Source organism: Schistocerca gregaria, chromosome 5 (assembly GCF_023897955.1).
Source record: "Schistocerca gregaria isolate iqSchGreg1 chromosome 5, iqSchGreg1.2, whole genome shotgun sequence".
Taxonomy (NCBI): Eukaryota; Metazoa; Arthropoda; class Insecta; order Orthoptera; family Acrididae; genus Schistocerca; species Schistocerca gregaria.
Window position 1 is genome coordinate 459517694 of NC_064924.1, and position 72089 is coordinate 459589782.

General features: G+C 40.8%; 1 protein-coding gene across 1 annotated transcript; it reads right to left on the reverse strand.

The window, feature by feature from the left end:
• Nucleotides 1-5670: 5670 nt before the first annotated feature.
• Nucleotides 5671-55019, reverse strand: LOC126273104 (2',5'-phosphodiesterase 12). Its single transcript, XM_049976540.1, has 8 exons — nucleotides 53999-55019; nucleotides 26872-27011; nucleotides 24972-25134; nucleotides 14473-14605; nucleotides 14237-14389; nucleotides 12248-12368; nucleotides 11907-12058; nucleotides 5671-5824 (listed from the first exon to the last, which is right to left on the reverse strand). Exons 1-8 carry the CDS (start codon nucleotides 54766-54768, stop codon nucleotides 5711-5713), a joined length of 1746 nt encoding a protein of 581 aa, XP_049832497.1. The 5' UTR covers nucleotides 54769-55019; the 3' UTR covers nucleotides 5671-5710.
• Nucleotides 55020-72089: the final 17070 nt, after the last annotated feature.

Sequence of the window (72089 nt, forward strand, 5' to 3'; positions counted from 1 at the left end):
GATGGGCAACAGGCAGATTCCATATTTCTAGATTTCCAAAAATCATTCAACATGGTACCCCACAGCAGATTGTTAACAAGGTATGTGTGTGTGGAATAGCCTCCCAGATATGTGACTGGCTCGAAGACTTCTTAAGTAAAGAACCCAGTACAATGTCCTCAACAGCAAGTGTTCATTGGAGACAGGGGTAACATCAGGAGTGCCCCAGGGAAGTGTGATAGGACTGTTGCTATTTTCTTAGACTTAAATGATCTGGCAGACAGGGTGGGCAGCAATCTGTAGTTGCTTGCTGATGGTGCTGTGGTGTACAGGAAGGTGCCAAAGATAAGTTAACCTAGACAAAATTTCTAGTTGGTGTGATGAATGGCAGCTGGCTCTTAATGTGGAAAAATGTTGAGTTAATGCAGACGAGTATGAAAACCAAACCCATGACATTTGCATACAGCATTGGTAATGTGCTAAATGGTCAACTAGTTAATTTGTAAAGGCGACCACATATAGGATGCTATTGTGACCTATTCTTTAATGCCACTTGAGTGTTTGGGATCTGCATCAGGTCGGACTGAAAGAAGACACCAAAGCAATTCAGAGGCAAGCTGCTAGATTTTATATTGGTAGGTTCAATCAGCATGCATGTACTATAGGTATATATTTCGGGAGCTCAAGTGGGAATCCCTGCAGAGAAGAAGACAATTCATTTCGGAGAACAGAGAAGAAGACATTCATTTCGGAGAACACTACTCAGAAAGTTTAGAGAACCGGCATTTGAAGATGACTGCAAAATGATCTTATTGCCGCCAACATGCATTTCATGTAGAAACCATGAAGATACAGAAAATTACGGCTCACAGGGAGGCATATAAACAGTCGTATTTCCCTCACTGTCTGCCATCAGAACAGGAAAGGAAACAACTATTTGTGGTACATGTCACCCTCCACCACACACTGTATGGTGGCTTGCAGAGGATATAAGTAGATGTAGGGGCATGTGATGCACATGTCAGAGCCGATGTGGAGTGATGCACACTGAAGATGACATGAGGCAGTGAATTGAGAGGGAACAGGATGGGGGAAGGGGAAACTGTTGGGTGAAAGGTATGTGGGCAGTGGGTTACCAGAAATTGAGTGGAAGGTGTGTTGTAAGGATAACTCTCATCTGCACAGTTCAGAAAAACAGATGGTGGTGAAGTAGCCACTTAAATTGAATATGTTGTGCTCAGATGAGTGTTGTGCCACCAGTTTGTCAGTTTTGTTCTTTGCAACAGTTTGATGGTGGCCATTCATCCTGGTGGGCAACTGGTTGTTAGTCTTACGTAAATAGCTGTGCATTGTTTGCAGCACACCAGAACTGGTATACGACAAGGCCACTTTCACTGGTGGCCAGTCCTCTGATAGAGTAGGGTATAGACTGAAGTAGAAAAAGCTGTGTGGATTGTTTTTAACGAGCACTCATTTTTGTTTACTCTGATTTGCAAGACAGATCTAGGCAACAACTTCAATTGGAAAGAGCTGCAGTAGCAAACCATGATGGGAAGCACTTTCCATTTGATACACCAATTTGTTTATAATCGTGCACCAACCATGAATGAAACTAATTTTCGTATGCTTTGTGAGAAGAAACTATGTCAATGCTTTTTATCAGTGAATAAACTTGTCTCAGGCATGTGGAAAAAAAGGTTTTAGATTTTCAACAAAAAATCTGTGCACTCATATTAAACATTTAACTCTAGTATGCATGTTGTTGAAAAAACACCTGAGTGCATATCCAGGGCCTGCAAGGCCCTGTCCTTATTTTAAATAGTTCTCTTTATATACCCATCTTTTGGAGTTGAACAATTTGTTTGAAATTTACTGGTGCATTGAAATGTTCCTACATTATATTAAAAGAATCTGATGGGCCTGAGTAATATTTTGTTAATCCATTGATGCCCGATTTATTTTTAATTAACATATATTCTTAATTTTTGGAAAACTGTATCCTGAAAAACTAATTTATGGAATTATGAGGAAATTTTGTTCACTTAGAACCTAAATGTGAAATTTTGGGTCAACATTACACTTGCCATAATATGTTCTAGGCTTTCCTTTACAGGTCTCAAACTGGTATCATCTTTACTTTTCACACTTCTGGATGATGTGCCATATCTGGTCATATCGTATGTCTGGTACACTAGTATTGTATGTCTGGTACATTAGTTCTGGGAAACGAGATGAGTTTTGTTGGTCTTCCCTTACTTGACGTCATTTCAAGACCTTTCTTCTGGTATGTTCTGGCAATCTGTCTTCTGAATTCTTTCACTTCAGAAGAAGTTCCTTCATTGCACTTCTCGAAAGCCATGTATGCGTTTACAACAGTCATATCTTACATCCTCGTAAAAAGACACCATTACCACCACTTTTTACCATGCTCTGCGACTGTGTTTCTCTGTTAGCCAGTCATGAAGTACAACATATTCAATGAAATTCTTGTGTGTGTTCAATGCATATGGTTGTGGAACACTAAGCTTTTCTTTCTGAAGTGAATTCCAGTGTTGGACTTTGACAGAAGGGAGCACAATGTCAAAAATAATTGCTAGTGCAACACACTTGTCCTTCAATTTTGTGATTCAAATTTCCTTCTCTCTATTAAATCTGAATTCAAAATGACCCTTTCTTTTTCTTTACATTATGAGGTAATAACGGCACTTTGTACAGTTTTCCTCTTATTAAGACTAGTAAACTAATTGTTAAAAAATACTTTGTAATGGCATCATCCTGGTTCTTCCCACAATATAGAAAGCAGTTGTAATGGTAACCATCAGTATCACATAAGGCCCATAGTTCATATCCAAAGTGTATGGGCTTGATTCAAACTGCTTTATAGGGTGATGTCCTTAACATATCACAATCATTTCATCGGCTGCTAGATTTTCCTGAAAGACTGATAATTTTGTACCAGAGCCTCTGTGAATGACTTTCAAGATTTGTCACTTATTTTCGGCCTTTTTATTATCATTGAAATGTAATACAGATTTCCATTCAAGGTACCTGTTACAACACACTGAAACTTTCACCATTTGGACACTAAGATCATCATTCTCAGACCAATAATCTCTTCCACTGGACAATTTACGACAGCCAGCAAAGATCAAAAATCCAACAACAAATACAAGAATTTCAACAGGTACAACTGATGCAAAACTAAACAAGACACGATGGCAACAATAACCGCATTGGGGAGGGAGGAAACTAACTTTTAAACCAACCATGTACATGGTGAAAGACCCACAGATATGTTAGGGTTAAAATTTATTAAAAAATGAAACAGCGATAACGATATTATAACAGACAGACTATAAGCGTCAGCAAAGACATTAGTTATGAATATGCAGTAAAGCGCAGACAATTTACCATACAACAGCATTAACTTTTTTGTAGATGATTTTGTTTCACTCTCTCGTATGTAGAAGTTTTGTTATGCTGTACTGCTGGGAGTATGACAGGCTAAGAGTCTTTTGTATTGTGTGTGTGTGTGTGTGTGTGTGTGTGTGTGTGTGTGTGTGTGTGTGTGTGTGTGTGAATAAGAAGACTTAATAACAGTATTAAACAATGAAAAATCCTGGATGGAATGTAACAAAACCAGACACAGAAAGCTGCTACTCACCATATAGCGGAGATGGGTGTGTCGCAATACGCACAACTAAAAGATTCACACAATTTGAGTGAGGTCTCAGTTCTCCGAGACTGCAAATGTGAGTGTGTGTGTACTGCTGACAAAGGCCTTAATGGCTGAAAGCTATGATTGTGTGAATCTTTTTGTTGTGTATCGCTACTCAGCATTTCCGCTATATGGTGAGTAGCAACTTTCCTTCTCTGGTATTAAAATAACAGTATTAAGTATTTTTACTAAAGTGAAACAGAAAAAAATTAAGAAGAATTCCTTCATATTTTATATCATCTTGAGAGGACTGGTGTTCCCTGGAGTCGGCTGCCTGCATCTACAATTGAAGTTGAGGAAAAGAACTCAACAGTCATTTTTTTGTAAACTTAACAGAACGAGAAGCTTTCAGAAGACAAGAAATATAATTAAATTATGTATAGTTATTGTCACGGCATAAGAAAAGACACAAGGTAAAGTAAATGAACAATAATACAATTTCATACACACAGAACATTTCATAACAATCCAATTGTACTAATATTCTCTTTTCATTGCAAGCGAAAAGATAATTCCCAATCAATTTCTTTCATGCTTTCCTTTAATTTTTGTTTATTGTAATACACCGTGCAAGAATAAAGAATGTGATTGCAAAAAAGCTCAAAAGTATACAGATATCTCTAATAAGTAAAGGACAGGTCTATTCTCTTTAGTCTTTTGTACTACTTGCTGCTGCTAATACTTCCACATCCTCTACTACAGTTACTGTTTAATTAATAACTGCTCCTAAAAAGTGTAAAAGTCATTGTGTAATAGAGAAGCACTATTGGTGTTTCGGTAAATATTTTGAATTATTCAAAAACAATTTAGCTCAAACTTGATAAGAGGGGTGCTACAGGGAAAGTGGGAGACTACTGGAAAGGAGGTTGAAATCAAATCACGAATTATAGGAAAATTTAAAAAGTAAGACTTTCAAACACCTCTGGGGTCCTGTATATGCACTGTAGAATTAAGTGTCACTTCTATTATGATAAAGGAGATTCTGTGTGGAAACAACATGACTGCAAGCCACTACTGCTGACCTATCACCATACCATCTTGAAATTTCCCTCATTGTGCCATTTGAGCACAGGATCTCCCATCAGAGTACTGTTAACAACCAGATGCAGGGAGAACAAATTTACTGTCTGCTGTAACAGGTAACGCCACAATCTTATTTCAAATTTTACTTCTAAAATTGTTTAATGCTAAAAGGAATGTAGAGGATAACAAGTGGGCTAGTTATGAAAGCAAATATAAAGCTTTCTACGTCTTCCATAAATATTCCAGACCGCACCAGCAATTACATATCATTTTGTTTAAGGTCATACTTATTTTAGAATGTGACTGCAACATTGTACTTGTAACAAGAAAGCACTCAGCAGATCTATTAAAGTACTCAGTAAGTGTTTAAGAGTGTGTTCACTTGAAGCCATTCCCATTGTTACACATACCATGCAAACTGAGCATTGCCCGAGAACTCTAAGAGAATTTAGAATCAAGATTTAAAAAGACTTGCTGGTTGCAGCAAGACATAGTACTGGAATTATTTTCTTGCTGTGTCACTCACATATGGTACAGAACTGCTAAAGGTAGAGATCAGATCTTGACAAATGAAGTTAATAAAAGTGTAAACTGACACATTCCATGCTCTTTAACTTACAGTTAGTGTGATCCATAGAACACAGGGCTAATTAATTTGTCCCCGGTCACATCAATTAAGAACTAACAATATAATAAGTGAAGGTTTCCACTTCATGTGTAATGTAGGCATGCTCGTTCCCAAGTGCCGAGCCCTAACAATCTGCCCTTTGTTAAAGTCACTTGTGTCAGTGGTCTATCCAATTTGAATATCTCATAGTCAGTAGAATAATTACCCACTTGTCTCTGCTCTGCTTATATACTTTTCTTTCTGCATCATGTGCCTGAATGTATTGCCATTCAGTCTGTGAGAAAATGGTCATGTTTCAGAGAATGAAATAAGAATACAGTACTCCCTACAATAATTCATTGAGTGCTTTATTTTCTCATTAATCAACTCTCTTTCCATTTCAAATCAGCTACTAGTGCTAAGTGATCTGAAGGAAAGACAACATTTGGTAATGCAGTGTGCTGTTTTAGTTCCTCTTCAGTAGGTAAAGGAACAACCTGGAAACAGAAAATAAACCATATTGAATATAAAATTGTAGATTTTTGATACATATCTGCTTACATACAGAAGAAAAACGCACAAAAAATTATGATTGGACATCTCACCATAAGATAAATGATGGGTGAGGACAAGCATAATCTTGTCCACTGCCAGCACACACGCAAGCGACCCCCCCCCCCCCCCCCTCCACACACACACACACACACACACACACACACACACACACACACACACACCATCCGCACATACACAGACAACACCTTCCGGGTTACAGGACTGGAGTAGGTGGTGGTGGGAGGATGCATGGGACAGGTTTTACACCGGGGCGGTTACAAGGGTAGGAGCCAGAGGGTAGGGAAGGTGGTTTGGCGATTTAATAGGGATTATCTAAGAGGTTACGAAGGTTAGGTGGACGGTGGAAAGACACTTTTGGTGGAGTGGGGAGGATTTAATGAAGGATGGATCTCATTTCAGAGCAGGATTTGAGGAAGTCGTATCCTTGCTGGAGAGCCACATTCAGAGTCTGATATAGTCCCGGAAAGTATCTCGTCACAAGTGGGGCACTTTTGTGGTTCTTCTGTGGGAGGTTCTGGGTTTGAGGGGATGAGGAAGTGGCTCTGGTTATTTGAGGTTGTTGGTGTAATGGTTCAGGGATTCCGGACTGGAACAGATTCATTTGCCATGAAGACCTAGGCTACAAGGAAGGGACCGTTTGATGTGGAATGGGTGGCAGCTGTCATAATGGAGGTACTGTTGCTTGTTGGTGGGTTTGATGTGGACGAATGTGTGAAGCTGGCCATTGGACAGATGGAGGTCAATGCCAAGGAAAGTGGCATGGGATTTGGAGTAGGACCAGGTGAATCTGATGGAACCAAAGGAGTTGAGGTTGGAGAGGAAATTCTGGAGTTCTTCTTCACTTAAGGCAACTCACTCACCCTCCACGATCTTTCCAACAAACCACAACTTCCTCTCATTGCACACAGACCCAGTCTCTCCCATCTACTCAATCTCCCACTTCCAGCTCCACTCCCCCCAAAACCTCAAAATTCTAGTCAACACAATCTGGAACCACAACACCCCAATTCAGTAGTTAAACTTTTCTCCAAACCTCTCTCCCAATCCGAAACCTCTGTCCTATCCAAAGGCCTCACCTTCAGCCCCAGTCCCAGATTCAACCAAACAGCCCTCGTCAAAGATTTACTGTCCTACACTCTTAGTCTCTGCTGGAAATATCACTTTGCCACGAAGAAAAATACTCCTCATCCTACTCCTAATGATCCAACTCCCCACGACACTATCCAAATTTAACCCTGCCTGGAACAGTTCCGTCCTTCATCATAGCGGGACCCACCTCCTCTTCCTCAAAATCACCCTCTCCAAACCTTCCAGGAATTTCTCTCTTCCAGCCTTCCCTTTCAATCTTTCTTGAAAAACCTTAGTCCTACTCCCAACATCACCACAGCTGAAGCCCAGGCTATCCGTGATCTGAAAGCTGACCGATCCATTATCATTCTTCTGGCTGACTAGGGTTCCACGACTGTGGTACTTGATCCTCAGGAGTATGTGGCTGAGGGACTGTGTCAGCTTTCAGACAACACTACATACAAAGTCTGCCAGGGTAGGTAATCCCATTTGTGATGTCCAGGCAGAGTTTCAAGGAATCCTCAGAACCTTAGCCTCCCTACAAAACCTTTCACCTAACTCCAGCAGGGATACAACTAACTCCAGCAGGGATACAACTTCCTCAAATCCTGCCCTGAAATGAGATCCATCCTTCATGAAATCCTCTCCACTCCACCAAGAGTGTCTTTCCACCGTCCACCTAACCTTCGTAACCTCTTTGTTCATCCCTATGAAATCCCCAAACCACCTTCCCTACCCTCTGGCCCCTACCCTTGTAACCGCCCCTGGTGTAAAACCTGTCCCATGCACCCTCCCACCACCACCTACTCCAGTCCTGTAACCCGGAAGGTGTACACGATTAAAGGCAGAGCCACGTGTGAAAGCACCCATATGATTTACCAACTGACCTGCCTACACAGTGAAGCCTTCTATGTGGGAATGGCCAGCAACAAACTGCCCATTCACATGAATGGACACAGGCAGACAGTGTTTGTTGGTAATGAGGATCACCCTGTGGCTAAACATGCCTTGGTGCACGGCCAGCACATCTTGGCACAGTGTTACACCGTCCGGTTTATCTGGTTACTTCCCACTGACACCAACCTATCAGAGCTCCAGAGATGGGAACTTGCCCTTCAATATATCCTCTCTTCCCGTTACCCACCAGGCCTCAACCTCCGCTAATTTCAAATTGCCGCCCCTCGTACATCACTTGTCACTCAACATCTTTGCCTCTGAACTTCCGCCTAGACTGACATCTCTGCCCAAACTCTTTGCCTTTACATATGTCTGCCTGTGTCTGTATATGTGCAGATGGAGTGTGTGTGTGTGTGTGTGTGTGTGTGTGTGTGTGAAGAGAGAGAGAGAGAGAGAGAGAGAGAGAGAGAGAGAGAGAGAGAGAGAGTAAACCCACATCCTTTCGTCTTTCCCTCTCCTTCCCTCTTTCCTGGTGAAGCAACCTTGGGTTGCTAAAGCTTGAAATTAGTATTTTCCTTCAGCAGACTTCTGCTGTTGATTTGTTGGAATGCAGAATCTGAATAAAATTTTACAAGTATCTACAGTTTAAAGTACTCAAAGATTTAAATGCAGATATTAAGGAATCTTTTAATGTGATGGGTTGTCTGAATATAGGTAGTTGTGAGCTTTATGTGGTAAATGGAGCATCTGACACTGAATAACAAAAACTAATTGGAACATTATTGCCTTTCTAAGGGCAATTTATTTTTTATTTAAAGATTCTCCTGTTAGAAGAGCAAAATACATAGAATGCTCAATAAATGTACAATCTTCCCTAAAAAATTTTGTTCAATCAGATGAGTAGAGAATATTGATGTGGCCCTGAGAGCATTGGAAATTTTGCGTAAATTGAAAAAATACATTTCTGACTCAATAAAAAAAAAAATCTGTGCCAACTTCACAGAACTTCAAAACTATATCAGCTGCTCTCATTGATAAAATACTTGCACCAAAACTTGCTTTTTTGGTGCAACAGCATCATTAGTTGAGCCTTTCCTGCAAGAATAGCAGACGAGTAAGCCGTTCTTGTACAGTGATTTGTGATCTTTGCTTTCTCTGCTGCTGCATGTAATCAACCCTGATGTTTTAGAATCTATTCCTCCTTTTTGGAAAATATACCTTATGGATGAAAACAATCGAGTTACAGCCAGAAAGTTTGATCTTGATTATAGTACTCAGGAAGCATTAAAGAATGTAAATAGCCTATCAGAGTTGGACATTCTACATCTGAAACAAGAAATGCAAACATGCATTTTAGGAATATTGGGCAAAATAAGACAGTATTTGCCTTTAAAGTATAAGCTTAGACGGGCTTTCTTGTTTACACCCATCGGTTACTATCAGTTTTTCTTCAGCTGAAAAACAGTTGACATGTTTAGATATTCTAGTGTCTAATACTAAACTCTCTGGCATTAAAACTGACCATGTAAAACAAGAATATATGGGTCTTTGTAGACAAATGCCTGTAAAGGATGTACTTAGAACCTTCAACAGGTCTGAAATATGCTATTCACAAAAACCTTGCGAAAATTTTAAGGATTTTGTTACAAAGATTCCTATCTTATCCCAAGGCAGTGCATGCATCAAGTTTGGATTCTCTGTGAAACTTGCTAGCAGAGGAGGGGGAGAAAGAAAGAAACTGTTCAAGCAAGACTCAAAACATACTGTTTTGAAACTTCCTATAGCTTAAAACTGCATGTTTCCCGTGCAAAACAGAGTTCTTCATTTGCACCAAAAATGGACACACCACCGATTTGTGTGTAGCAAGGTCAAGGGAAGTTTGCACATCCACTCGCCTAGGCATCACATGTAATGTAACTGAAAATCAAGGTCCACAAATGTAATCAAATCCTAAAATGGCTCAATTACAGGTCATGGGGAGCAGACATTTTAACTCTGCCTCAGTGCTATAATGTCTTCTTGCAGTCCCAGATAAATTATTGGTGCCAGCTTTATGGACTGGAAATAATTACAAGTCTCAAAACCATCAACTATGGTTCCAGGTACTTACAGCCCCAACTCCACATCCAGCCTGTAGTGATCTGCCAAACTATATATACTCACAACTTCTCATTGGACCTAACAAGAATTTATATGCCTTATGGAAGAACTCGCTAGTATTCCATGTAGTTGATCCTTATTTCATGCAAACTGCATTAAAAAAAAGGGGCACTTGCAGAAAAGACACTTGCAGTCCACCTGAAAGGACACCCAGTGGATCAAATCTCAGTCCTTATTCCACATCAGCTCCTGTGAGAGCCCAAAAATATTTATTTAACAAAACACAAGAAGTATAATTTTGTAGATTCCTATACCAATACAAACATGTAACAGGCTCCACAAATGAGTTTGTTTCAGTGAACGGCCCCCGACTGTTTTGCAATATGCTCTGATTATTTTTTCAGAACCTCCATAGCTAACGAATTCGCTACCTATGAAGTGTGGTATATGCAACCCTGAGGGCATGGAGCAAACTGAACATTATTCAAGTTACAAAGTCCCTCGTCTACTCATGGCTCGACGAGTCCATTACAAACCATCTGCTGGATGACCCAGCAGAGAAACCACTTCAGTCCATCTATAATGCTCCAAAAGGAATAGATATTTCACCGAGTACAAAGTATATGGGAATTCTGGGCGACTGACAGATAAAGCAGCTACATATTGTGACACTGCATTGTCATCACTGGGAGAAGTGACTTCAAAGGGCAGACAACAAGCTGCAGTCAATAAAACCACAACCCATCAAATCTCTTCCAGCCACCTGGGTGAATGCTGCTAACACTGTTCAATATTAGACAGTGGAGTTCTGGAGCTCTGTATATACTGGAAACATTACATTTGTGAACATATTTTGTTACATTATTATTACTATTATTATTATTATTATTATTATTATTATTATTATTATTATTATTATTATTATTATTATTACTGTGTTTTTCAATTATTTAAATTCAATTAGGTAACTGACAGGCTTGGAATACAAGTGCTGAAAATCACACTGTGGTGCACCCTTACCACAAAAAGCAATAACCCTCTTATGAGGCGTCAGCATTCATGTGTATTTCCTCACACAACTTTTGTAGTAATTCATCACAATTATCCCGGTTTTTACAGAAAGTTTAAAATACTTTACTTCTGTCTTGCAATGTGTAACACATCACAATGTCAACTCTCTCATTGTCTTGTGCTTTAATGTAAAATCAATATCTATTATTGCCCACCTCATCATTATTCTGTAAGTAAAACACAATGCTACTCTCGAGTCACTGCTTTACATCAAAAGGTTACTGCTGTATATATTTTTAATGAAAGCCAGCTCAAGTCATGCACAAATACATTCCACTACGAGCAAAATGAAACTTATTGTCACTTTAATGCAAAATATCTTATGGATTTTATACTTTAAAATTTTCCAAAAAGTTTTTATTGGTTTAGTGACATCTTCTACCAGTTCCTTTAACTGTTTTAAATTTTTCAGTTAAACTTCCTAAAATTATCTGATTAACAATAATACATGCAACTTTTCACAAAATCTCTTTGAAACATATCTGTGATTTAAGTCAACAACAACTAACAAGATTAGTAACTCCTCCTCCTCTTCTTCTTCTTCTGTCATAAAGTAACCCTTCCTTCCTCTGCTGGTAGCATACATAATTGAAAATGTGTTGGTATTGCTATGACAGTGCTGAAAGATATTTTCAGGTTCTGGACCCTAGTTACACATCAGTAAATCTTTAAAAATATGTTGTTACTGAAAGTAAAAAAAAAGATTAACAAAATTTGATTTTGTTTTAAGTTCATTTGTTGTGGTCATAAAGAATGCTGACAACACCCCCCCCCCCCTTTCCCCCAAACCCTCTCCATTGATACTGCTACAGTTAGTTAATAAATAAAAGTAACATCAAATTATATCCATTAGTTTAAGTTACATACCTGTGTCACCTGTAAGTTATCTGTCTGGAAGAATATATAATCTAAACATCCAGCGAATCCTTCAGTGTAGTTTGTGAAATCTGGTGTCCCACATGCACTTGCAATGTTGAATTTGTGCGATAAACAAACACCTTTCACAGTCTCTGCTACATCTGTACAAATGAGTGGAATAGCTAACATTACAAGGGTGCACTGTACAGATGAAAGCACACAGCACACACAAGTTCATTTAAGTCTCAAGGCAATTGTCTTTAAAGATATTACATATTTTCTTATTACAAAAGAGATTCATTAATCACTAATGTTAAAATTACAAGATACGTAAAAGAAATATCACTTACTGCTTGACCAGTCGACAGCATCTTCCGTAACCATCTGTTGCGTCATAAGTTGATAGACTCCACATTCTGGTGTGCTGTTGAAGTCGCCACACAAGAGAAGTGTCGCCTCTTTGCCTGGAAGCTACAACAATAATTTAATCTACAGCATTTTTGGACCAGATTCACAGTTTTGAAACATTATTTTGTGTGACAGACAATGAGGCATATTAGGACTGTACATTAAATTTCTTTGCTCTACATATATTTGGGTAACATTATTCTATACAGAGTACGCGAAAGAACTTGCCCCCTTCTAAACAGCCGTGTACCGCAAGTCTCTAGAGGAACGGAAGGTTCCAAATGATTTGAAAAGAGCACAGGTAGTTCCAGTTTTCAGGAAGGGTAGTCGAGCAGATGCGCAAAACTATAGGCCTATATCTCTGACATCGATCTGTTGTAGAATTTTAGAACATGTTTTTTGCTCGCGTATCATGTCATTTCTGGAAACCCAGAATCTACTCTGTAGGAATCAACATGGATTCCAGAAACAGCGATCATGTGAGACGCGACTCGCTTTATATATTCACAAGACCCAGAACATATTAGATACAGGCTCCCAGGTGCATGTCAGTTTCCTTTACTTCCAGAAGGCGTTTGATACAGTTCTGCAGTGTCGCCTGATAAACAAAGTAAGAGCCTATGGAATATCAAACCAGCTGTGTGACAGGATTGAAGAGTTTTTAGCAAACAGAACACAGAATGTTGTTCTCAATGGAGAGACGTCTACAGACAAAGTAACCTCTGGTGTGCCACAGGGGAGTGTTATGGGACCATTGCTTTTCACAATATATATAAATGACCTAGTAGATAGTGTCGGAAGTTCCATGCGGCTTTTCATGTATGATGCAGTAGTATACAGAGAAGTTGCAACATTAGAAAATTGCAGCAAAATGCAGGAAGATCTGCAGCGGATAGGCGCTTGGTGAGAGGAGTGGCAACTGACCCTTAACATAGACAACACAGGATTCTTTATTGTATGATTATATGATAGCGGAACAAACACTGATAGCAGTTATTTCTGTAAAATATCTGGGAGTATGCGTACGGAATGATTTGAAGTGGAATGATAATATAAAATTAATTGCTGGTAAGGTGGGTGCCAGGTTGAAATTCATTGGGAGAGTCCTTAGAAAATGTAGTCCATCCACAGAGGAGGTGGCTTACAGAACACTTGTTCGAACTATACTAGAGTATTGCTCATCTGTGTGGGATCCGTACCAGGTCACATTGACAGAAGAGAGAGAGAGAAGAGCGGCGCATTTTGTCACAGAGTTATTTGGTAAGTGTGATACCGTTACAGAGATATTTAGCAAACTCAAGTGGCAGACTCTGCAAGAAAGGCACTCTGCTTCCCCCTACTTATACCTCCAGAGGAGATCACGAATGTAAAATTAGAGAGATTTGAGCACGCAGGGGGGCTTTCCGGCAGTCATTCTTCCCGCGAACCATACGCGACTGGAACAGGAAAGGGAGGTAATGACAGTGGCACGTAAAGTGCCCTCCGCCACACCCCATTGGGAGGCTTGCAGAGTATAAATGTAGATGTAGATACTATTCCACAGAAGTAGAAATAGGGATTCACAATAGCCAGATTTCTGGTTATACTGTCCTCAACTCACCTCCAACCAGTAATGTAGCCAATGACTCATGACTGCCACAGCACTGCAGGGTGTGCATGCGGTATATTATACAACCATATAGTCTCTGTACATTTTCACGTCTGTATCAGTTCCAGTTTCGTATATTGCTACACAACCAGATACTGGGAATATTATAAAATTCATACAATTCATCTTTTTGGTGGTGCAATAATTAAATTGGGGTAGTAATCCTGGCTTGTCTTTTTTATACACTGAAATGTGTACAAATGTTTGCTGAACTCCCTATGACTGACTTACAGTGAAAAACCACTCTCAGCCTATACAGTATAATTTTTCTTTTTTTACTTACCGATCTTCTTACACTTAGTAAAATATCTTGAAGATACAGAATTATCATTCCAGCCTGCAGAAGTCTTATGTGGTCAGCATCTGGATGGAAATATAGATGGGTGTTGCCAACAACTAAACATCTTTGTGAATTAACACAATCCAAAACAGTGACCTTAAACAGAAAAGAATGCAGGTTACACTTCAACATAAAATCAAAATCCAGAAAGAGTAATAAAATAGGTGTGAGATTTTTACCTGCAATGAAGTTGTTCTTGCCTGGAGCCTAGTAATCAGAGGTTCATTTGTTCTAATTTTTTGCCACAAATCCGAAAATAAAGGATTTTCAGGCAGTTCTTCAGAAAGAATCAAATTATGAGTATCTAATAACCTGTAAGGAGACAAAATGATAGCACAATAAATACCCATTATCCCTAGAATGGTTAACACAGAATGTTAACATTCAAAACTGTCGGTAAACAATACTAATAATTGATGGAGGCTCTGAGTCCTCTCCCTACAATTACTCTTCTAGATTAATGTGGTGAAATGTTATCATGCCAGACTCATGAATCTCACTTTTGTAAATCAAGTACAGCCTTTAATGAACTTGGCATTCTCACACTTTAACACCAGAATGTTTGCCGTGACGGATATTGATAATTACACAAGTATATTTTTGAAAAAGAGTGTAGATAAGCAGAACGAATTAACGCCAGTCATTCAATTGCAAATTACAGGTATCAATACACAGGTAGATAATGTAGAAAGACATTTCAAGGAGAAAATAGTGAACTCTCATATTATAAGTGTAATTAGTTTGGAGGATCAAGTTAAGAGTGATTATAGATCGAAAGGTTACTGAGAGAATAACATCCGGAAATGTATCACCTATTCCTTCTTCCAAACTTAGTGATACCAGGAAGGGTATGGATGACCTGTGGGTAGAATTTAAGTTTAACCACCAGTGAAATGGTGACCGATTTGCAATGCAGAGCTAATTCAGGGTTATCAAGACAATTCCCTAAATTTAAGCCGGACGGATATGTACATATGACCCATTTCTTAAAAAGATTTAATCAAGCTTTACCAAAAAAACTGGGAGGAGTCCAAGAAGATTGAATTTGCTTTGGGTATCTTCTAGGGAAAGCCTCAGAATAGGGAACAGTAAATACTGAGAATTTTTCCTCTTGGGGAGACTGTCAAAAGAAATTTAAAGAGAAGTACTGGTCGGCCAGTGCTGAAGAAAAGTTAATATCAGATTATGGGAGCCAAAATATTATAATAATACTTGGGGTGCTATAAGGAAATATTTCAATTGGCATTTAACATGAGCAAAGTATTTAGATAAGCCAATGGAAGAAGAAGGATTAGTTCGTATTTTAATTAGACGATTGCCAATCTATGCGAGAAAAGCCATCTTGTATGGTGGTTGGAAAATGCTGTCTATTTTTTCCCTCTTGATATTCACAAACTTCTATCATCCTTCCTTATATCTGTGTTTACTAGAAACCTAAATCTTCTCTCTAGATAAGAAGGCCAAAAAATCAGAACTACACGAACATACATCCACTTATACACAAATATACACTTCTACACAAACATTAAATTACATACGACAAAGCGTGTCATGTTGTGCGACCCGCCAGGTGTTGTAGGGGAAAATGTGTGTACATATGCAAATATGCGCCCATATATAGGAAGCTGTGATGGTTCTACATCAAATGTACATAAGAAGAGGTGCACATAAACAAAGAGTAATGACAGTTCTAAATAGAGATTAGAATAGGCACAATGAATTCATGCGCAAAGAGAGACAAAAGCATATTAAGTTTATGGAATGAAAATGCTACATAACAAACAACTATAAAGTAGTAATGAGTAATGCATAAATAAGAAAGTGGCATGAGCAAAAAAAAGAAAATGAAAGTAGGAGAAGGATTAGTCATGTTGATCATTAAGAAACGTCAGTGTAATAAATATTCTGATGAATTCAAGGATACTGGGACGTAAATAGAATATGTAGACATAGTTGTTGTGGTCTTCAGTCCTGAGACTGGTTTGATGCAGCTCTCCATGCCACTCTATCCCGTGCAAGCTTCTTCATCTCCCAGTACCTACTGCAACCTACATCCTTCTGAATCTGTTTAGTGTATTCATCTCTTGGTCTCCCTCTACGATTTTTACCCTCCACACTACCCTCCAATACTAAATTGGTGATCCCTTGATGCCTCAGAATATGCCCTACCAACCAATCCCTTCTTCTAGACAAGTTGTGCCACAAATTTCTCTTCTCCCCAATTCTGTTCAATACCTTCTCATTAGTTATGTGTTCTACCCATCTAATCTTCAGCATTCTTCTGTAGCACCACATTTCAAAAGTTCCTATTCTCTTTTTGTGTAAACTATTTATTGTCCACTTTTCACTTCCATACATGGATACAAATACTTTTAGAAACGACTTCCTAACACTTAAATCTATACTCTATGTTAACAAATTTCTCTTCTTCAGAAACGCTTTCCTTGCCATTGCCAGTCTACATTTTATGTCCTCTCTACTTCAACCATCATCAGTTATTTTGCTCCCAAAATAGCAAAACTCCTTTACTACTTTAAGTGTCTCATTTCCTAATCTAATTCCCACAGAATCACCCTATTTAATTCGACTACATTCCATTATCCTCATTTTGCCTTTGTTGATGTTCATCTTATATCCTCCTTTCAAGACACTGTTCATTCTGTTCAGCTGCTCTTTCAGGTCCTTTGCTTTCTCTGACAGAATTACAATGTCATCAGCAAACCTCAAAGTTTTTATTTCTTCTCTATGGATTTTAACTCCTAATCCGAATTTTTCTTTTGTTTCCTTTACTGCTTGCTCAATATACAGATTGAATAACATCAGGGATAGGCTACAACCCTGTCTCACTCCCTTCCCAACCACTGGTTCCCTTTCATGCCCCTCGACTGCCGTCTGATTTCTGTACAAATTGTAAATAGCCTTTCACTCCCTGTATTTTATCCCTGTCACCTTCAGAATATAAAAGAGTATTCCAATCAACATTGTCAAAAGCTTTCTCTAAATCTACAAATGCGTTTCATCAATCTCTTTGTCATCTGCAGAGCTAGTTGGCATATAAACTTGCAGTACTGTGGTAGGAATGGGCTTCACATCTATCTTGGTCACAATAATGTGCTACTACAGTAGTACAAATGTATATGCCAACTAGCTCTGCAGATGATGAGAATATTGATGAAATGTATGATGAGATAAAAGAAATTATTCAGGTAGTGAAAGGATATGAAAATTTAATAGTCATGGGTGACTGGAATTCGAGAGTAGAAAATGGGAGAGAAGGAAACATAGTAGGTGAATAAGGATTGGGGGTAGGAAATGAAAGAGGAAGCCGTCTGGTAGAATTTTGCACAGAGCATAACTTAATCATAGCTAACACTTGGTTCAAGAATCATGAAAGAAGGTTGTATACATGGAAGAATCCTGGAGATACTAGAAGGTATCACATAGATTACATAATGGTAACCAAGTTTTAAATTGTAAGACACTTCCAGGGGCAGTGGTGGACTCTGACCACAATCTATTGGTTACAAACTGTAGATTAAAACTGAAGAAACTGCAAAAAAGTGGCAATTTAAGGAGATGGTACCCAGATAAACTGACTAAATCAGAGGTTGTACAGAGTTTCAGGGAGAGCATAAGGGACCAATTGCCAGGAATGGGGGAAAGAAATACAGTAGAAGAAGAATGGGTAGCTCTGAGGGATGAAGTAGTGAAGGTAGCAGAGGATCAAGTAGGTAAAAAGACAAGGGCTAGTAGAAATCCTTGGGTAACAGAATAAACATTGAATTTAATTGATGAAAGGAGAAAATAGAAAAATGGAGTAAATGTAGCAGGCAAAAAAGGAATACAAACGTCTCAAAAATGAGATCGACAAGAAGTGCAAAATGGCTAAGCAGGGATGGCTAGAGGACAAATGTAAGGATGTAGAAGCGCTTATCACTGGGGGTAAGATAGATACTGCCTACAGGAAAATTAAAGAGACCTTTGGAGAAAAGAGAACCACTTGTATGAATATCAAGAGCTCAGATGGAAACCCAGTTCCAAGCAAAGAAGGGAAAGCAGAAAGGTGGAAGGAGTATATAGAATGTTTATACAAGGGCGATGTACTTGAGGACAATATTATGGAAATGGAAGAGGATGTAGATGAAGACGAAATGGGAGGTAAGATACTGCGTGAAGAGTTAGACAGAGCACTGAAAGACCTGAGTCGAAACAAGACCCCGGAGTAGAAAACATTCCATTAGAACTACTGACGGCCTTGGGAGAGCCAGTCATGACAAAACTCTACCAGCTGGTGAGCAAGATGTATGAGACAGTCAAAATACCCTCAGACTTCAATAAGAATATAATAGCTCCAATCCCAAAGAAAGCAGGTGTTGACAGATGTGAAAATTACCGAACTATCAGTTTAATAAGTCACAGCTGCAAAATACTAACACAAATTCTTTACAGATGAATGGAATAACTGGTAGGAGCTGACCTCGGCTAAGATCTGTTTACATTCCGCAGAAATGTCAGAACACATGAGTCAATACTGACCCTACGACTTATCTTAGAAAATAGATTAAGTAAAGGCAAACCTACATTTCTAGCATTTGTGGACTTAGAGAAAGCTTTTGACAATGTAGACTGGAATACTCTCTCTCAAATTCTGAAGGTGGCAGGGGTAAAATACAGGGAGCGAAAGACTATTTACAATTTGTACAGAAACCAGATGGCAGTTATAAGAGTCGAGGGGGATGAAAGGGAACCAGTGGTCAGGAAGGGAGTGAGACAGGGTTGTAGCCTTTCCTCCGATGTTATTCAATCTGTATATTGAGCAAACAGTAAAGGAAACAAAAGAAAAATTCGGAGTACATATTAAAATATGCAGCTCTGCACTTATTGGGTCATTGCCTATTGTTATTCAAACAAAAACAGATGAAAAAGAAATCTTTAAAACTCTTGACATAACCTTGCTAGGCCAGATTTATTTTCTGATTTATGTTAAGAAAAGTTTTGGCATCAAAGCCAATTTTCTTTTAACTGTAATTTGATTTGTTTCTGACGTTCGACTGTATGAGGGACTTACCGGAAGTTACATATTTATGTTGAAAGTGTGAGTTTTATTGTGTATGGAAGTCAAATACATCGTTAATTGATGAAAAGCAATGTTTATATGTCTACTTATTTCATAAGTAGAAAGAGTTTAAAAATTCTTGTACCTAGCGTTATTCGACGGAGAAGTCAAGAGGGTTTCCAGCAGCCGGCTATCCAGTAAAGAAGAGTGGCTGCAAATTCCAAGTAAGTCATCTCGTAAAGAAGTGAAAGATGGTTTGGGGGAATAAACCGAAATTACCCAGATCAACACTCACACTTTAAGTCAGAAATGTTAGAGTGTCTGCAAGTCAGCACTTCCTTTATTGATTAATAGCAATCTATCCTTTTCATAATACTGTTGAACACAATGGGGTGGTCATAAACAGTCTGGAAAGCTTGCAAGGGTTGCAGTGTAGATTGTGCTGAGAAATAATTGTTAAGAAATAAATTCTGTATGTTGTGCTGTTCAAGTTATCAGCTTAGAAATCAACTAACCAGGCCATTGCATATTCAAATTCAAGCACTCCATCAAATACAACTAGTGTCAGTTGTTCTCATAGCGTAGGTGATAGCGCCTGAGATTGCTCAGCCTTTGGCTCCGTTTTAATCTTTACTACCATCCCACATCCTATTTTTGTATTGCTCTTTTGTTCGGTTTTAGGAAACTGAACGGAGAACACATTTGCTTGGCTACAGAATCTCTGCTGGGTCGCTTGAATTTGAGCATGCAACAGCCTGATTGGCTAACTTCAATGCTAGTTAGCTCAGAAATAGCAGTACAACCTACCCTGTAACACCCATGCAAGCTTCTCAGACTGTTTCTGACCACCCTGTGCACAGGGTAACAAAAATTTACAGCACACATTGCAGGACACATTTCTCACATGCAGATGAAGAAATAATTTTATATGAATGTGGGTCTGGAAATGCTTTGTTTCCACATTACAACTCATTTGCTCCAACTCATTAATCGTGGGAAACACACAAAAACAGAATGTTAGAATCATGAGGGAACAGAATGTTAGAATCATGGGGAACATGCAGTCTTCGTGACATCTGGTTACGTTGTGCATCACCACTGTTTTGTCCTACATGTCCCTGTTGCCAGGTGACATACATCATTGCTTGTTTACAGGTAAAATCAATTCTTCCAGTAATCAGTATGACCATTGCAAGCACAAGGATACTATGCAGAGTTAATCACACACCTGGCTCGTGCAATGCCAGTGTACATAAATGCAGAAATGGCAGATGCCCATTTGATGTATGGATTAGCTGATGGCAATGGGAGACTGCAATTCTTCATGCAGTTGACAATGACCCTAGTGTCAGTATAAGTCACATAGCTGCAACACTGAATGACTGACTGGCAAGTGTTACACAAGAACCAGCCATACCCATCATTTACAGACCGTGTAGGCACTATGAGCAGCTGATTTTCCTGCACAAATACTCTTCTGCAAATGGTTTAATCAACCAACAAAGTGTCAACCATAATTTTAGTGCAACGGTGTTTTTCAAAGATGAGGCATAGTTTTAATAAGATCAGATTGTAAATTTTCAGAATGGGCATGTATGAGCGAAGTTATCATAATTTTGTAGAGAATGTTCTACCTGACTTGTTAGCAGATGTACCTTTAGTGACTTGTTAGCAGATGTACCTTTAGTGACTTGTTAGCAGATGTACCTTTAGTGACTTGTTAGCAGATGTACCTTTAGTGACTTGTTAGCAGATGTACCTTTAGTGACTTGTTAGCAGATGTACCTTTAGTGACTTGTTAGCAGATGTACCTTTAGCTGTGCAACAAAACACATACTTCATGCATGATGGAGCACCTCCTCATTTTAGTGTTAATGTCTGTTGGTTTCTAAATGACAGTTTTGGTGACGGATGGATAGGTAAACTGCTTGGTCTCCACGCTCTCTGGACCTAGCCTCATTGGAATTTTATTTGTGGGGGCATTTGAAAGCTCTCGTGTATGGAATTCCAGTACAAGATGTTCAGAGTCTCCGTGCCTTTATAATTCATGGCTGCGAAACCATACACAATACTTCACGGATACATCAGCGCATCTGAGTTTCTCTACAACGGGGGGCTGATGCAAGTGTATCAATGCCCAAGGAGGGCATATTGAACATCTCCTGTGAGAAAGAGTTATGTGGTATGCTGGCACATTTTGTTTGTGTGTTTTTCCCACGATTAATGAGTTGGAGAAAATGATTTGTTACATAGAAACAAAGCATTTCCAGACCCATGTTCACGTAACATAATTTGTTCATCTACCTATATATTTATATTATTGTCTATGTGTGAGGAATGTACCTTGCAATTTGTACCATACCTTTTTGTTACACCCTGTATAGTTTTAGTTAGTTTAGTTTTAGTTATGTCATGTTCTGTAGATCATTTTCCCAATAATTTTATCAATATGATGTGGAACGAGTCAGATTACAACACACACACACACACACACACACACACACACACACACACACACACACACACACGGATAGTGTTAATATTACTGAAATTTTTAGTTCTACAAATGCAACTACATTTAGAGGTCCTTTTTTTTACCAGTTCCACAGAAACTCATCCATAGAATAGAAGGAGTTGTGCGAAAGGTATGATTTTAAGCTAGATTAAGATATTAACATATCACTTAAGGGGAACACTGCAACATAAATCTATGTCTGTGAATAACTGAAAAATACATGGCAGTGGACAACTTTCATGGAACCCTACAAAAAGGCTTCTTCCCGTTTCATTTTCAGGTGGATAACAGGCAGAAATGATGCTGGCATGTCTCAGTGTGAGCATACCTGCACAAGTAAGCCTCAACTGATATGTAATAGGTCCTCCAGCACATCTACATTAATGAGTGTTTCATTTTAATGTATATTTTCCCCCAGAGTGTTTCAAGGTTTTTCTTCTGCAAGATAAGGTCCCACACCCTCAAGATCCAAACAATGAAGACCCTGTAAAGTTCCACTGTTGCTGAAAAATATAGGACTGGTAGTGCTGACCACTCCATGGCTTAGGTATTGTGTGTTCACTAAAGATGCTTGTTACAGCTGGGTGTACGTAAAAGGCAGCAGCATGATATATTCTGCACAGCAGCAGACAGAATATCTTGCAGAGTTGCCAGTGTACTTCCTATTTCTGTCCCACACCTCACAATTCACCATTGCCTGCCTAGGTAACTACAAGGGTCACTCCAAAAGAAATGCACACTATTTTTTTTAATCCATTTTTTATTCTACCTATTTGAAAGTTTTGCAGTGTGTAGATACATCTTTAGGAACAATATTTTCATTTCTCCGCATAATTTCCATCCCTCTCAACTGCCTTACACCATCTTGGAACCAGTACCTGTATACCCGCACGGTAAAATTCTGGACCAACCTGTTGGAGCTACTGTTTGGCAACGTGCACAAGGGAGTCATTATCTTCAAACCTTGTTCCACAAAGAGTCTTTCACTTTCCCAAAAAGATGATAGTCACACGGAGCCAGGTCAGGACTGTAAGGCAAGTGTTTCAGTGTTGTCCATCAGAGTTTTGTGATCGCTTCCATGGTTTTTTGCCTGACATGTGGCCATGCATTATCGTACAACAGCAAAACATCCTGCTTTTGCCGATATGGTCGAACACGACTCAGTCGAGCTTGAAGTTTCTTCAGTGTTGTCACATATGGTGGTTCCACTTGGAATGATGTCCACAAGCAAGAGTCCTTCGGAATCGAAAAAAAGTAGCCATAACTTTTCCAGCAGAAGGTATGGTTTTGATTTTTTTTTTTTCCTTGGGTGAATTTGCATGATGCCACTCCACTGATTGCCTCTTCGTCTCTGGTGAAAAATGATGGAGCCATGTTTCATCACCTGTCACAATTCATCCAAGAAATTCATCTCCACCATTCTCGTACTGTTCCAAAAGTTTGCTACATACTGTTTTTCTTGTTTCTTTGTGAGCCACTGTCAACATCCTGGGAACCCACCTGGCACAAACCCTTTTTAACGCCAACACTTTCAGTATTCTGCAAACACTCCCTTCCCCTACCCCAACGTAGCGTGACAATTCGTTCACTGTGATGCGTCTGTCAGCAGTCACCAATTCGTTAACTCTCTGCACATTGTCTGGAGTGTGTACAGTACAAGGCCTGCCGCTGCGAGGACAATCCTCAATATTGCCGTGCTCGCTTTCATCACGTAACATGCTTGCCCAACGACTAACTGTACTGCGATTGACAGCAGCATCTCCATACACCTTTTTTAAACGTCTTGTGGATGTTTCCCACTGTCTCGTTTTCACAGCACCGAAATTCTATGACAGCGTGTTGCTTCTGACGAATGTCAAGTGCAGCAGCCATCTAGAAGACATGCTGTGATGGTGCCACTCACGGGAACAGGTTGAACTAAGTTTGAAAACAAGCAGGAAGGATGTATCTACACACTGTAAAACTTTCACGCATGCAGAATGAAAACTGTATTCTTACAAAAATAGTGTGCACTTCTTTTGGAGTGACCCTCGTAGCAATACACGGGTTAGCGCTACAATCAGCCACTGTTTCTGCTGCTGATTCTGCTTAGGAGAATTTATAAGCTCAGAAAACTGTCACAGTCACTTCTTAATGTAATATTTGTCATGTATGTTCTATATCACCTGTAATGAACATTATAATGGCTATATAACGTCATAATACCTAAAATAACATGAAAATCAATGCTAAATGTGTTGCACGTACCCCGATGCACAGGCTACAAACAGACATGGCGAAATGACACTACTGGTTGAAGCATCATGAGGTACACTGCTCCTTGCCACTGCACACATGTGTGCACTGTTTTAAGGCTGGTCATGATACTCTAGTTACCTATGACTTGGCACCACCTACAGTGAACATGTAACCTATGGAATGTTGCTTCTGTGTATGTTAAGGAAAGCACACAAATAACTCCTAGTGTTTTCATTCAATGTGAATGGAATGAGATATTACATAACAAAATCACGTTAATCAGCAGCCAAATAGGGAATGAACTGAGGTGTAATGTTAAATGGGCAAAATCAAGATCAAACCAAAAATTTTGTCAATGCAGATGCATTCACATGGATCTTGAAGCTACTGCCAATCTAATGATCTGTGGTACAGTTTCAAGTGCAATTTGTTGTGTAACTAGGTTAGTAAGAACTTTGAATGTTAAACAAGAAGATAAATTCACCTAATAAGTGAAACAGTAGTGGTATTTTTGAACTATGAAAATCAAATAACTTTGCATATAATCACTTTAAACATGAGACATACTATTTCTAGTTTTATGAACTATGCATTCCTCTTTCCAGGAGGAAGGAGGGTTTCACTGCAGAATGTTGAAAATAGAGAGAAGGTTACCTAGACCAAGCTAAATACTGGCCAACATGTCAATATGTCTCCCTGCAATTTTAGCCATTTTTCTGTTTGACGCAGAGAACAGCATTTACAAGATATAAAATACTTTATATATGCATGATAAAACATTATGATGCTGTCCATCATGAGAACTACCTCTAAAGATGTTGACCATCTTTAATATTAGCTAAGAAATCACGAATTAAATGAAGACTTACTTGTATTTGGAAGAATGAAAGAAGCATGCAAGACCTTCAGACACGGTTTTTCCTTTTTTCTCAAACACCCCATCATATCCTTCAGAAGAAAGAACTGGGAGAAGGTCATAATTGAAGACCTTTGAATCAACCTCCTGAAGGCAGATTAAATCTGCATTATAACCTTCAACCCAAAACAAATATACGTTAATTGAATAAATTAGTCAAAGCTTGAAAAAAACAAACAACAATGCATAAACATTATTTATTCTGGCATTCTGAATGCACATTCCACTTATTCTATCATGAGGGAAAATCTCGGGGATGAAGAGTAAGTAAAGGCACACGTTACAATAGAGATGCACCTATGGCCAACTGTTTCTGTGAACTATCTGACTTTACCGACAGGTAACTTAATGGTATTCATCAAGGGTACAAGTCGTGCTATGTTCAAACATATAAAGCTTAAAAAGTTATCTTCGTCCCTTGTGGCTGAACAAGTTGTCCAGTACAACAATGGATCCATTTATATTCCCTCCCATCATGCACCCCTGGTTCTCAAAACTGGACAGGAGTTTATTGCACACCAGAATATCTTAAAATCCCACAAGCCCTGGTCTGTATCTCTCACACATCTGTGTTCTAGACCTGACCTCTTCAACTCTATTATTTCTTTCCCTTACCGAATTCTGCAATACACTTTGTAAGTAAGAAACACACATTCAGACAATCAGAACGTACTGTAACTACTTAGAGCTTAAAGTTATAGTACTGAAAACTAGGAAATTAAATAGAAAGACGACTACCACAAAACATCTTGTTGATGACAAAATCATCAGAGGTGGAGCAAAGGCTCACATAGGGCAAAGATAGAAAAGGAAATCAGTGTGTGTTTTAAGTAACCATCCGGGAATTTGCGTTAAGTGATTTAGGGAAGCCACAGAAGACTTACATCTTAATGGCTGAACAGCAATTTGAGCTGCTATCCCCCAGAATGCAAGTCTAACATCTTAATAAAATGCCACTTCACTCGACAGAAAATAAATTGTTCTGTGTGCAGTTGCGTATGTATTCATAATAAACTGACACAAAAAGTTTGTGTCACAAAATGAATGTGTTCAAATATAAACTTCATTTATTTAGTGGCACACATTCATATCGACAGCCATATTAGTAATTTATATATAATAAACTCCTGATACGAGTCTGCAATAGGTGAATTTTTATGAACAATAGCATTCAGATCACTTGACATATTTTTATTTATTTTGATGCTTCACCTATTTCCATTACAGGATTGGAACTTACAACTCATAAAACAAAATTTGGTGTCAGTAACAATAAAATCTATTTGTAAGCCAAGTGCCAACTGTTGCCATCCCACTTAGGCATAGTTTATATAATAACTGAGCTTTGTATTACAAGGTTTAATTTTTGTTCTGATGATGGCAGTAGCCATAATAAATGAAAATATATTAGACAATCTAAATAGCATTTTTAATTTCGAGAAGGGGGGTGGGGTAATTTTTTAAACCACCAGTCTGTAACTCAACATCCTAAGTTAAATCCCAACCAATCCACAATGGTACATGAAATCAGGGAATATGCCACAGTTCATAATAATCCATTGGGTGGATGGAAACATTAAACTTCATGCCCCCTCCAAGTACCATTTGGGAGAGGTAAGGGTATATCCCAACACTGAGTTACATCCTCGTTCTTCCTTCCATTCCACACTCGTGCACTTCACCACGGACACAATACAAACCCCATACTGAGTAGTTCAAACCCCTTGACACCTCATAGTAAATATGAAATTTATTCAGTCTGTTTTCAGTACAACGTCCAAGTTAAGCATTTTGCAGAAGTAAACTTGCTACATGAAATCAATCAGTAAATATAAAGTTAATTATAGTCTTACCTAGAATCTCTTTCACAAATAGTTGTTTTCTGTAGTCCACATTCAATGCATATGGCGGACAGTACGGAAACAGCTGCAGCCGAGCCGTGTCAGAATCAGCATACAAGTCAGCGAGAATGTTGTAGGACACGACTCTAAAACTGCAACAAAAACAACATATATTCAGAAATATATTTATATTATTATCTATTTTTATGTTGGTGACCTCAGGCCTCCCCTCTCCCTACCACACACACACACACACACACACACACACACACACACACACACACACACACACACACAATACCGCCTCCCCCCTCTCCCACTTCTTAAGTTTCTATCTACATCTACACTCTGCAAGCCACCTTCCTTAAGGTGTGTGTTGGACTGCCCCTTCCCTCATTTCCATTTCCATTCGTGAATGTTTCGGATAAACAATGATAGTTGGTAAGCCTCTGCGTGTGCTCACATCTCTCTAAATTTACCACATAAGTCTTTTGCGAGGTTTATGTAGAAGCAAGCAATATTCTAGTTGCCTTTTCTAGAAATGTACACTCTCAGAATATAAACAGTAAACCACACCATGATGATGAACGCTTCTCTTCCAAACTCGCTAATAGAGTTGGCCGAGCACCCCTGTGGTGCTTTTGTGCTTACTAAATGAATCTGTGACAAAATGTGAGCTCTTCTTTGGAACTTCTCTATTTCCTATATCAGTCATATCTAGTATGGATGACAGACTGATGAGAAATTTTCAAGTATAGGTCAAACAAGGGTTTCATGAGCCATCTTCTGTATCAGCTGACTACACTTTCTGAAGGTTCTTCCAATTAATCTCAGTACTGCATCTGCCTTACCAGCGATTAGCTTTATGTTCTCATTCTACTTTAAATTACACTGTATGCATACTTCTGTGATGTTTTATGCAAACAACTGCTTCCAGTGATTGTTCTGCAATCATGTAATCATACAATAATGGGTCTTTCTGCCTATTTATACACAATTCATAACATTTGTTTACGTTGAGGGTCAACTGCCAATCATTGCACTAAGTGACAATCTTCTGCAAATCTTCCTGCATTATGCTAAAATTTTCTAACATTATGACTTCTCTGTATATATCAGCATCATCCGCAAAAAGGCTCATGGAACTTCTAATGCTATTCACTATCGACTAGATACTACACGTGCTACAGGGGGAGAGGATGTAGATCTTCATTAAAGAACCGGAATAAACCTTTTTGAGTTGGTTTATCAAACAAACTTCACTTTTGTTCTCCAAGTTAATTACAAATTGACTGATGTATAACACTAAAGTTGTAACGTACCTCTTGGGACAACCTGTACGTATACTGTGAAAATTAATGGTCCCGTAACATTCTCTTGGGGTAAGCCAGCAGTTAGTTTAGGGTCTGAAGACTTATCTACATTGAGAATGACATGTTATTTTCTATTTGCTAGAAACTCTTCAATCCAATCACATAGCTAGTCTGATATTCTATAGCTTCATGTTTTGTTCATTAGGTGGCATGTGGAACTGTATCAAACAGCTTCTGGATGTAAGGAGAGATAGCATCAACCTTGGCATCAGTATTTACTGCCCTGTGGGTCTTGTTTGTTGACAAACAAAGCTGGATTTCAACTGTATCAATAGTATATCATCAAGTCCAGTAACAATTCTCTGTTGACCAATTCCAATTAGTTTTCCATCACATGGTCATTTAATTCTACATCTGTCATTTTGACAGCCATGCAACGATTTAAATGAGGAACCACAGTATGATCTTTCTCAGTGAAACTCATTTTGCAAAATACATTTATTACTTCTGCTTTCTCTCTATCATCCTCCAGTTCAGTGCCATTTTGTTTATTTTGTTTTGTTTTGTTTTTGGGTGCAAAAACAACTAGGGTCATACGTGCCCACCACAGAACTGTAGAACATGAAGACAAAAAAAAGGGGTTAAAAACGACTACACGTTATGCCCAATCGACGGAAAGAAAGACAGCTAAAATCAGAAACTTGGAGAAAGATCTATAAAATACACCATAGAGAAACAGAGGTCCTGAACTAAAGATCAAATGTCCTTCGCCATATTGCTATGATGGATAAAAAGTAAAACACGGTTGACAGTGTGAGAAACACTTGTTAAAATGGCTGATGATTCAGACAGCAAACACAAATGAAAACATAAGTGGTTAAGAAAAGGGCATTCCATCAGGAAATGACAAACCATCAGAGTTTGAGGACAATGAGCACAAAGTGGTGCAGCAACACCACTTAACAAATGGCAATGGCTAAACAGATAGTGCCCAATAAGCAATCTAGCTAAAATGATCTCCTCACGGCAAGAGGGCCGAGAGGAGGTCATCCATGCTCCTGGAAGAGTCTTAATTCTCTGGAGCTTGTTCCCACAAAAGGAGGACCAGTGGTGATGCCAAAGTGACACCACCTGTTGTCAAACAGCAACACAGAGATCACTGGAGGGAATGGAAGAACTAGTGGGCCGAGGTACAAGGACTGCAGCCTTGACAGCAGTATCAGCAGCCTTATTTTCCATCAGACTGACGTGACCAGAAACCCACATGAACATCGTAATGGTTCCATCAAGAGAGAGTGACGTGTGGAACTGTATCAAATCGTTGCACAAAGGGATAGACAGTGTACAGCACACGGGAGGCTCTGAAGGTCACAGAGAGTTGGAGCAGATGACACAATTGAAAAGCCTGTGGCACCAGATACACTGAATGGCCTGATACAGGGCAGAGTGCTCTGCTGTAAATACTGAGCTATGTTCAATAAGCCAATACCGAAAATCATCGGAGCCAATGACGGAGGAGAAAGTGCTTGCCCACAAGAGAGGGGTTCTGCAACATCCGAATGAAAACACTGTCCAGCCCTGGGGCGGAGAATTCGGATGAAGTGAGAGAACGGTCTACCTCCTTCATAGTAAAGGTGGCATTGCCAGAACCTCTTCCACTCATTTCCGATGGAGGAACAGAGAGTGATGGTGGAGCTCAAAATCTCCATAAAATAGCGGGCCAATGTATTGTACATAACAATAGGATTCACTGAGCAGCAAAAAGGGGGGAGGGAGTTGCCCAATAAGCTGGATGAAGTCTGCCCTGGTGACACAGGGTGACGGAGGAAGGTAAATGATACAATTGGAAAAGTGCAAATGAGGAAGGAAACTGAGGACTGCAACAGCTTGAAGCTGTGTAGTCAGGGAGATGGGTTGACTATGGACATCACCCCAGATGAGCAGCATGACTCCCCCATGAGATGGAATGCTGTCCTTGGGGGGAGGTGGGGGGGTGTTGGGGGGTGGGCGGGTCAAAGAGGATGGGGAAGAAATCCGAGAACTCAAAGTGTCAAGAAGAAGCAATTTTGTTTCCTAGAGGCAGAGAACAAGCGGACGCTGCAATTCCAAGAGCAGCAACAAGTCCTCTTTGTTGGATCAAAGAGTGTCATGACTAGGAAATGGGAGGAGAGAAAAAATGAAGGAGGGTGTCACCTGAGCAGCTGCCGAGTGCCAGCCTTCGAAGGCTCACTGCTACAGGGCGCAGAGGCTGTACAATCCTGCTCCACGAGATCTACAGAGGCATCGACATTCTCCTTCTATCGATTTGCAGAGTCCAGGGCAGAACAATGGTTGGTGGTGCGCACCGGCAACATGGAGGTCAGCCAGGCAAGGGTATCACGTGGAGACACCTTCGAAGAGGGTCTCTGAATCGGCGAAGTAGAAGACCATTTCCCTTTGTTTGATTTCTTGGGGCCTTTACAGTTTGCAGAGGGAGACTCAAATGTTTGTTGGCTGGAGAGACATAAGAAGTCTTGATGGCAGTATTCCTTCTGTCCTTTCCGACCTGCCGGTTGTGTAGCAGGTGACTTTGTGCCATGAGGTGTAACAACCACGGTGGTGAACTTGAGGATGCATGTCTGTTTGGACATGTCCTTCATGGAGCAAGATGTAGCAAGAACAGTACTGCAAGTGCCAGAGGGTAGAATGGAGGGTTTCCTACTAGCCAACAACTTGCAAGTGACTGGGTAAGGCGTTTTTTCCATCAACCGGATCTCCTCGATGGCCTGCTCATTGAGATACATGGGATAATCTTGAGACGAGGCAGCATGGTCACCATTGCAATCGATAGAGTGGGGAGGACGGTGTGGGCAATTGCCCTCATAAGCATCCCTACCACAGGTTACAATTTGGCCAGGTGTCGACATTCAAGTGTGGTTGTAACAGTGCCATTGGTAGCAGCGCATCAGGTTCGGAATGTACGGTTGGACTGTGGTAACTTGATAGCCTGCTTTGAACTTTGACAGAAGCATCATTTCAAAAGTGAGAAAAAGAGTGCGTGTGGGCACTAAGGAAGCATCTACCTTTCTCATCATCCAATGGATTGCAATGACATTCTGATCAGAGAGGTACGTTTGGATTTCTGTTTTGGTCAGGCCATCGAACAGCCTAGTGTGAATAACACCACGTTAAGAATTCAGTGATCAATGGACCTCAACACGAAAAACTCAAAGTGCCATTGTGTAAACAAGAGCAGGATTTCACAGGGCTGGCATCTGTATCAACACCTTTCTTAATAATAAACAGATTTATTGTAGCAAAGGACTGATCATCTTCAGTACATGAAACCATGAGGAAAAGTGGTGCAGCTGGGAGGATCTCTGAATCATTACCCTCATTCTCTTTATGTTTACTAGACGTTGACTGTGAAGAAGATGAGTGGCTCATTGCAAGAAAACCCCGCACGATTGCCTGTGTGTCTGATGGTGTGCTTCTTCCAACTGCCCCCCCCCCCCACCCCCACCCCCCTCCAACACACCCAATTTACGTGACTGTTCACAGCTGAGGTCACAACTCCCAAACACCTGACAGAAAGACCAATCGGCAAATGGGAAGGTTGCAGCTCAGGCAATCACCGCTCCCATTACTAGTGGGTACATGAGAACACTACCTGTCAACCCGGGACTGGGAATTACACATTGTCCAGTCAATTGTTACACATCAGACACATGGGCTGGTCTTCAGGAGCTCACAGGGAGAAAGAAGAAAAAGATGAACCTCAAATTCAGAAGTGGAGGAAGGATAGGAGAAGGGGAACAAAGAAAGAAAAGACGAAAAAGAAACAGTAGAAAGACTGTTCTGATGACAGCTACATAAAATGCAGAACACATTTAAAAAACATGCCAGACTGTTTGCCATGCGAGGGAAAAAAAATTGCAAGAGGATAGACAGGCAACATGGAAGGGAAAAAATGCTGCAAAGGCCAGGGCCCCATGGTAATCAAGCATGCACGAACCTCTCAAAGTGGTGAGCCTCCTAGGGGGACAATGCCATTATGGTCACAAGTGTCTGGACAGAGGGTTTCAATCCATTTACTGATTTCACATGAGAGCAAAACTTTTTACGACTTTCTATTGAGTCAGTAGACAGAATTTTACTCAAATTCAATGAACATGTCACACACTGCTCTCCTTACACTAATTTTGGCGTCATTCAGTTTTTGTCTGTGAGGCTTTGGTCACATTTACATTTGCAGTGAAGTTCTCTTTGTTTTTGTAGCAGCTTTCTAACATGGCTATCGAACCACAGCAGATCTTTCCCATCCCTCACAACTTTCTTTGTCACATACCTGTCTACAATGCATTGGACAATATACTTGAACTTTGTCCATTAATGGTCAAGATTGTAAGTGCTGGAGATCAGATTTTTTGTTGTCCACTAATAACTTACTGCAAGAGTTTTATTTCTGTCTCCTTAATTGGAAGTTTGCGACAGGCATAAAATCAATATGGTATCATTTGCTGATGACATGAACAGGAATTAAGTCAGAAGAGATTTAAAACTTTCCCAGTGTACATATTGTTCCACAAAATTTCGAGAGAACTGCCGGATGTTTGTAGCTTCCTGCCACAATATTTCAGTGCTGAGTCTTCTGGCCATCTTCAGGCGATACTGGCAAAAATACACTGAGCTCTGCTATGTAAGGCCCCAACAGCTCAGGCGTGGTGGATTCACCTGGTGTTCTGCGAGTGCTACTAAAGCGCATTTGATTCTGCTTCGCTGCTTGACCTTCGTGGTGAAAACTCACCGCATCGATATCAATTCAATTGTCTTCCTGCTGTTCCATCACAGAATTACGCCAGCTACGGAGGACACGAAGTTTTTCAACGACTGGATTCCATGCCTCGGCCACTTTTAAACCAACAGCATTTTGGCAATATGTTGATGATACTTTTATAGTTTGGCCTCGTGGTTTGGATCGTCTGCAAGAATTAGTACAACATCTGAACTGCATACACGAAAACATAAAATTTACTATGGCGTTGGAGGAGGGTTGCCTGCCATTTTTAGACATCTTGGTGCAACATAAGAGCATTGGCACACTTGGTCATTCAATATACAGAAGGCCCCACTCACAGAGACCTCTTCTTCTCCAAGCCACTAGTTGCCACCATCGGGCACAAAAATTGTGTGTTTTGAAGACATTGATTCACCAAGCCCACGTCATCTCTGAAACTGATAGTTTGCAAACAGAAAGGAGCATCTGCAGACTGTATATCTGAAGAATGGGTATTCGTCCCAGCAAGTGGAGAGATGACCTGTAAACGATGGAGCAAAGAAGAGGAGGAGGAGGCCTTTAAAACGACTGCCTATTTACCATAAATATTTCAGAGCAAATAGGCAGAATACTAAGAAAATATAAACTGAAAGCAATCTTTCACCCTCCTGCAAATATTTCGTCACTGTTGGGATCTGTCAAAGACAACCTAGAACTGCACAAGGCAGGTGTTTACAGTACAAATCCTTTGATATCACCTGAGATATTGAATTAACTGATGAAAGGAGGAATATAAAGATGCAGTAAATGAAACATGCAAAAGGGTAATGAGACTAAAATATGAGGGTGACAAATTGCAAAATGGCTAAGCAGGAATTGCTCACTAAGACTAATATAAATTCTACAGAAGCATGTATTACTAGGGGAAAGACACACACTACCAACAGGAAAATTAAAGAGAGATCTGTACATAAGAGAAGCAGCTTAATGAATATCAAGTGCTCAGATGGAAAACAAGTACTAAGCTAAGAAGGGAAAATTGAAAGGTGGAAGGAATACATAGCTACTGGGAAATTGGGGTGGGAGAATTTGACAGAGCACTGAAAGACTTAAGCTGGGAGAAGGCACCTGGAAGTGACGACATTCTTCCAGAACCGCTGATAGCCTTGAAAAAGCCAGGCATGGCAAAACTATTCCACCTGGTGTCCAAGATACATGGACAGGGAAAATAACCTCAGATTTCAAGAAGAATATAATCCCAACTCCAAACAAAGCAGGTGCTGAGAGACGTGAATATTACCATACTTATATATTAAAAACAAAGATTCCAAGACTTACCAAGCGGGAAAGCGCCGGCAGACAGGCACAATGAACAAAACACACACACAGAATTACTAGCTTTTGCAACCAATGGTTGCTTCTTCAGGAAAAAGGGAAGGAGAGGGAAAGACGAAAGGATGTGGGTTTTAAGGGAGAGGGTAAGGAGTCATTCCAATCCCAGGAGCGGAAAGACTTCCCTTAGGGGGAAAAAAGGACAGGTGTACACTCGCGCACACACACACATATATCCATCCGCACATACACAGACACAAGCAGACATATTTAAAGGCAAAGAGTAAGGGCAGAGATGTCAGTTGAGGCGGAAGTACAGAGGCAAAGAAGTTGTTGAAAGACAGGTGTCTGCTTGTGTCTGTGTATGTGCAGATGGATATGTGCGTGTGCGCGAGTGTACACCTGTCCTTTTTTCCTCCTAAGGGAAGTCTTTCCGCTCCCGGGATTGGAATGACTCTCTACCCTCTCCCTTAAAACCCACATCCTTTCGTCTTTCCCTCTCCTTCCCTCTTTCCTAAAGAAGCAACCATCGGTTGCGAAAGCTAGTAATTCTGTGTGTGTGTGTGTGTGTGTGTGTGTTTTGTTCATTGTGCCTGTCTGCCGGTGCTTTCCCGCTTGGTAAGTCTTGGAATCTTTGTTTTTAATATATTTTTCCCGTGTGGAAGTTTCTTTCTATTTTATTTACATCAACATTAATTTGAACCCAACAATTACGTTTGTTTGTCTCTGTTGCATTTCGAAATCTTCTCTATCATCTTACTTTCTCTTTTTGTTTACCTCACCTGTCTTTCAACAACTTCTTTGCCTCTGTACTTCCGCCTCGACTGACATCTCTGTCCTTACTCTTTGCCTTTAAATATGTCTGCTTGTGTCTGTGTATGTGCGGATGGATATGTGTGTGTGTGTGCGCGAGTGTACACCTGTCCTTTTTTCCCCCTAATGGAAGTCTTTCCGCTCCCGGGATTGGAATGACTCCTTACCCTCTCCCTTAAAACCCATATCCTTTCGTCTTTCCCTGTCCTTCCCTCTTTCCTGAAGAAGCAACCATCGGTTGCGAAAGCTAGTAATTCTGTGTGTGTGTTTGTGTGTTTTGTTCATTGTGCCTGTCTGCCGGCACTTTCCCACTTGGTAAGTCTAGGAATCTTTGTTTTTAATATATTTTTCCCATGTGGAAGTTTCTTTCTACACTCCTGGAAATGGAAAAAAGAACACATTGACACCGGTGTGTTAGACCCACCATACCTGCTCCGAATACTGCGAGAGGGCTGTACAAGCAATGATCACATGTACGGCACAGCGGACACACCAGGAACCGCGGTGTTGGCCATCGAATGGCGCTAGCTGCGCAGCATTTGTGCACCGCCGCCGTCAGTGTCAGCCAGTTTGCCGTGCCATACGGAGCTCCATCGCAGTCTTTAACACTGGTAGCATGCCGGGACAGCGTGGACGTGAACCGTATGTGCAGTTGACGGACTTTGAGCGAGGGCGTATAGTGGGCATGCGGGAGGCCGGGTGGACGTACCGCCGAATTGCTCAACACGTGGGGCGTGAGGTCTCCACAGTACATCGATGTTGTCGCCAGTGGTCGGCGGAAGGTGCACGTGCCTGTCGACCTGGGACCGGACCGCAGCGACGCACGGATGCACGCCAAGACCGTAGGATCCTACGCAGTGCCGTAGGGGACCGCACGCCACTTCCCAGCAAATTAGGGACACTGTTGCTCCTGGGGTAACGGCGAGGACCATTCGCAACCGTCTCCATGAAGCTGGGCTACGGTCCCGCACACCGTTAGGCCGTCTTCCGCTCACGCCCCAACATCGTGCAGCCTGCCTCCAGTGGTGTCGCGACAGGCGTGAATGGAGGGACGAATGGAGACGTGTCGTCTTCAGCGATGAGAGTCGCTTCTGCCTTGGTGCCAATGATGGTCGTATGCGTGTTTGGCGCCGTGCAGGTGAGCGCCACAATCAGGACTGCATACGACCGAGGCACACAGGGCCAACACCCGGCATCATGGTGTGGGGAGCGATCTCCTACACTGGCCGTACATCTCTGGTGATCGTCGAGGGGACACTGAATAGTGCACGGTACATCCAAACCGTCATCGAACCCATCGTTCTACCATTCCTAGACCGGCAAGGGAACTTCCTGTTCCAACAGGACAATGCACGTCCGCATGTATCCCGTGATACCCAACGTGCTCTAAAAGGTGTAAGTCAACTACCCTGGCCAGCAAGATCTCCGGATCTGTCCCCCATTGAGCATGTTTGGGACTGGATGAAGCGTCGTCTCACGCGGTCTGCACGTCCAGCACGAACGCTGGTCCAACTGAGGCGCCAGGTGGAAATGGCATGGCAAGCAGTTCCACAGGACTACATCCAGCATCTCTACGATCGTCTCCATGGGAGAATAGCAGCCTGCATTGCTGCGGAAGGTGGATATACACTGTACTAGTGCCGACATTGTGCATGCTCTGTTGCCTGTGTCTATGTGCCTGTGGTTCTGTCAGTGTGATCATGTGATGTATCTGACCCCAGGAATGTGTCAATAAAGTTTCCCCTTCCTGGGATAATGAATTCACGGTGTTCTTATTTCAATTTCCAGGAGTGTATTTTATTTACATTACCATACTTATAGTTTAATAAGTCAACGTTGCAGAATACTCGTGCATTATTTACAGAATAATGGAAAAACTGGTGGAAGCCACCCTAGTGGGAAGAGCAATTTGGATTCTACAGAAATGTAGGAACATGTGAGGCAATACTGACCCTACGGCATAGGTACGTTAAAGAAAGGTAAACCTACACTGGTAGCTTTTATAGCCTTAGATAATGCTTTTGACAATATTGACTGGTATACCCTCTGTGAAATTCTGCAGGTAACAAGGATACAATACAGGAAGCAAAAAGCTATTTACAACTTATATAGAAACCAGAGAGCAGTTATAAGAGCTGAAGAGCATGAAAGCAAATCAATAGTTGAGAAGGGAGAGAGTTAGGTTTGTAGCCTATCACTGATGTTATTCAATCTGTACTCTGAACAAGTAATAAATGAAGCAACAGAAAAATTTGGAGAAGGAATTTAAGTTAGGGAAATTAATTATGAACTTTGAGGTTAGCCAATGACACTGCAATTCTTTCACCAACATCAAATGTCTTGCAAGTGCAGATGAATGGAAAGGGCACTGTCTTGGAAAGAGGACATAACATGAACATTATCAAAAGCAAAACATGGGTAATGGAGCAAAGCTGAATTAAATCACGCAACACTGAGGAAATCAGATTAGGAAATGAGACACTAAAAGTATGTGGCACACGAGTTGTGCTATTTGGATGGTAAAATAATGGATAATGGCCAAATTAGAGAGGGTATAAAATGTACTCTGACAATGGCAAGAAAAGCATTTGTGAAGAAGAGAAATACAAATTTAAGTGTCTGGAATGCAGCCTTGTACAGGAGTGAAATGAGGATGATATGCAGCCCAGACAACAAGAAAACAGAAGCTTTTGTAATGTGGAGCCATAGAACAGTGCTGAAGATTAGACGGTTACATTGTGTAACTAATGGAGAGGTACTGGAAAGAATTGGGAAGAAAAGTGATTTGTTGCACAACCTGACTAGAAGATTGGATTGGTTGTAGGACATATTCTGAGACATCAAGGGATCACCAGTTTAGTACTGGAGGAAATGTGGTAGGTAAACCAGAGGGAGACCAAGAGACAAGAACAGTAAGCAGGTTCAAATGGATTTGAGTTGCAGTAGTTATTCAGAGATAAAGAGACTTGTACAGAACAGAGTAGCATGGAGAGCTGTATCAAACGAGTCTTCATAATGAAGACCATAGCAACAAAACAACGTAGAAACAAATCTAATTGGGGCAAGAAACCAGGCAAAATATAATACCTCTGTTACAAGCGGCCGGAGACCAAAAATCCCTTATACCACAAGACTCTAAAGGTATCCCTGAACAACCTTTGAAAGTCAGACAGTAGAATTCTGTTTCATCCTGTATAAGGGGAACAAACTTGAGTGCAATAAGAGAAAGAGAAGAAGTAGTGAAACTGGGACGGGAAGTAAGATATTATGTGAAGAATCTGACAAAGTATAGACATAGACTCTAAAGTAGATGAGATTCCTTCAGAGTTATTTAGATCCTTGGGAGAGCCAGCCATGACGATTATTCCACTTTGTGTGCAAGATATATGGGCCATTCCATGAAAACTTAAAACAAAGATTGAATTTTTTTCTGTAAGTGAAGGTTGGCATGTATTAAATTTGAAGTAAAATAGACCTAACTCTGAGAAATTGTATAAACAACAAGTGGCAACATTGTTACATCTTTATTATTGTTGTTATATTGCTGCAAGGTGACAATGATTATTGAAAGAACTGTCTGGGCAGTTCCATTTGAGGAAGATTTCTTACAGATAAGTTTGACTAATTCTGAAAATTAATCTTTTATTTACTTACATATAGAATCATGGCTACATTTGCATTTAATTTATTTGTCACTGTTACTCCATATTATACATAATATTGGAACTTTAATTATGATGGTTTGAGTGTCCCATTTCATCACAGAAAAAGTGGATTTTTTGTATTACATTCAAACAATTAATATTTATTTAATGCTGTTTTGTATGACAAATGAACTTCATGTGATAAACATCCAACAGCAACCTAATCTCAAATAACACAAACATGAAGCAGCAGTTTTAGGGAGGAGAGAGAAATTCTAAAGAGAGAGTACAGAAAGAAACTAAAAGAGAAGAAGATACAGCCTGCAAGACTTCGGTCACCCTTTTGTGTTGCACCTGCTTATCCACCCCTCAAAGTAAAGCAATGTCTGTCAAAAAGCCATTGAAGTCACTTACAATACGTCCAAGCAAGATTCGCCGTCTGATCACAAAACTCGCTAATGTTCATTGTCTCTCTATAACCCCAGAAACAAAACGAAAACAGAAACTGGGTGAGATTTAACCAAGCAATTAAATCGAAGGGATGATATATGACTGCAAGTTCCTGGGTACAATGAGAGCGAATGAAGAAAAAGAAAAATTTCAGAAGAGATTTATGTACACCACTATTTAAGGGGCATATCAAATATTTAAAAAGGAAAACCCTGATAAGGAAGTGGGGAAACTTTGTCCTTCTAATCAGTGAAATGCCTCGCCACAGCTGCTTGTGCCACTATCATGAGAACATCAATTGACTCTTGACTGCTCTAGGTGGGCACAAAAAGGATATTCCTAAATCATCATCAGAACTGATCACTACATTATTTTTCAATCCTGAAAATGAAATCTGCATGTCAAACAAATGTGATAGTTGTGATATAAAAAATCTGCTCGGTCAGCTTAATTCTTTAAGAGATGATACAAATTACTTACCATGGTTTGTTTGGAAAACTGTTAACGGAAAAACTGAGGTTCTGAATGAACATACTGTCTCAAACATTTTAAGAACTTGCTGAAGAAATACCTCAGTTCTTAAAACACTGCTTCTTGGTGAAAACTCAGGGTAGATATTTTCAAAAAAAAAAAAAGAAAGGTGCTGTAGATGGTAAAGAAATATTAGTACAGATTTTTGCCAAAAATTATACTGCCAGATTTTAAAACGGAACTCAATCAGCATATTGGAACTCTCAACAGATTGCAATCTTGACAGCAGTTGCCTGGATAAGTCCTATAATGGCAAAAAGTTGTGCTACTGTTTGTGACAAATATCACCATGATAAATATGCTGTAACACATTCTGTCTAAAATGTCTGTGATTTCTGTGTTCAGGGAAACCTACCCAGAGGCATCAACAATAAACATTTTTTCAGATGGTGCAGCAAGTCACTTTAAACAGTGTTATTCTCTCTAATTTAACTCACCTTCAGGAAATTTTCAAAGTTCTGTTAAGATGGAACTTACTAGCTGCAGGTCATGGAAAGGAAAATGTCAGTGGGGTTGGTGGGGAGCTGAAGAGATTAGTATGCTATTCAGCATTAGGTATAAAACACCTAGTTGCTGGTGCAGAGTATTTTTATTGGTGTGCCAATATCATCAGAGTTGATATTTTGTTCTGAGGATCAAGTGCATAAACAGAAGCCACAATTTGATGCCAGTGTTACGCTCTGTTACCAAACCAACAGTAATGCTGCAGCTGCACTTCAAGAATATCAACAGCTCAAAGCGTTACGGAAATGTGCTTTTTCTCCACCTGCTGTGTGGAGCATGATGAAGTAGTTTGAATCAACTGGAGAACTGGGCATTGCTCCGAGAAGAAGCCAATGTCCGGTTGCACCACTGGTCGTTGATGAATCACTGTTGCAAGAGCAGGCAAAGCTGCGCACAATTCTTAATCGTCAGGCAGTGCGTGTGCTGTTTCATGGCAGCTGAACATCCTGTGGTCCAATGTACACAAGGTCCTGACACACTCAAATGGTTTGCATGCAACTGCCAATCATCAGGCAGTACGCATACTGTGTCATGACAGTTGAACATCCTGTGGTCCACTGTACAGAAGGTCTTTTGAACCATTCTCAAATGGTATCTGTACAAGATCCATATCATACAACAGCTTGCACCGCAGGACGCACAGTGACTTGTTGACTTTGCTCTCTCGCTGGCCCTGGACCACCCAATGGGCAGACAAAGCTCATTTTTCTCTAATGGATGAGGTGAACACACAGAATTGCCAAGTGTGGGGATCTTCACCATGAATGAAGCTCCTCTATACGGTGAACGTGTCAATGTATGGTGTGGCTTCATGGCTATGTTCATCATTGGCCCATTTCTGTTTGAACAGGATGGCACTCAAAGACTAAACACATGCAGGGTGGCTGGCCAGTGTTACTGTGATATGCTTCACCAGCATGTCATAACCACTCTACAGGACAGAGACACATTGAACTCAACAGTTTTCATGCGAGATGGGGGCCCACTACACATCACTCATGAAGTTCACCTGCTTCTCCGAAACACACTTGGAAACTATCGAGTTATCAGCCTATTGTTTCCAAATGCTTGGATGGCACAATCATCTGATCTCAATCCTGTGATTTCTGATCGGGGGGCTACCTGAAGGACATGGTTTTACCAGGGGGACATTCACACGTGCTAATCTAAAGCACAGCATATCAAGAGAGGTAGCCGCATACCTATGGACATACTTCGTTCTACTGTGCAGAATGCAATCCTGCACTTTCAAACTCTTCTAGACACTGATTGATGACATTTGAGCCTCTTTTGTAGCAGTAATGATACCAGTATGTCATAGTTTGATGTATCGTAGCTGCCTATTAAAAGTGTTTCAGCTGAACTGATTCTGCATTATTTCTCTTCCCCATGACCTTGACATTAACAGTACCAAGTTTGGTTCTCGTACAGAAATTTCTTTCCGTGTTAAATAGGAAAAGTTAAATTGTAACCACATGGTACATTCAAATGATAAAGTAGGTGCTTTGTAGTGGTGAAGATTATAGCAAAAGGACAACTAAAAATTTCATAGGACAAATCTTACAATTTGACAACACCAAATGTGAGATCAGTTTTATGAGAAAAAGCAACTCTTATTTCAAATTTGCATTCAAAAGCAAACACATGTCATGGGTTCCAATTTCTGACATAATGAAAGTACTTCCAGTTCAAAATATTGATAATAGGCAGAGATTTCCATTTCCTGGTGTAGACATCACTCATATATCATAATGTGAGTTCTGATAAAGAATGCTGATACTGTAACACTAGCAAAGTAGTTTTTAAGTTCTCATTTGGTAACTGACCCTTTCCGTCACATAAGTAAAAAGCAATGGTTTCCATGTAATTCTCCATACTCTTACAATAATACTTTATCTGTTGCTATTAATTACTGAAATCATGAGACAGCACATTTGTATAGTTTCACAATACTTGAGGGATGTACTAACTCAGATGAAACTTTCATTTTGTACCAGTCCCTTTCCATCACAGGAGAATTACTTCATATTTTTACTTCAGTTAACAAAATTTTTACCTTGTATACTTTTTGTATTAACCTTCGGATTGAAATTACCTGTTAAGAATAAAATAAACATTTATAATTTGTTTTCATGCTATTTTTGTAACAATACATAACGAACAGAGTCTTCCAAATGATCCATCCAGACACATGGAATGACCCATATCAGACAGGTAAAATACCCTTCGACTTCAAGAAGAATGTAATAATTCCAATTCCAAAGAAGGCACGGCTGCCATGTGTGAGTACTACAGAACCAGTGTGAGTACTACAGAACCATCAGTTTAACAAGCCACAGTGAAAAAATTTTAGGGTCAACCAAAAGTTGTGGTTCCTCCCATCTGCTTTGACCCATGACATAACTGTGTTGTGTCGTGAGATGTCATGGTGGCACAATGTTTTTGAATCAGTTTGTGTTTGTAGACTACATGTTGTAATATTTGGTGATACGCTCGTGTCCAATGTTTATGTTTCAAAGCTCTTTGTTAGGTAGCTTCGTCAGTCATTTGACACAGTTAGTGTGAGGTCATCATTTTGCATATTATGGGTGATCGATTCATACTTGTGTTTGCTATTATTAGGCCTAAGGTCATGTGTTCCTTAAGGTCAGAAATTTAATAGTGTTTTTCCTTTTTGGTCAATAATGAATATCACAAATTTAAGAGCAGGTGTTGAAGCTGGTGAAGATATGTTGTCTACGGGCAAGTTCCTACTGTTATTTGGACAGGTTCGGTAACAGATTTGATGATTTGAGTGTGTTGGTTTTTGGTATTGTAGGCTTTGTTTTAGATACCACGTATGTCTAATGAAACTGTGGTATCAGGTTCTGAAGTAGTGCGTGGGTTCACGGTACTGAGGGCTTCATTTGAGATGTATAGGTCGAGTGAAATTTGCAGTACCGGGTTTTTGAGTTGTGTACGAGTTCCTGTCATCATATGCTTCATTTGAGCTACTATGTAGGTCAAGTGAAATTTACAATACCAGTTGTTTCTGTTGCTTCCTTTTCTGATTGTAAACTGAAAATTCTGTGTGCTTGGTTTTTGAGTTAATATTTGTTTTTGGATGGTGTCATTCTTGTTGTTGTGTATTTAGTCTGCCTCATCCCGCAGTTGTCCTGTTAGTTTCATTGGGTCAATGGAGACATCTGATCCCACCTGTCGACTTCGACCCATGGCATAAGAGTGTTGTTGTGTGTGACGTCATGACGGCGCGGAGTTTCATTTATAAGTGTATTGTGTTTGTAGGTGTCATCTTGTTGTGGTTGATGGTGTCCTCTGGTGGTATGTGTGTGGTCCGCGTGTTATGTGGTGTATTAGGTTCTTTTGGGTGCCGGTGCTTGATGTGTGCATTCATCGGTCATGACTGTTATAGAAGAACGGAAAATGGTTTAAGTGAGTTAAGAATTAAGTTTCTGTTATGTTTATGTTATTGCAGTGTCGTTTGATGTTATTGGTTTGCTGTTTGTCACGTGGTAAGCCGTTTAACTCAATCTGTGGCTACTTTTGTTAGGTATGGATATGACTTCTAAATTTAATAGTGCACGTCTGTGGGTTGAAATGGGGCACGACATCATGTCCGTCATTAAGTTTCTGCAACTTTTAGTGCTTGTGGTGGAGATAGTGAAATATGGCGTATGCAAGCAGAATATGCAGTTGGCCAGAGTTCCAGCATCTTGGACCAAAGACTGTTGGTGGATTTTTTTTTTTTTTTTTGGGGGGGGGGGGTAAAGTTTGGGTGGGTGGGGAGTTTGTTTTGTTAGTCTATTTGTTCGCGTATTATGATGTTTGGTGGGGTTTCAAATGTTGTTGGGTCAGTGTTATTTCTACATGTGTTGGTGGATGATGTTTTGGTTTCGGCACTTGTGGTTGATTTATGTATCTTAGGGGAAGCACTTTATTTCAATTTTTTTGGTATTGTCATTTGTATTTGAGCTATATAGGTCATGGGAACTGTCAGATTCTAATGTGTTGTCATAGCTATATGTGTTTTGGTATCATGAGCTGCTGTTGACATATATAGGTCAAGGGAAGTTGGTTAGTTGGTTTAAATGATGAGAAAAAGCACCAAACTATGAGGTCATCGGTCCCTTGTTACTTATAAAACAATGCCACAGGTGTGAGAATAAAACAGACGAGACATATAACACAAAATGGAAAGAAAGGAAAGACCACAAGAACGAAGGAAAGGCAACAAACACTACAGGAACAAGAGGACAGGAAAACAACAGAGATATGCTAGAAACAGCTAGAAGAGAGTAAAACAAGGAAGCAGATTACAGTAGCTGGCTGACCACGAAAATAAAAAGGAAAAGCCAGCCACCCTGCAACACATTAAAAGCTCCACCCTAAAAACACTACGGTGAACAACACACAGGGAAAAAAAGAGAAGATGTGCTAAGACTCAGATCGAAAAATCTCACCCTCACGGATGAAATGTAAAACCAAATCAACTGAGGAGGCGTTGTCTGATAAAATCAATGATAACGAGTCTGGCAAGCGAAGATGAAGTCACACGGCAGCCAAAGAAGGGCAGGGCAGAAGAATATGGGCCACTTTCAACCCAGCACCACACCGACACTGAGGTGGGCCTTCACGGCACAGGAGGTAACCGTGGGTCGTCCAGGCATGGCCAATGCAGAGCTGGCAAAGAAACACAGAGTCCCTGCGAGAAGCCCTCATCGAGGACTACCACACATTCATGGTCCCCTTAATGGCTCGCAGTTTCTTGTGCGTATTCAGATTTTGCCATTCCATCTCCCAAAGCTGAAAAACCTTGCGGTGTAATAACGAACACAGGTCAGTTGCGGGCATGCCCATCGCCAGAAGTGGTTTCTGTGTAGCCTGTTTGGCCAGCCTGTCAGCAAGTTCATTTCCTGGGATTCTAACATGACCAGGGGTCCATACAAATGAACACCACTGAACAACTGGACCGTTCCAGGGCACAGATGGACTCCTGGATGGACGCTACCAAAGGATGATGAGGGTAGCACTCGTCAACAGTTTTCAGGCTGCTCAAGAAGCCAGTACATAAAATAAAAGCCAGAGCATGAACGGAGATACTGAAGCGCATGAGAAATGGCCACCAGCTCTGCAGAGAATACACTGCAGCCATCAGGTAAAGAATGATTTTCAATATGGCTGATGTGAATTTAGGCAAAGCCAACATGACCATCAGCCATAAAGTCATCTGTGTAAACCACCTGAGAGCCCCGGAACACGTCAAGAACTGACAGGGGAGAGCCACAAGGTTAATGGAGTCCTTAGGGCCATGTAAAAGGTCCAGAAGAAGCTGCGCCCGAGGCGTACACCATGGGGCCATACGTGAATGGACCACAAGTAGAAGTGGTAAAGGGAAGGAATCCAGTTCGGAGAGAAGGGACCACATGCGAAACACAATTGTTAACCTCGACCTGGGCCGTCAACAAGGAAGACGGACTGCCACAGGTGGGAAAAGGAGACAGTAATTCAGATGCTTAAGAGAACTACAAATGTGTGCTGCGTAACTGGTGAGCAGTTGTGCATGTCTGATTTGGAATAGAGGGATCTCAGCCTCCACCAGTATGCTGGTCACCGGACCCGTCCTAAAAGCTCCTGCCGCTAGTCGAACGCTGCAGTGGTGCACAGGTTCATGTAAATGCAATGCTGAGGGCACTGCCGAACCATAAACCACACTCCCATATTCAATTCGGGATTGGACAAGGGCTTTGTAAAGCTGCAGCAGCATAGAGCAATCTGCATCCCAATTGGTGTTGCTCAGGCAATGGAGGGCATTGAGGTGCTGTCAGCACTTCTGCTTAACCTGATGAAGATGAGGGAGCCAAGTCAATCGAGCATCGAAAATCAGTCCTAGGAACTGATATGTCTCCACTACAGTGAGTGGATCATCATTAAGGTAAAGTGTGGGTTCTGGATGAATGGTAGGACACCGACAGAAGTGCAGAACACACGACTTTGCAGCCGAAAACTGGAAACCGTGTGCTAGAGCCCGTGACTGCGCCTTGTGGATGGCTCCCTGTAGGCAACGCTCAGCAACACCAGCACTGGAGCAGCAGTATGAAATTCTGAAGTCCTCTGCGTCCAGAGAAGGTGAGATGGAGGGCCCGACAGCTGCTGCTAGACTCTTAATAGCCACTAAAAATAGAGATACACTCAATACAGAGCCCTGCAGAATTCCATTTTCCTGGATACGGATGGAACTATGGGAGGCACCAACTTGGGAGACGGAAGTGTCATAGCGACAGGAAGTTTTGGGTAAAAATCGGGAGTGGGCCCCAGAGACCCCACTCATATAATGTCGCAAGGATATGATGTCACTAGGTCATGCCATTTGCTTTACGTAAGTCAAAAAAGACGGCAACCAGGTATTGCCATCTGGGAAAGGCTGTTCAGATGGCAGACTCAAGGGACACAAGATTATCAGTGGTAGAGCGACCCTGACAGAAGCCGCCCTGACATGGAGCCAGTAGGCCACATGATTCCAGGACCCAACCCCCTTCGCCAACGTACCATATGTTCCAGCAGCTTACAAAGAATGTTGGTGAGGCTGAAGGGCCGATAGCTATCCACATCAAGCGGGTTTTTACCCAGTTTGAGCACTGGAATTATGGTGCTCTCCCGCCACTGTGATGGAAAGATGCCATCGCACCAGATCCGGTTGAAGATGATGAGATGATGTCACTTGTAGTCAAGTGAGAGATGTTCAATCATCTGGCTGTGGATTTGATCAGGCCCAGGAGCTGTGTCGAGGCAATGTGCAAGGGCACTGAGGAGCTCCCACTTTGTAAATGGGGTGTTATTGGATTCACTGTGGTGTGTAGTGAATGAGAGGACATTCCCTTCCAGTCACCGTTCGAGAGTGTGAAAGGCTGGGGGGTAATTCTCCGATGCAGAGGCTCGGGCAAAGTGCTCGGCAATCATGTTTACGTTGGTAGATAACACGCCAGTTAGGGTAACACCAGGAACACCTGTTGGGATCTGGTACCCGAAAAGACATTTGATCTTTGCCCAGACTTGGGAAGGTGATGTATGGTACCCAATGGTCAAGACCTATCTCACCCCAACACTCCCACTTCTGCCGTTTGACAAGTTGGTGAACGTGGGCACGGAGCAATTTAAAGGCTATGAGGTGCTTCAGGGAAGGGTGCCACTTAGGCGGCTATAGAGCTCACTGACACTCCTTAATTGCTTCAGCGACTCCCGGCGACCACCAAGGGACTGCCTTACACCTCGGGTACCCCAAAGAGCGAAGTCTTGCATTTTCTGCCACAGAAACAATTGTTGTAATCACCTGCTCAACCATCACCTCAATGCTACCGTGCGGGGAAGATTCATCAGTAACAGCAGAGGTGAAAGTTCCCCAGTTTGCCTTGTTTAAAGCCCATCATCTGGGTAGGCATCCATGGGCCTGATGCTGGGGCAGTGACAGGAATATGAGGATGTGGTCACTACACAGGTCGTCATGTGCTCTCCATTGGATAGATGGGAGAAGTCCTGGACTGCAAACTGATAAATCAATGGCCAAGTAACTACCTCTAGCCAAAGTGAAATATGTGGAGGGCCCCAGTATTTAAGAGGCAGAAATCGAACTGAGACAGTAATGTTTTGACATCTCTGCCTCGGCCAGTAAGCACGTTAAAATCTCCCAAAAGTAGGAAAGGTTTAGGGAGTCGATCAATCAGTGCAGCTAATACATTCAGGGGTACTGCATCATCTGGAGGAATATATACATTGCAGACAGTTATCTCCTGTGTCGTCCTTATTCTGACAGCCAAAGCTTCAAGAGGGGTTTGAAGAGGCACAGGTTCACTATTGTCTGAGTTTAGGACATAAACTCAAATTCCACCTGACACTCGATTATAGTCACTACGGTTCCTGTAATCTCTCTTATAGCCGCGGAGGACAGGGGTCCGCATTGCTGGGAACCATGTTTCCTGGAGGGCAATGAAGATAGCATGTGTAAAGCTTAACATGCTGCCGTAGCTCAGCCATGTGGTGGAAAAAACTGCCCCAATTCCACTGGAGAGTGACATCTTCGTGAGACTGGGAAACCAAAGACCATTCAATGAGGCAGTTTACGCCTCAGAGTCACCTGCTGCCACTGACTTATTGCCTGAGCAATCTATACCCATTGTGTCTGAGGGTCCAGCGAGATCCAGGTCCTCAGTGGACACCAAAATCTCCACCCCATTCCCAGACGCAGAGCTTGTAGGTAGCAGTGGAGTGGGTGCCACCACAATTTCCTTGATCTTAGGGGTTTTCTTTTTGGATTTCTCTCACTGCTTCTTAGGTTTCCCTTGCTGGGAGGACTTCACTGGCTCAGTCTCCGGAACTGAAGATGAGCATGAAGACCTATGACCAGCTGCTTTTGGCCTCTTCAGCCAGTGGCAGGTGTCATCTTTCCCACTAGGAGAAATCTGGGAAGGCAGTGACCCAAGGGACCCCGTCCTAGAGAGAAGCCAAACAAGACTTATGCTTTTCCGGCTTAGAAGTGGGGAGGCCTGTCCCCGATGGTTGGGGGGTGGGGGTGGGGGTGGGGGGGGTGCTGTTCCTGAAGTAGGTGGTGCAGGAGCAACAGGGAGGGAAATGCCCCCCAACATCAAGGGGGCAGGTGTAGTCTTCTGGCTCTGAGAGGTGACTGGTTGGCGGAATTGATAGTGCCAGAACTGTTGTAGCGGCAGTGTAAGACAATGTCATACGCACAGGATGTAGGCGTTAAAATTTTCTCTTAGCCTCAGAGTCAGTCAGTCGGTCCAGGGTCTTGTACTCCATGATTTTCCTATCTTTCTGGAGAATCCTGCAGTCTGGCAAGCAAGGCGACTGGTGCTGTCCGCAGTTGACACAGACGGGAGGCGAGGCACATGGAGTATTGGGATGCGATTGGTGTCTGCAATCTCGATATGCAACGCTGGAAGTACAGGGGGAAGACATATGGCCGAACTTCCAGCACTTAAAGCACCGCATCGGGAGAGGGATGTAGGGCTTTACATCACAGCGCCAGACCATCACCTTGACTGTCTCGGGCAATGTATCACACTCTAAGGCCAAACGGTGGACACGCCGGACAAAATGTACAACTCGCCACTCTAAATTGGCATGCAGCTCATCGTCAGACTACAAAAGAAGGTCCGTGTTAAATATGATACATTGGACCATATTTAAGCTCTTATGGGGCGTGATGGTTACAGAAACATCCCCCACTTGTCACAAGCAAGTAATACCCATGACGGCACAGAAGATGCTGTTTTGATCGAGACTGACACAGATCTACTTTTGGATAAGCCATCGACCTCCCAAAACTTGTCCTCTAAATTCTCAATAAAAAATACTGAAGCTTCATTGTCACGAAACATTCCCCATCACCTCTCGAACATACGAGATACCGGAGTGAATAAGATCAGCTGTCATCCTTAGCCTGACGCTCCTCCTGTGGTGTGACCAGGGAGGGGAACAATTTGGGGTCGTACTTCTGTGCGCTGAACTGAGCTCGTGAATGCTTAGAGACTGATGGTGTTTCACCACCAGCAAGAGATGATGGACTATGCTTCATCGCGTGTCATCCACGCTGATGCCACCCACTCCCACCAGGGACCCTCCTCACAGGTGCCACCCAGTCGCAGCAAAGGCACCTGGCAGGACGGCCATTGCTGGCAGTCCCAATGCCCCAGGGGGATGGGCATCAACCCCTTGGCATACATGGGGAATTAACAGGGCAGGCATCAGCAAAGCAATCCCTGTGTGATCAGGCAGCTACAACCAACAGGGTACATGGCGGCCCCACAACGGACTGGCTACCGTGCTGGATATCAGATACAAAGAAGTCCATGATCATCGTCGACGCAGAAGGCGACACTGCATAGTGCATGGTGAAAATGCACCCAGGAAGGTGTCCTTGCCCGAGAGCTGCAGAATGGGCGGGACTGCAATGTGACAACAAGTGAGCTAAAGCTCTCAATGCATGATGGACACAATGCACCATGTTAAGACGGCCTTACCCAATCAGCTCACTCTTCAGGCAAATTTTGAAGAATGGAGGTCAAACACTACAAGGGACCATCACATAAAGGCCAAAATGTGCTTCTTACGACAGGCAGGAATACCTTGGGCCTATTCTAACCCCAGGTCCCTCTGGGGGGGGGGGTCAAGGGAAGTGTCCGATTCAAATTTTTGTTGATATAGGTGTTGGTTTTATGGTATCGATAATTTTTGGAGTAGTTGGTTTTTATTTTGTGGTATCGACAATTGCAGTTGAGCTACGTAGGTGAAGGAAAGTGACGGATTCCTGTCGATATTGTAAGTGTAGAAGAATTTGGGAATTTTGTGGTGTTTTTAGGTCACCATTTTGTGTAGTTTGGGATCGTGGTGTGCATCTGTATGTGTTTATATTTAGTTTGTCCCCACCCAAAATCCCCAATTTCCCACGCTGCTCCCGTTAGTTTGATTATATTTTTGGATGGAGATTTGTTTGTTGGTTTTATAGGTATTATTGTGTTTATGTAATGACATCATAGGCACCACATTGAAGATATTGAGAATGGTCGTTTCCACCATATTGGTGACGTCATGGGTCAAAGCAGATGAGTGTAATCCCACTTCATTTATTGCTGGAATTAAAAGTATTTCACTTTTTTTTTTTTTTTTTTTTGTGTATGTTCATGTGTGTAATGAAGTGTCATCATGGTGAGTCATCGTGTATACACTTGAAATTGGGGTGTCTGCCATGATAATTAAATCACAGGTCAAAGAACATGGGTGGAATCATAACTTTTGGGTAACCTCAGGTGGTGAAGTGCAGCGTGTGTCAGCAGAACATGCAGTTGGATACAGTTCCGGCGTCTCTGACCGGGGACAGCTACATGTGGCGGTGCCATAAGAACAACCTTTGGCACTCCATAAGGTGTGGTACCTGGATTGAGAGGTCTAGGTTGGGCATGAGAGAGATAGTGTTGAAGACACATTATCCTCCCATAGAGTATGAGAGGATGGTTTTTTGATTTGTCTCCATCTTGTAAGGAAGTTTGTTCTGAATATATTAAGTACAGGGGTAAGTTGAGTAGGCCTGGGTTGGTGGTGGAGGTTGTGAGCCGCAGTTTGGGAAGAGGAAGTATGGAAGTGGTAAGTCTCCGGTTGGCATATGGGTGTCCTGTTGTATCTGGGGTTGGTTTTTCAGACGTGTTTTTAGGGTTTTGGAGAGGAGCACAAAAAGGGAATTGGTGGGATTAATTGAGGAGTTTATAAAGGAGGGTAGCACAATAGTTTCCGATGCTTTTACATCTTATAGGGGATTGGGCCAGAGGGGGTATTATCATTTCGTTGTTAACTATAGCTTATATTCAAGAATTATGAGACTGGGGCATGTACAAATACGATAGAGGGTTTTTTTTTGGGGGGGGGGGGGCTAAGTCAGTTATTGGGAGGGGGAAGAGGCGCTCTTCTAACCTCTCATTTAGATGAGTACTGTTGACGGAAGAGTGTCCCTAGGGACTATTGCACTTTTCACATTTCTTAAGAGCTATTAGCAAAATGTATAAGCTGAAGGTGGGGGAGGGGTAGTATAATTGTTGGTAACGTTAGTGGAGGTAGGTGGGTGGGGGAGTGGTGGCTGTTTTATGATTACGTTGTGGAGAATCCGTTTTGTTGATTTTGGGGTGTGTGTGGAGGTTTTTGTGTGTGCGTGAGAAAGAGAGACAGAGGGTGGGGGGGGGGGGAGGGGGAGGGAGAGGGAGAGGGAGAGGGAGAGGGAGAGGGAGAGGGAGAGAGAGAGAGAGAGAGAGAGAGAGAGAGAGAGAGAGAGAGAGAGAGAGAGAGGGGGGGGGGGCTGTGTTGTGTGATTGTGGTGTATGACCTAGTGTGTAGCGCTGGAGCTCTTTTGTGGTAAGCAGTCATCTTTTTTTCTTTTTAGTGTATTTTTTGTGTGTTATGATGTTTGGTGGGGTATTTCTGTGTTGTTTGGTCAGTCGGTGGTATTTACTGCATGTGTTGGTGATTGAAATTGTGTTATTGGCACTTGGGGTTGATTTAGATACTTTTTGGGAAGTACTTGTTTAAATTTTTTTTGGTATTGTTAGTTGTTTTTGAGCTTTATAGGTGATGAAAAGTGTCCAATTTCAATATGTTGTCGAAGCTATGTGTGTTTTGGTATTGTGAGCTGATATTGACCTATATAGGTGAAGGGAAGTGACCAATTCCATTGCATCGTCGGTTTTGGTTCTGTGAGTCGCTGTTCACCTATATAGGTGAAGGGAAGAGTCTGATTCCAATGCGCGGTGGTCGTTATGTTGGTATCACGAGCTGCTGTTAACCTATATGGTCGAGGGAAGTGTTAGATTCCAATGTGCGGTCGTAGTTATCTGTGTTTTTGCTATTGACATATATAGGTTAAGGGAGTGTTCGATCCCAATTTGGTTTAGGTGTTGGCTTTGTAGGCTTGGAAGAGCAGTAGAACAGTGTGGATAGGGTCTTTAAAAGGGATAATAAGATGAACGCCAATAAAACAAAAATGGGAGTAATGAAACATAGTCGAATTAAATCAAGCAATGCTAAGAGAAACAGATTAGGAAACGAGATACTTAGCGATATGGATGAGTTCTGTTATTCATCCAGCAAAATAACTGACAATGGCCAAAGTAGATAAGATATAAATCACAGACTGGCTACAGCAAGAAAATAGATTCTGAGAAAGATGAATTTCTTAACATGTAATACAAATTAAAGTATTACTTAGTCTTTTCTGGAGGTATTTGAAATGCAGTCTTGTACAGAAGGAAAACATGGAAAATAAGCAGTTCTGACAAGAACGTAACAGGCGCTTCTAAAATGTGATGCTATAGAAGAACGATTACGATTACATGGGCAGATCAAATAACACGTAAAGAGATACTGAACTGGCGAAAAAGTAAATTTATGGCATAATTTGATAAGGGTTCACTTGATAACACACATCATGAGGCATCGATGAATTGTCAAACTGGTATGGGTGTGTGAATGATGGTTCATTCCTTAAATATTGTTACTACAAAGTCCTGTATGATGCTGTTTTTTCACAGTGAAGTTTGTTGTTACAGTATGTTTATATAGTTTAAGGATTCCATTACTAATATATTGGTGTGTGTTTACTAGGTAACAAGAGGTCCACTTTCGCTGTATTGCAGCTTAATTGACATTAATGAGTCCAGGAGAACTTCCATATTTTGGTGTTGCTGGTTTCTTTGAGAATACTATAGTTTGGTGGATAATTAACACCATGAAGTGTGGTTCAGATACAGGGGTCAACTGAAGATCTTGAATTATATTAAGAATTCGTCAAGAAGTAGTCAATGGAGTTTTGTTTAATTTATTGGATTTGTTTCCTATTTAAAGGGCAGACGGGGCTGTTTATTCGGTTTGTCCCAAAGCCACAAAATTTATGCGAGTATCCCCACTGCTTACATATTGGTTTTTAGAAACATTTATTTTTTTACGATGACGTTAGGGTTTGTTGTCTGTTCATTATGGTTGTATGAACGACTTGTTGGACGCTAGTTTGATATAGACAAATTGTCTATGTTTGCTATTTGAATGACATACCAAGTCAAAGCCGAACCCCAATATTGACTGTTTTGATTGCTTGTATAAAGGAGATGTGACGAGTTGATAGTGTTACGATGCGATGAAAAACTTAATGTAGACAACCAAGAGATAAAACATATGTTACACATAGGAGATCCTATTGTCACTCCTTTTTCACTCTCACATTGTTTCATCAAGTTTCATTACGATACCTCTCTTTTTCAAGTCGTGTAGACGTGAAAACATGGCGGTTCTCGAAGGGACATCGACCTGGTCCAGCTTCAACGACATTCTTCGACATTTCTTCTGCTACAGGACCTTCCACATCACCGTTGCTCGGAACACAAGAGAACTTCAAAAAGCTCCCAATGTCTTTAACTGTTGGCGTGTAATAATAACCACTCCCGACCTGTACACACTCAGAGCACGTTGATGTCGCACATCTGTACCATGTAAACTTGCTACTTTCCTCTCTAGCAAACAGCATTTTAAACTTCGCAGGATAAACAGGAAAACCTGCCATGATACTGGCTGGTAATTTCACTATATCAACAGACGGTGCATTCATAATAACAGCATAATCGACACCAGCAACATGTAAAGTAAGATTTTTCGAACATTTAAGAAGATCCGCACATCTAGTGTCTGGCGGTACAAGAGCACTATTTTTGAGAATTTCAACACGTACATTTGAAGACGTATCTTCTGTTTCCTTTTTCTTTTTCTTCGCTTTTTTCTGTAGAGCTTTCTCTACATTTGCAGAAACTCTGTTTGTCAAATCCTTAACACTCTCTGACACTTGCCGACTAAAATTGAATTGACGATTCACACCTAAGTCTGCATTTTCGAAATGAAATGTAACATGGAATTGGTCGGCTCCTTCCTCGTGCCTGAAATATGCAGCAGGCATCTTGCAGAGAGAACGTAGAGAAATTTTTGGCAGTGTTATTTTACGAGCCACCACCCAACCTCCACGCATCATCACATAACCTACATAGCACAAACAACTAACCAAAGTGTTTTCCAATTACACTGCAGACTACACAGTACACAGCACTTCTTGGAGCTTCCCCTTCCTCTTTGAACAAACCAACGAGGTTACCTACTTCGAACCAGTAAGCTCATTGCTCAATGCTTGGAACTACAGTCGCGACAATTCGTCTCGATTTTGTTGCATACTGCGCCAGCAGCGCCTCAAGCGGCCAATAAATTAAACTGGGAGTTCGGTGCGATCGTAAAAGCGAATAGTGGTAGTTTATTTTGATTTCTGCAGTAGGTTTTACAAGTGGGAGTGTTTGTAGCGCAATAAATTGCAGCAACAACAGGAAGACGACACCACAGCTGCCTTTTTTTTTTTAGGTTTCCCAAGGATCCTGAGAGGTATATACCATCATATTACTTTTATTTATTTATTTATCGATGTAAATCTCTATTCCAATTCATATATTGTACACAAGTTGTTGGACAGAAAACCTTTTTAGATATTGGCTCTTCAAATGGCAAACATACATTATTTAAATTTTTATTACAAATTGGATCTATACAGTTAATAATTGCAAATTTTTGAAATACTGTATATTTATAACTTATTTTCTGCATTATTACTATTATTATTATTATTTATTTTATGGCCTTCATTGGACCACTTTAGTCAAAAATACAAAGTTGTAAACAAGTTGTTACACATGGATACAATTTGGTTCAACAATAACTTCATATGATATTTAGGTAATATAATTATTACAGTCCATTCTTATATGAAAGGTGTTTGGCTCTTCTGTCTGCCCAATATTTCTTCATTCTTTCAGATATTTTCTTTCTTTCTTCATCTGAGACTACTCTTCCTGTACTCCTTTTATTGATTTTCATTTGTAGTCTGGTTTGTGGGTCTTCCAGTATTATGGTTTTCTCTGTCTTGTTTTTTAGGTCGTCTACTGTAATTTGGAGTTTTTTTATATCTTCCTTAATTTCTGTATTCCATTTAATGTCGCTCTTGCTATTCCACATTTTTTTTTTACTAATTCTGTTTTCTGCAGTTCTCATCAGATGTCCATAGAATGAGATGCATTTCTTCCTGATCGTGCTCATGACTGGTTCTATTTTCTTATATACTGTTTCATTTGATGCTATTCTCCAATGTCCATTTATTTTATACTCTTTATTTATACATGTCCTAATTAATCTTCCTTCTATTTTCAGTATTCTATCAATTTCTGCTGTATTAGTTGTTTTGAAGATAGTTTCAGCTCCATACGTTATTTCTGGTTGTGTAACTGTTTTATAGTGTTTTAATTTTGCATCTACAGATAGGCTTTTTTTGTTGTATGTAGTTTTGGTAAAGTATTTTGCGTAGTTCAGGTTTTTTATTCCGTTCTGCCATGATGGCTTCTCATTTTAAATGTATGTTATTGTTTCGCCTAATTATTTAAATTTATCAACAGTTTTGGTTTCTCCTATTGTAATTTTGTTTGCAAGTGGTGGATCAATTATCATAATCTCCGTTTTTTTTCTAATGATCTTCTAAGGCCTACTTTCTCTGCTATTTCTAGTAGTGATTTCACGTGTTGCCTGGCTTCTTGAAAGGTGTAGGCTAGCAGAGCAAGATCATCAGCGAATCCCAAGCAGTTTAAGCTAATATCATCTTTTGCACTTCCAATTCTTATCATCTTTGGATTGTCCTTGTACCATTCTCTCATTATGTATTCCAGTGCACAGTTGAACAGTAATGGTGGTGGGCAGTCACCTTGTCTTAAGTCTGTTTTATGAGGAATGGTTCTGAAATTTCTCCTCTAAACTTCACTTTTGATTTGGTTTTGCTTAGAGTGAGTTGTATTATTTTAATTAGTTTTGGATGGAGTCCTAGATTTCTTAAAATTTTTAATTTTGAAGGTCTGTGGAGACAGTCATACGCCTTCTTAAAGTCTACAGTGGTTTCCTGCAATTAAATATACAAATTACATTTTCTGCATAAGATACTGTGAGATTGAATAGTAGCACTTTTTCAGAAGGTAGGTTGTCACAGACTTTTTAAAGCTTTGTAGTTCAGAAAGAGATTTTATATGGCTTGGTAATCTGCTGTAAAGTTTTGTTCCTGTATGATATACACCTTTTTGGCATAATGTGGTGTTACAATGATTAACATGTATGTCACTGTATGACTTGGTACTGTAATCATAGAGACTATTGTTTTGAAGAAAAAGGTTTTCTTTTCTCAGTATGCTTTTTTTTACATGCATGACTACTCCCAGTTTATAAATGCAGGGAAGGGATAGGATCTTTAGATCTTTAAAGAAAGGTTTGCATAGTTTTCTGCTGCTGACTTGTTTCATTATTCTTATAATTGCCTTTTGCTTCCTGAAAACTGTTATGGCTTGGTGTACATTTCCCCAGACAATGATACCATACTTCAGTACTGAATGTGCACGAACAAAGTATACAGCCCTAACTGTTTCAGCACTAGTATTGTTGCAGAGAATTCTTATAACATATCATTTTTGCTAGTTTTCACTTTAGGGATGTGATATGAGTGCTCCATTTAATATTTTCCTGGATATAAGTTCCAAGAAATTAATTTCATTGACAGCACTATTTTTTTGGTTATGTATGCATATTACATATTGTGCTGGATTTTTATTTTCATCAGTGTGGAAATTCATGAGTACCGTTTTTTGGGGATTAACTATTAGACTGTTTTGGGAAATAATTCAGTCACTCCTTTTGTAATATATTTTGCATATGCAGTAAGATTTTCTTCTTTATTCCCTTAAATCAATAGACTGGTGTCATCTGCAAACAGTTCTGCTTCAAAATCCCTAATGTGTGATGGGGAATCATTAATGTAGCCCAAAAAAGAAAGGGACCTAAAATGGAGCCCTGTGGAACACCAAGACTTAGTCCACAGAGTTCTGAAAGGTGTACCTGGTGTTCATTTCCTTCCATGTACTTAATTTCAGTTACCCGAGAGCGATATTCCAAATATGATTTACTCCACTGATTTGGCACACCTCTTACATCACACCATTCAAGCTACCTCAGGAGTATAGAGTGATCAATCACATCAAAAGCTTTTGTTAAGTCCAAGAATAAACTGTATCATCAGGTTTCACTTGCAAACTACACATGTATTAGTGATTAATGTTTTGTTTTAGGAGCAGAAAATGGCTAGTTAATAGCGGACAAGAAGACCTTATGAAAAAAGACCCAGTTTACCTGTATTTCGAACAAAACCAGTTCATGAACGCAGACAATAATAAACTCGTGTGGAATGCAGTAGCCACACTGATTGACATCCCAAATAAGCCACCTCAACTGACGAAGAAGAGGAAACTGCCACAAAGATGTAAATCAGTCCTATTTCACAGCCAGTTCAACTCTCCATGTATCAATGCCAGATTCGTGTGAATCGTCAACATAGACCTGCTTTGACGATGAAGTAGTTAGTTAAGTGCAGTTACTCGTAACTTAGAAAAGTGTAATGTTTGGTGTGTATTAAATTTTCATTCACTTCTGTTGTAAGTCGCAACAGGCGACAATGTCAAACACAGTAGGCCTACAGAACTAAAAATGAGTTATCGATCGCTTTGGCATGTAGAGGTACATGTCTGTGCTTCTTACGTGTGAATCTGTGTGTTTATATTCTTTTGATATCAACATGGTGAGCTGCAATTCTATTCAACGTCACAAATGTTTCTTTACGAATGTGTTGTAGTTTGCCACTCGATTCATGGTTTTTGTACATACTTGCACTTATTTTAGAATCATTTTTAGAAACGTATATGTCTTCTGATACTGCACAAACACTTGGAGGCAAGAAAATAACTCAAATATTTCGTAAATTACGTAGGAAATGGGCGCCAAACAAACATTATGCTTATGACGCTTCTGACGTTCATCTTACTCGTCGCTTGGAGCGCTAGTGTCGCTCTATCTGTCAAACGGTAACAACTTTTACAGCAGTGAGTGTCACGACTGTTATGTTACACTGTGTTATCACATCAATTATTTTTAACTTTGATACGATCTAGTCGGTGCAAACGCAACCATGTGTCTGGGCAAATATCTGAGCATGTAGTAGGCCTGTGCGCCACAGACATAAATTACTGTTGTCGTGAACCTTGGATATAATTTTGTAGCAAGAACAGCACTTTTAGGAACAAAGAAATCCACACAACACAAAACCAAGCACCACCGTAGGAGAAAACAAGAAACACACAGTTCTGATTTATTTTAAGTTTTTTGATTTTATAGGCTTTGTAAACATTGCTGTGCTGGTACTGCGAATGGCTGAAAGCAAGGGGAAACTACAGCCGTAATTTTTCCCGAGGACATGCAGCTTTACTGTATGATTAAATGATGATGGCATCCTCTTGGGTAAAATATTCCGGAGGTAAAATAGTCCCCCATTCGGATCTCCGGGCGGGGACTACTCAGGAGGATGTCGTTATCAGGAGGAAGAATACTGGCGTTCTACGGATCGGAGCGTGGAATGTCAGATCCCTTAATCGGGCAGGTACATTAGAAAATTTAAAAAGGGAAATGGATAGGTTAAAGTTAGATGTAGTGGGGATTAGTGAAGTTCGGTGGCAGGAGGAACAAGACTTCTGGTCAGGTGACTACAGGGTTATAAACACAAAATCAAATAGGGGTAATGCAGGAGTAGGTTTAATAATGAATAGGAAAATAGGAATACGGGTAAGCTACTACAAACAGCATAGTGAACGCATTATTGTGGTCAAGATAGATACGAAGCCCACACCTACTACAGTAGTACAAGTTTATATGCCAACTAGCTCTGCAGATGATGAAGAAATTGAAGAAATATACGATGAAATAAAAGAAATTGTTCAGATAGTGAAGGGAGACGAAAATTTAATAGTAATGGGTGACCGGAATTCGAGTGTAGGAAAAGGGAGAGAAGGAAACATAGTAGGTGAATATGGATTGGGGCTAAGAAATGAAAGAGGAAGCCGCCTAGTAGAATTTTGCACAGAGCACAACTTAATCATAGCTACACTTGGTTTAAGAATCATGAAAGAAGGTTGTATACGTGGAAGAACCCTGGAGATACTAAAAGGTATCAGATATATTATATAATGGTAAGACAGAGATTTAGGAACCAGGTTTTAAGTTGTAAGACATTTCCAGGGGCAGATGTGGACTCAGACCACAATCTATTGGTTATGACCTGTAGATTACAGCTGAAGAAACTGCAAAAATGTGGGAAATTAAGGATATGGGACCTGGATAAACTGAAAGAACCAGAGGTTGTACAGAGTTTCAGGGAAAGCATAAGGGGACAATTGACAGGAATAGGGGAAAGAAATACAGTAGAAGAAGAATGGGTAGCTCTGAGGGATGAAGTAGTGAAGGCAGCAGAGGATAAAGTAGGTAAAAAGACGAGGGCTGCTAGAAATCCTTGGGTAACAGAAGAAATATTGAATTTAATTGATGAAAGGAGAAAATATAAAAATGCAGTAAATGAAGCAGGCAAAAAGGAATACAGACGTCTCAAAAATGAGATAGACAGGAAGTGCAAAATGGCTAAACAGGGATGGCTAGAGGACAAATGTAAGGATGTAGAAGCTTATCTCACTAGGGGGAAGATAGATACTGCCTACAGGAAAATTAAAGAGACCTTTGGAGAGAAGAGAACCACGTGTATGAATATCAAGAGCTCAGATGGCAACCCAGTTCTAAGCAAAGAAGGGAAGGCAGAAAGGTGGAAGGAGTATATAGAAGGTTTATACAAGGGTGATGTACTTGAGGACAATATTATGGAAATGGAAGAGGATGTAGATGAAGACGAAATGGGAGATACGATACTGCGTGAAGAGTTTGACAGAGCACTGAATGACCTGAGTCGAAACAAGGCCCCCGGAGTAGACAACATTCCATTAGAACTACTGACGGCCTTGGGAGAGCCAGTCATGACAAAACTCTACCAGCTGGTGAGCAAGATGTATGAGACAGGCGAAATACCCTCAGACTTCAAGAAGAATATAATAATTCCAATCCCAAAGAAAGCAGGTGCTGACAGATGTGAAAATTACCGAAATATCAGTTTAATAAGTCACAGCTGCAAAATACTAACGCGAATTCTTTACAGACGAATGGAAAAACTGGTAGATGCGGACCTCGGGGAGGATCAGTTTGGATTCCGTCGAAATGTTGGAACACGTGAGGCAATACTGACCTTACGACTTATCTTAGAAGAAAGATTAAGAAAAGGCAAACCTACGTTTCTAGCATTTGTAGACTTAGAGAAAGCTTTTGACAATGTTGACTGGAATACTCTTTTTCAAATTCTAAAGGTGGCAGGGGTAAAATACAGGGAGCGAAAGGCTATTTACAATTTGTACAGAAACCAGATGGCCATCATAAAAGTCGAGGGGCATGAAAGGGAAGCAGTGGTTGGGAAAGGAGTGAGACATCGTTGTAGCCTCTCCCCGGTGTTATTCAATCTGTATATTGAGCAAGCAGTAAAGGAAACAAAAGAAAAATTTGGAGTAGGTATTAAAATTCATGGAGACGAAGTAAAAACTTTGAGGTTCGCCGATGACATTGTAATTCTGTCAGAGACGGCAAAGGACTTGGAAGAGCAGTTGAACGGAATGGACAGTGTCTTGAAAGGAGGATATAAGATGAACATCAACAAAAGCAAAACGAGGATAATGGAATGTAGTCTAATTAAATCGGGTGATGGTGAGGGAATTAGATTAGGAAATGAGACACTTAAAGTAGTAAAGGAGTTTTGCTATTTAGGAAGTAAAATAACTGATGATGGTCGAAGTAGAGAGGATATAAAATGTAGACTGGCAATGGCAAGGAAAGCGTTTCTGAAGAAGAGAAATTTGTTAACATCGAATATAGATTTATGTATCAGGAAGTCGTTTCTGAAAGTATTTGTATGGAGTGTGGCCATGTATGGAAGTGAAACATGGACGATAACTAGTTTGGACAAGAAGAGAATAGAAGCTTTCGAAATGTGGTGCTACAGAAGAATACTGAAGATAAGGTGGATAGATCACGTAACTAATAAGGAGGTATTGAATAGGATTGGGGAGAAGAGAAGTTTGTGGCACAACTTAACTAGAAGAAGGGATAGGTTGGTAGGACATGTTTTGAGGCATCAAGGGATCACAAATTTAGCGTTGGAGGGCAGCGTGGAGGGTAAAAATCATAGAGGGAGACCGAGAGATGAATACACTAAGCAGATTCAGAAGTATGTAAGTTGCAGTAGGTACTGGGAGATGAAGCAGCTTGCACAGGATAGAGTAGCATGGAGAGCTGTATCAAAGGACTGAAGACAACAACAACAGCATTGTCAGTGATCAATACAGGAGTATTTCTTTTTCCACTAATCTACAACAGCAGTCTATTAAGCCATGCTAATTCCTTGGCTCCGTCACTTGCGGCAAAGAACTCCGCTTCAGTGGTGAACAGTGCACCTGATTTCTACAGCTGAGATGTCTACGATACAGCTGTGTCGCCAATCATTGAAACAAAATCATTTGTTGATCGATTTGTTTCAGTGTTGCCAGCAAAACCGCCAGATGAAGTATAGCAGAAACGTAAGTCTGAAGTACCATGAAGATGTGTGAAAATGTGGTTTAGAGCGTCAGGAGAAGTGGACTTAGACACAGATTGAGCAACTTCGGAACGGCATAAGCGAGATCTGGGAGAGTACAGCATGCCAGGTTCATAAATAATCCCACTGATGAACAAGAAGGAACGTTGTTGTCAAGAGTATTGCAATATTCATTGTCTAATTTTTCATTATTACAGGGAGGTTTTAATGGTTTCGAATCAGCCATGTTAAAAAGGATGTAGAATTTTCTGTGTGTATGCTCGCTGTGAAATAAACGAGCCAGACTTTCGTTGCTGAATTTGCATATGTAAAAATGAGACTAAAGATTCCACTGTTATTTTGAATTCGGACTGATACATATCTAAAAATGAATTCATTGTGCATTGTATTGTTCCCTGCAAACACACTCTCCCTAAATTTTGAGAAAACACAGTAGATACAGTTCCATACAGTAAATGGCATAACACCATTGATAAACATAGACTTTGAACAGAAATCTGTTGCTAAGACAGAATATTCAAAATTTCTGGGCCTTTGCATCGATGACGAATTGAAATGAAAGAAACACATCAATGATCTGCTGAAGCAGTTAGGATCAGCTACCTATGCCATTAGGGTTACTGCAAATTTTGATGATAAACATGTCAGTAATTTCGAATATTATATCTATTTTCATTCACTGCTTTCACATGGCATCTTATTTTGGGGCAATTCATCACTGAGACAAAAAGTATTCATTGCACAAAAGTGTGTAATCAGAATAATAGCAGGAGCCCACCTAAGGTCAGCTTGCAGACATTTATTTAAGGAATTTGGGATACTCACATTACCTTTGCAAAACATAAATTCAGTTATGAAATTTGTTATTAATAACCCATACAAGTTAAAAATAGCACAAAAGGGCTGAATTATGCTGCCACAAATTAAAAGAATTTCTGAATGACAGGTCCTTCTACTTAATAGATGAATTTTTAGATATGAATTACTAAATGAAAAAAATTGATTATTTTGTGTAAAGAAAACTTATGTTAAAGTGTCACGTTCCACATCATTACAAAATGTCGTATTCATGATGTATGGAACAATTGTTAATTTATGTATGTATGCAAGTATGTTCCTGTGATAAGTCCATCATTGACATAAATAGTAATCAGCAATTTTACTGTTTTGCTTTGTCGAAAGTAAATGCAAGGATCTGCTTTCAAACTAATGAAGCCAACTTTTTCATGAATGAATAAACTTATTTTTGCTTTTAAATCCATACAATGATTTCTTGATGCGACAAACACGACCTGTCCCATCCTCGAAACCTTCTGCTTAGTCGTGTATATTTGTGTATCCAAGTAACCACATAAAAATGCAGTTCTAACGTGGAATTGACCACGTTTCAAATGTTCTTCTGTTCCATTTGCTATCTCAGCACGAATAGCGTCATAACGAGCAACTGGACTAAAAGTCTCGCACGTTGAAACACACTGCACATAGATCAATCGATCCATCAGGTTCATATTTAATACCCATCGACTGTCGATAAGACTTTTCCATTAGGCAGTTCTACCAAGTATCATTTTCTTCATATGCCTTAATTTCTCTTTCATCTTATTAAACCATTTATTGGAATTACTACTTTCCATAGCTTTTGTTGAAGCTTGTTGGTGCAAGCTCTTTGTGGAATTCTTTTGTTAGGCGAACTAATGCATTTGCTTCTTGAGATTGGTGAGGCTCGTATCCTAATTTGTAGTCGCTAAATTTTACTAGGGGACGTATTTCACGAACTGGACGTCGATTTGGTGACTCATTCGAATATTCTTGATCACTAGTTTTAATCTGTTCAACAGTAGATTCACTTTTCTTTCCTGTTTCTACAGCTATGGAGTTAAATTCCAACTCAGCCAGTTTAATACAGCTTTTTGGTTGAAAATCAACATTTCATCACACCATGTTTTGAAAGAATCCACACTTTGTAACCATCTTTGTCACTCGCATAGCCAATGAAATGGCCAGGTATAGCCTTATCAGCAAACTTTGAACGAAATTTCTTTTACGAACAAAAAAAGCATTTTGATCCAAAAATATGTAGATAGCAAAAACTGTTAAACACTTTGCCAGTCCACAATTTGAAAGGTGTTTTACCTTCAACACTTGACTTACCAGTACGATTGTGTTGAAAAACAGCTGTGTCATATGCAAGAGTCCAGACTGACTTACGTAACTTGCTAGATGTTAGCAATGAGCGAGCTAATTCAACTACACTCCTGGAAATTGAAATAAGAACACCGTGAATTCATTGTCCCAGGAAGGGGAAACTTTATTGACACATTCCTGGGGTCAGATACATCACATGATCACACTGACAGAACCACAGGCACATAAACACAGGCAACAGAGCATGCACAATGTCGGCACTAGTACAGTGTATATCCACCTTCCGCAGCAATGCAGGCTGCTATTCTCCCATGGAGACGATCGTAGAGATGCTGGATGTAGTCCTGTGGAACGGCTTGCCATGCCATTTCCACCTGGCGCCTCAGTTGGACCAGCGTTCGTGCTGGACGTGCAGACCGCGTGAGACGACGCTTCATCCACTCCCAAACATGCTCAATGGGGGACAGATCCGGAGATCTTGCTGGTCAGGGTAGTTGACTTACACCTTCTAGAGCACGTTGGGTGGCACGGGATACATGCAGACGTGCATTGTCCTGTCGGAATAGCAAGTTCCCTTGCCGGTCTAGGAATGGTAGAACGATGGGTTCGATGACGGTTTGGATGTACCGTGCACTATTCAGTGTCCCCTCGACGATCACCAGAGGTGTACGGCCAGTGTAGGAGATCGCTCCCCACACCATGATGCCGGGTGTTGGCCCTGTGTGCCTCGGTCGTATGCAGTCCTGATTGTGGCGCTCACCTGCACGGCGCCAAACACGCATACGACCATCATTGGCACCAAGGCAGAAGCGACTCTCATCGCTGAAGACGACACGTCTCCATTCGTCCCTCCATTCACGCCTGTCGTGACACCACTGGAGGCGGGCTGTACGATGTTGGGGCGTGAGCGGAAGACGGCCTAACGGTGTGCGGGACCGTAGCCCTACCTCATGGAGACGGTTGCGAATGGTCCTCGCCGATACCCCAGGAGCAACAGTGTCCCTAATTTGCTGGGAAGTGGCGGTGCGGTCCCCTACGGCACTGCGTAGGATCCTACGGTCTTGGCGTGCATCCGAGCGTCGCTGCGGTCCGGTCCCAGGTCGACGGGCACGTGCACCTTCCGCCGACCACTGGCGACAACATCGATGTACTGTGGAGACCTCAGGCCCCACGTGTTGAGCAATTCGGCGGTACGTCCACCCGGCCTCCCGCATGCCCACTATACGCCCTCGCTCAAAGTCCATCAACTGCACATACGGTTCACGTCCACGCTGTCGCGGCATGCTACCAGTGTTAAAGACTGCGATAGAGCTCCGTACGCCACGGCGAACTGGCTGACACTAACGGCGGCGGTGCACAAATGCTGCGCAGCTAGCGCCATTCGACGGCCAACACCGCGGTTCCTGGTGTGTCCGCTGTGCCGTGCGTGTGATCATTGCTTGTACAGACCTCTCGCAGTGTCCGGAGCAAGTATGGTGGGTCTGACACATCGGTGTCAGTGTCTTCTTTTTTCCATTTCCAGGAGTGTATATATTGATTTGCTTCTTCAGCAACACCATTTTAGTCAGGAGTGTCTAGACACATAAGACGAAACTCAATACCACGATCTAAAAATGGTTCAAATGGCTCTAAGCACTATGGGGCTTAACATCTGAGGTCATCAGTCCCCTAGGCTTAGAACTACTTAAACCTGACTAACCTAAGGACATCACACACATCCATGCCCGAAGCAAGATTCGAACCTAGCAGCAGAGCGGTTCCAGACTGCAGCACCTAGAACCGCTCGACCACAGCGGCTGGCTACCGCGGTCTCATAGCACTGCTGCTGCCATGTTACAATTAAACTCTCATCCACCGCCACACTGAAATGCTTTTACTTTATGACCAACAGCATCAAACTCCTTCATAAATATTTTCAAATTGCCAACCGCTTCAGATTTATTTCACATGAAATATATCAGAACGAAACGAGAATAATCATCTTTGAAAAATCACATAGTAACGAATACCATTTATAGAGTTAACAGACATGGGTCCATTAACGTTTGCATTGATCAACTCACTGACAGTTTGTGGACGATCTCTGCAATGGCTAAATGGTTTGTGGTAGGATTTGCCCAGTACACATCCATCACAAAACGATGTATTATCAGGGCACTTAAGTGATGTTCCGAAACGAGAGAGCACATCTCGTACATAACGTTTATCTTGATGACCGAGTCTCTTATAGATTGCAGGTTAGGGCCCTGTCACGGTCGCCAGTTGTAGTGGTTAATAAAAAAGAAAAAGAGAAGAAAAGAAAAGGTTGAAAATTTGGGAAGAAATGGTGAATAAAAATGGGCTTTTAAAATCGTTAATGACTGTGAAAAAGAGAAAGAATGAAATGCAAATCGGACTTCATATTACAAAAAAGCTATTGGACTCCGTGATTCGGAAAAGCTATTGTTGGGGTGGTCTTTGTGGCGTTTCTGACCAAAAGTCAAACCAATTTCCACTAAAAAATTATTTGAAAGAGAACAGAGAATAACAAAATGTGATTAACAGTGGGAAATAGCGTAGATAAGAGTTCATTCATTACCAAGTTAATGTGTCTCCTCTCGTGCGCCTTTCAGGTCTTGTTCTCCAACAATCTCCTGCTTCATTTCTGCATGAAAAAGTCGTGGCTGCTCCAAAATCTTGCAGTAAATTTCATCGTCCAGGAATTACTAATGTATACGAATTAAAACCATCTTGATATTGAATGCAATGTATTTTACGGCTGCTTCCATCCTCCAAATTTCATACAAGCTTCCACAATACAATATGTCTGCACATCAATAAGTTTTTACGTCTTAATCAGACCAAGATTAACGAATATGTTTTTACGTCTGAATCATACCAAGACTAGCGAATAAGTGAAGTTAAGCTTCCGCTCTCAAGAGACAAGAGCGGGTAGAAAACAAAAAGAGTTACCTTTCTTGTACCTTCATTTTCTTATAAATATTTTCTCTGCCGTCGAGCGCTCATACAGCTGCAACGGTATAATTTATATCTGAGGGAACGAGTGTAGCGCACCGAAATTCAAAGTCCCGCTACAGGGTCCATTAACGTTTGCATTGATCAACTTACTGACAGTTTGTGGACGAAGTCTGCAATGGCCAAAGGGTTTGTGGTAGGATTTGCCCAGTACACATCCATCACAAAACGATGTGGTATCAGGGCACTTAAGTGATACACCGAAACGAGAGAGCACATCTCGTACAAAACGTTTATCTTTATGACCGAGTCTCCCATGCCAAATTTGTAATTTTACTTCTGAAGTTTCTGAGTTAATCAATACTTCTGAATTCCGTTTATCTTGATCACCGAGTCTCTCATGCCAAAATTGTATTTTTTCTTCTGAAGTTGCTGAGTTAATAATTACTTCTGCATCCAGAGGACAAAATAGCATGTTCATAATGTATACTGAACCAACTAGTCTTCCTGTGGCGACTATTTCACGATGTCGCCAAATGATAAAAACTTTGTTATCGTAAGTCACATTACATCCACTTTGTGCAGCTTGACAGACAGAGAAGAGTTGGTGTCTGACATTGGATATGCACTAGATATTTTCAAGCAAAGCAGGTGTCCACCTTTTGTTTGTGAATATTTCATTGTGAATACTACCAGATCCATGTGCAGAAATAACTTCTTTGACAGTTGACTGTACACTTTGTGGAAACAGGAACTTTTAGAATGTAGCGAAGTGCTATTTATTTGGTGAAATGGATGTGTCGTGCAAGAGTCCGAAACATAAGAATCTGCACTATCAAAACTAAGAAGAAACAACAAGCTAGTGGTTAGAAATGTATTTGATTAGCTGCTCACTTTTAAACTGGAACTCGAATTATTACTGTTGTTAGCTGTCGCTTTTGCTTCTTTGTGATCATGCGCTTGCGGCAGTTTGCGATAATATTTGCAGATTTCGTGCAATATGGTCATGTACGACTTTCTGTCTTCTTTGACTCACTCCCCTTTGTTGCAAATTTCTTCTGTTTTTGATATTGGTCATCCGATTTTGATTTTGCATAGAAATCACCAGCTGCCTCTGTAACTAGCGAATTCTCAAACGAACGCAAATTCTCAATAAGAAGCTTTGTCCCCCCTCCCCCCAATGAACCATGGACCTTGCCGTTGGTGGGGAAGCTTGTGTGCCTCAGTGATACAGATAGCCGTACTGTAGGTGCAACCACAACGGAGGGGTATCTGTTGAAATGCCAGACAAACGTGTGGTTCCTGAAGAGGAGAAACAGCCTTTTCAGAAGTTGCAGGGGCAACAGTCTGGATGATTGACTGATCTGGCCTTGTAACACTAACCAAAACGGCCTTGCTGTGCTGGTACTGCGAATGGCTGAAAGCAACGGGAAACTACAGCTCCAATTTTTCCTGAGGGCTTGCAGATTTACTGTATGGTTAAATGATGATGGCGGCCTCTTGGATAAAATATTCCGGAGGTAAAATAGTCCCCCATTCAGATCTACAGGCGGGGACTACTCAGGAGGACGTCGTTATGAGGAGAAAGAAAACTGGCGTTCTACAGGTCGGAGCGTGGAATGTCAGATCCCTTAACTGGGCAGGTAGGTTAGAAAATTTAAAAAGGGAAATGAATAGCTTAAATTTAGATATCGAGGGAATATAAGTTGAACATCAACAAAGCAAAACTAGGATAATGGAATGTAGTCAAATTAAGTCGGGTGATGCTGAGGGAATTAGATTAGGAAATGAGACACTTAAAGTAGTAAAGGAGTTTTGCTATTTGGGGAGCAAAATAACTCATGATGGTCGAAGTAGAGAGGATATAAAATGTAGACTGGCAATGGCAAGGAAAGCGTTTCTGAAGAAGAGATATTTTTTAACATCGAGTATTGATTGAAGTTTCAGGAAGTCGTTTCTGAAAGTATTTGCATGGAGTGTAGCCATGTATGGAAGTGAAACATGGACGATAAATAGTTTAGACAAGAAGAGAATAGAAGCTTTCGAAATGTGGTGCTACAGAAGAACGCTAAAGATAAGATGGGTAGATATCATAATTAATGAGGAGGTATTGAATAGAATTGGGGAGAAGAGCAGTTTGTGTCACAACTGGACTATAAGAAGGGATCGCTTGGTAGGACATATTCTGAGGCATCAAGGGATCGCCAATTTGGTATTGGAGGGTAAAAATCGTAGAAGGAGACCAAGAGATAAATACACTAAACAGATTCAGAAGGTTGCAGTAGATACTAGGAGATGAAGAAGCTTGCCCAGGATGGAGTGGCATGGAGATCTGCATCAAACCAGTCTTTGAACTGAAGACCCCAACAACAACAACAATGTAACTTCCTGGCAGATTAAAACAGTGTGCCAGACCGAGACTCGAACTCGGTCCGGCACTCAGTTTTAATCTGCCAGGAAGTTTCATATCAGGGCACACTCCGCTGCACAGTGAAAATCTCATTCTGGAAACAACAAGAATGTTTTGAAAATACGATGGTGGAGCAGCGAAAAGGACAAAGTTGCATTTGGATTAATTTTGTTCAGTTCACTGCACAAGTCATCCAAAATGTTTGCCAGTAGCATTGTGTATTTTGTAACTGACGTAATGTTATTTTTTGATGTTTCAAAGAAACAACCGAATAATGATTATAGTGGCTGCAATAAAAATTGTTCATATACTGACGTAAGGGTGTCTCAGATTTCTTTTGTATCAGTCTTCTTTCTTACATGAACAGCAGGTTCCTTATCAAACGCCCTTCCAATTATACGAGCTGCCCCAGCATTGTTCTGTTGCCAGCGCCAATATGCGTCGGATGGTTCGTCTCCTTCCCCTAATGACGGACACTGACGTATCGAATAAAGAATATGTTCCTTTAAACAAGTACGTACTAGCTAAAGAATATTGGATCAAGGAACTGTAACGAATTAGATAAGTCTCGAAGTAGGGAAACAGAGCAGAAGAAGTCCACACATTTATTAGAAGTGTACCTTCATGAAAACTGTGGACGATTTTAAGGCGGGTCCACATGCAACGACCTATCTGCGCAAATGTCTGCGCATGCAACAGATTGCTGCAAATGTTGCACATTGACATGATAGAAGTTCCAATTTACTGCTCGACGGCCATCTGCCGGTGTAGAAAAAAAATTAGGTGCCAGCGACTACACTCTCGTACAGTAACCTCAAAATTTATTTCACTTATTCAGAAATTGAGAAAATTCTATTACGTTCTGTGTCCACAACTTGCGTTACAAAAAGCAAAAAGCAAACAAAATGCCAGAAACAGAAAGACAGGTCAAAACGGTCTACATAGTGGCTACTAATAAAAGTCAGTTTTCGCACATAAATACTTCATGAGTTGCACGGCGAACTTGAAAACTGGGGTAATTATTTGAGGAAAGGTTTGGAAATGAAAATTATCCTTTGACCTTCTTATTTCCTAGTATAATACAGAAAAACCTTGTATGAGGAGAGAAATTTCTCCATATGAGTGACTGATGGTGACGTTAAGGTTCGTGGCAATAGGATCTAAAAATTTTGCAATTTTCAAACAAGCATTGAGTGAAAACATACCCAACACACATGAGCTGCTTATACTGCCATGAAGGACGATTTCATAAAGGCAAGTACGTTACTGTACCGGTACCTCCAGTCTGAAAAGTTACACATGATATTTTTATAATTTTAGACGTGTTTGAGTCATTGTATATTCTTAGAAGTTATATAAATGGGCAATGAGCTATAGTTCATTTTGTTTCTAAGACGATATTTTTAATGCCCTTCTGAAAGTCTAACAGCAACTGTTGCACCAGAATGTAAAATTCCATTCTGGACTCTAGATATAGACTCATAACAGATCTGGAAAGTTTTCCTTGTAGTATTGTGGTAGTGAATTCTACAGTACACCTCTAAATTACAATTGTTATGTATTACATATTATATAACGAAAGGTAAAGAAGTGTAATAATAACTATGTTCCTCGTGTCACTGTTCCAAGATCTCCCATTATAAGATTAATACAATATGTTGACTGCACTCTTCCTTAAAAAAATTATGTTACTACGCTGTCACAACTCAGTTAATGGCATAGGGCAGTACTGAGCGAAAGTATGCGACCAATCCCATAGCACCAGATCGTATAGATTTCGTTACTTCGCTTAGCTCTTTGCAGTAAAGAGTTCGAAACGAATCTTTTAGTATTATTATTATGCATCCTTTCCCTGTTTATCGTTATGTCATCTGCTCGTAATATCTCTGTTAAACAATTATAAACAGGTGTCTTCTTATTCCTCTCGATGTTTTCCATCCTTTTATATTTTCCACAACTATATACGATACCCAAACGACGTGTCTACATCTACATCTACATATATACTCCGCTAGCCACCAAGCGGTGTGTGGCGGAGGGCACATTTTGTGCCAGTCATATTCCGCCCCCCCCCCCCCTCTCTGTTCCACTCGCGGATCGCACGAGGTAAAAACGACTGTCTGAACGCCTCAGTGCGACCTCTAACTTCCCTTATCTTTGAGTAGTGATCATTGCGCGATTTGAAAGCTATGCTCTACATCCTCGG

Coding starts and splice junctions, on each gene's coding strand:
- LOC126273104 (XM_049976540.1), bottom strand. CDS start 54,768: ATGATGCGTGGAGGTTGGGTGGTGGCTCGTAAAATAACACTGCCAAAA. Junction 25,135..26,871: donor ATTTGTGAAAGAGATTCTAG/GTAAGACTATAA, acceptor TTTGGGTTGAAG/GTTATAATGCAGATTTAATC. Junction 14,390..14,472: donor CAAGAACAACTTCATTGCAG/GTAAAAATCTCA, acceptor TTTCTGTTTAAG/GTCACTGTTTTGGATTGTGT.